The sequence below is a fragment of the Calliopsis andreniformis genome, chromosome 12 (assembly GCF_051401765.1).
Source record: "Calliopsis andreniformis isolate RMS-2024a chromosome 12, iyCalAndr_principal, whole genome shotgun sequence".
Lineage (NCBI taxonomy): Eukaryota > Metazoa > Arthropoda > Insecta > Hymenoptera > Andrenidae > Calliopsis > Calliopsis andreniformis.
The window spans coordinates 13,253,340-13,325,428 of record NC_135073.1 but is presented as its reverse complement, the minus strand read 5'-3'; the positions used below and the strand labels follow the sequence as shown (position 1 = coordinate 13,325,428).

The 72,089-nt window shown below is 40.3% G+C and overlaps 1 protein-coding gene across 2 annotated transcripts; it reads left to right on the top strand.

Moving 5' to 3' along the window:
* Positions 1-25,477: 25,477 nt before the first annotated feature.
* Positions 25,478-69,601, top strand: LOC143185623 (neuroligin-1). 2 transcript variants are annotated; one of them, XM_076388788.1, is made up of 7 exons: positions 25,478-26,270; positions 47,105-47,251; positions 58,541-58,729; positions 61,511-61,767; positions 62,577-62,723; positions 64,219-64,643; positions 68,518-69,601. In XM_076388788.1, the coding sequence occupies exons 1-7, from the start codon at positions 25,478-25,480 to the stop codon at positions 69,599-69,601; spliced, it is 3,042 nt and encodes a 1,013-aa protein (XP_076244903.1). The 2 variants fall into 2 exon arrangements, with proteins under 2 accessions (XP_076244903.1, XP_076244904.1); XM_076388789.1 differs by lacking the exon at positions 47,105-47,251.
* Positions 69,602-72,089: the final 2,488 nt, after the last annotated feature.

Below are 72,089 nucleotides of genomic sequence, written 5' to 3'. Positions count from 1 at the left end.
AACTCAAAGAAAACTGCCCCACGCAATATCCACATTAACCACCAGAAGCGAACTTCATATCGACTTTATCAAAGACAGAGACGAAACTCTGTCACAAGCCCGCAGTTTGTCCGCTGGTCCTCTGCATCTCTTCGCAGTGCATTTAGGTCGTGGTTCCCCCCTGTCAAAGAAACACCACAAGGGCAGCAAATTTTCCTGGAATTCGTCAAAGAATTTGGATAATTCACCTAGATTCTACACCACGGTATCGATGCTGCTTCGAACTTTTGGTTCCCTAATACTCTCTAGGTGAAGAACTGGGGAAGCATCGACGCAGGAAGAGGCGAAAAGAAAAAGAGGAAGGATTACAGGAAAAGAGAGACAGAGAGAGAGAGAAACAGAGATGGTTGAGCAACAGGTGGCATCAAAAATTCATTCGCGATGCTAGCTATCGACTACAACGGACACCTGTTCCTGAGGATCGATTGGCGCTCTTAATTGCAACCCCGAAACGTCGACGGCGTTACCCTCGACCCGTTAACTGTACCCTGCCCTGGCAAATAGTTAGCCTACCCTCAGAGGAGAACGTCTAACGCTGGCAGATCGATAGAGCGTCCTCGACGCGTCTTGGCGTCTTGTGACACTGGGTCAGGACTAACCAGCGGCAGGGAGTAACGTTCACAGCGACCTTTACGACAGTTTTACGACAGTTCCGATCCCGTCGATCGATGAATCACTACGGCGTGGCAAATAGTTGAGGGGACTACCCTTTGCTCCTTCGTTCGACACTCATTAACGCGGGAACGTTTTAATGGCCGAACACTGGGCCAGAGCTAATGCCAGGTGCATCGAACCCTTTCATGGCTGTTTTTATGACTAACTTTGGACTCTGCGGGACAGCCTAGTGTACCATGATAATAGGGAGTTCCATTGGAGGAGTATCGTTAAGGGTCCCTGGAATGGACCGATCGATGCTGTTTAATGGGAAAATGAGCGTGTTCTATGGGGAATGAGGGGTTGGATGTGAGGCAGTAGTGGTTTTGGCGTGGTTCTGAGGTCTCTGGAATTTGGTAATAATTTATTAAGGATTGTAACAATATCTTCTGTGCAGGTGTAATTTCTTGTGGGTAGGCAGGAAGTTTGTAGGGTATTCATAATTTATTGTGGATACAGATGTTGATAGAGAGTATGGACATATTAAGATAGTTAGAAAGCGAGCATGGAATCCTGAGCGAGAGCTAAACTTAAATCTGTTAACTGGGTCATTCCTTGATCGGAATCGTCTTCAGCATATTCGATAGAATTATGATTCTTTTTTAATACCTTTTATTCTCAATAAATTCTGTATATACATTACAGTTCCTTGATTTACACGGCCATCCTTTCTATGAATAAACCCAGTTTGACCCAGGGAGAACTCCATGAAACGAGTTACCTCGCCTTCCTCGGTTAACAGATTATGAAAACAGTTCCTGTTGGATAAATTCATGGTACAAGAATAATCCAATTTCATACGCTACTTGGGTACGCTAAAATATTCAAAAATTCCTTTTCTCGAGTCCTCGTATCTCCTCATTATCTCACAGAATAATCACAATTACTATCAGTTTTAAGCTTCAATCCACTGAATAACCTTACTCCACAAATAATCCTTGGTGCAGGTGAGTGCCGAATTAGAGTCCACATAGTCCATAATTTCTCTGCCCACGTGCATAAAAAATCCTAGTCCCCTCAAAAATTCCATAACTGCTCGTTGAAGATCGAATAGCGTGGATCTAGCCAGTCCACGTGTCTCGAACTCGCTCTTCAAGGATCTTCGACCTTGATCCTTGGCCCTTAACAATCTACTTGGTCTCGAATTCTGGTTTGCCCTGCTTGTCAGCTTCCCATAATCCCCTATAAATTGTCGATAGCTGCTGGGAAGTAACGAGGACCCTCCCACGGGATACTTGATAGGTTCCTTTCCCCCTGTTTCCTCAGGAACTGGCTTTTTGAGACCCAAGGATCGTTTGGTCCCTCGGTACCCATCATTATTCATGGTCAGCAAGCGTTTGGAGATCAGATCACAATCCCTTGCTGGGTTTCTTGGAAGTATATTGTTCATTGACAAACCAAAGGTCCATGGATTACTGCTAAAAATTGTAGTTTTGTGGATTCTTTTGTTATTAGGAGACACTTTAGTACTTATGGGTGTGAAAAATAGTTGCTTGTCAATTTGAGGAACATTATCATAATATTTCGACTGAAACACTGTAGTATTTGCTTTCCAACTTCCACTTTTCTCTCTCTTTATATTATTTTTAGAATTTTTCTGTGATTTAGTTTCTCCTTTGCACCCAGTTTTCTTCGATACCGCGCATATCCAGGATGGGTAGTATCTCACAAGTTTATCGAAAGATCTGTCGAGAGATAGAGGTCTAAGGAAATTGGCTGTTGTCTGATCACGTTTTCGACGTAATTTGTTTCGGTTCCCCTTAAACACCTGCAGGCCTTCTCCTCCTTGGAGCTCTGATTTCGATGAGAAGAATTTCCTCTTGCAACCAAAATCGTTTTTCTCGTTGTCGTCGAGCTCTTTGATACTATCACTGTCCTCAGGTTTGTTCAAGGGCACGATTCCACGAAAGGGACGAGCAGGGAGCAATCTCTGATTCCTTGGATGGGAAAGTTGAAGCGAGTAACCGTGTCGCGAGACATCAGAAACAGCCTGCCACGTCTTTAGATATAAAACTTTACGACGCTTATCCTCTTCAAGGTCCTCCGATTCCCTGCTAACTTCCCGATCGCCTTCTGCTTGACTGCCCTTAAATTTCGGATCGAACGAGCTTTCGACAACCCTCCTGCCACTCCAAACAGGCAAACGACCGTTTTGGGTGAAGTTGTCCGACGCAGATGAAAGGGAGAGCGACGATTTCTCTATATTATGGATCGAGGGAGTGTGGAAACTAAGTGGTATGTTTGAGGATTTTAAATGTACCTTTGATGGATGCAAAGACACTGAGTTCTCAGTGGAAAGTTTCCTCGATGAGGAGCTCTTCTGAGAAGCCCTCGACATTTTTGGAAATTTACTCGACGAACTTTGAAAGGAAGTAGAAGATCCTCTGACTTCAGCTTTCGAAGATCGACGGTTGTATCCTTCAAAATAATAGACAGAGTCTGTAGATCTTGGATTGAATTTAGGTCTCATCTGCATTGAAACTGTAGGTCTTGGAACAAAGTTTCTTACATCGAGTGATTTCGAGATCCCTTCACAATTTTTCGAAATTCCTTCTTTTCCTTTATTCAATAAACCTGGAACTAAGTTCCTGACGTTGCCAAAATTCGAAGACCCTTTATTTCTATGTCCCTGAACCCTAGAAGCTCTCCCATAATGGTCTGTCCGCTTGAAAACCTGCTCAATCGTTGGAAGCACGTCAAGAACCACTGGCTTCAAACTAGATAGTTGTCCTCGATCCTCTGTTCCACTCTCCTCAGGGCCCCCTAAATTCGCTCTGGTCATGTTCGACAAAGATGAAAGAGAAAACGAGGTCACTATATTTTTAGGGTCTGAAAACTCCCTACGTTTATCTCCCTGAACATGACAAACGTGCCCACGACAGATGATCGACTTCGCAGATTCCTGAACAAAAGATCCCTCTTCATCGCTGACCTCAGCGCTGTTTCCAAAGATCATCAAAGTCTCGTCCTCAGTGGAGTACATTTTCGAGGACCGTTTACGACGAACGTGCTTCCTGGGACTCTGCCACGTGATAAGCCAATGGTTCTCGTTGCCTTTGACGAATCTGTTTTCCTTTATCCCTTTCACGCCCCCATCTTCGACGAGTCGAAAGTTGGGGTGGTCGAAGGTCGTGTGGTGCGACACGTGCATGGTGCTCGTGTTCTCTCGCAGCTGGAGGAAGTACTCTGCCCAGCAGTAGCCCAGGGCCACCTCCTCGTGGTACATCATGTAGATCCTCCGCCAATATTTGAGCGTCTGTTTTATCAGCGCGAGGGGATCCATCACCTCTAAGGCGTCTGCCTGTGGCGGCAGCAACAGGATCGACAGCACCAAGACCCGAGGAATCGACATTGATCCTTCAGTAAGTCTTAGGGGAGAGACAAAGGGTTGGGGAACGAGCCTCGCCAGTGTTCTTTTTTTCGTCGCTTTTTTTTTTAACTCAACCACTGTATCTCTGCCTTTCTTTTTATATCCAGATACCGATTCCATCGATGGCTTCTATCGACGAGTCATAGCTGCGGCGTATTCCCGCGAGCTTGTGAACCAGAATCGTTCGAGGTGTTCTCATTTCAATCGTCGCGGATCACCGTCTCCTCGATTCGATATTTTACGACAGCTTCCACTTCTGATAAGTTCGCTGGCGGTGGTTGGAATTGTTTCTTCTGGCTTCCTGTGAATCGCGGATCGCGTTCACTTTCTTTCATAGCTTCGTTGAGACTCCCTTAGGTGGATTGTGGAACTGTGGAGAAGAGGATTGATGAGTTCTTGTTTTTTTGAGGGGATGTTTTTTTTCAATAGAAGGAAAAGAATGTATAGTGTTTCTATTTTTTTGTGTGAATTCGATTACATTTTTTTTGTTTTTTATATTTGGGTTCTGGTTTGGAAAGGGGGTTGAGGAGAATATATTAACAGATAGGAAATTTTGCTTTGATTGTGAGAAGACTTACCAGTTCTTTTTTAGTGCATCACTTCTATTTTTTCTTTTTCGTTCATTTTAGGGAATACTGTTTTACGTTACTTGGAACTGAAACCAAAGTAATTTAATTAATTAAATGGTTGTTAATTGGGTATGTGAACACTAATATCTATGGTTTGTAACCAAATATTTGTAGTAGTTAATTTTCGCCGGTCAATTAATTAATGTATATATTTTTGTTTTATTTAAATTAACCCCTAACATGATAGCTGGCGTCTCATACGAGTCTAGTTGATCATTCCTATTTAACATTTATAATACATTATTTCTTCAAATACAAGTCACTTCTGTCTTTCCTATTAAGAGTTAATTCCACTAACAATAAGTACAGACTCAAGAAGAAAATTATACAGCGAGAATTTAGGAGAAACGAAATTCGAATACAAAAGATTCTCTTAACCCTTTAACTTCCTCCTCAAATTGAATTTCACAAAATTCCATAAACTTTCTACTAATTTCAGACGTACCCTAGCAGTAAAACCTCCACGATAAACTCACATATCACAGTGCCCTCTCTTCATCATTCAGGATTCCCTCGAAGAGCTTGCAGCGTATTATTAAATTTAATTTTCCATCCTCGCTTCTCAGATTTTTCCGCAATTACTCAACCAGTAGTATCCAGCGGAACGTACTCCTCGCACTAAGCTTCACGAGACTATGCACTTTATCGAACGCACAGAGCGAAGAATGGCGGGGTATCATAGACGAAGATATCGCAGCGACTCGTTGACGAAACGGGCTAAGTAACAGTCTTCGTTGAACAGTTCCCAGAGAACAGAGAAAGGAGGGTGTATTTCGAGAGGATTTTACTCCCGTAAGGCTGAACGACGGACTGAGACTAGCTTTTACGACACGGTTCTCGTATACCCGTGACGGCAATTAGTGTCCGCGCCAAAAGCGCAGAAAGTGCATAACCTGTCTCGTAGAATTTCCTGCGTTGCACCAGGCGTCTTTTCATCTCTGTGCTGGTACGCGGAGCCTCGTTAGGTATAAGCAAATGTAACGGGATATCTTCAGTAGAAACGAGGATGAGTCGCATTCCTTTCTTAAATTAGCATGGCGAATGACACGAGGCTTCTGTTTCGGGACCTTTTAAACGAATCGAAGTTTAGCAATTATGGGGGCACTGAGAGGAATACTGTTTAAGTGTGTCTCGCGTATCCTGGGATTAAAAATACATGGAAAATTAATGGAGAAGTAGTATGAGGAAAGTGTTAAGTGGAATGTAAGAAATATTCGAATAATTTGTTTCGCTTACCTTAAGTTTCCTTATGGAGTAGTTTGTTTTTTATTGAATCTGAACTTCGCCGAAGTTTTGACCTTTCAATTTTATTTTCGCGTTAAACCTTCTCCTTAGGTGTTAATATTTCATTGGATAAATAGGTTAATTTACACTTGACAAATTTTCTGGCACAGGTAAAATTGATGTAGCAAGATATCTTGGAAGAAATTATTCTTTTTATGCATCTGCTAAGGCGATTTTTTTAAAATTATTTTTTAAATTTACATTCATTTTGCTAACGTTAGATTTATTATAATAAAATGCACAGAATGAGTAGTCTGATTATCTACTGCTTATGATATATTTCTTAAAAAATCAGTCATTTTGAAAGCTCGACAGATCCAATTATTAGAAGGAGAAATTAGTATAAGGGATTCACTCTTTTTTCAGAAAAGATTCTTCTCTCTCTTCTGCTCCTTCAATTTTACCATTACCCTAGATGACCGCCCTAAAACATATACTCCATTTCTTATCCCGATTCCTCCCTCTCCCTCCAATTACTCAAAGAAAGGTGTCTTAAAAATCATTAGGTTCGCGAGCTCATTCTCTGTCCCTAAAACCTGGACCTATTTCGAGATTCAACGATCTTCCCTCGTTTCGTTCTTCGAAACTCCGACACCCTTGGAGTTTACGACGTCGAATTTTCGACTCGGAAAATCCACACTGGGAATTCGGCCACCTCCTCTTTTTTCCCCCTCCTTTTCTTGCTACTGAGAATGAGCCAGAGAGAATCGAGCAAAGCGTACCAAAGAGGAGAGCATAACCACACTTGCCTCGATCATGAATCCCTCGTTCAGGCTCACGAAACGCTGCGCATTGTGATGTTTCGTCGATGTAGGGGAACGAAATTAGTGCAGCAAAGAAATACTCAGTTTAGTGTCGACAATAATATATATTTTAAATATTATTCAACATTTTTATATAATTCGAGAGAATGAAGTCAGTAAAAGTTATACTTAGAAAAGCTTACACTTAGAAAATTCAAGTTAATAGAAAAGAAATATCTCACTGTATGCTGGTCAAAACGTCAGCTTTGGCTCCCCTCTGCCTTATCATCGAGATCCCCTTCCATCTTTATCAGCCACCCTCCCTGCCTTCCCCCTCTTGAACCTTTGCCTACTTTGTCTTCCCTTGGACAGTTACACCGACACCAATTCGTGTCGACTGGAGAGTTTGGACGACGGCGATTCGAAAACGAAGCCCCAGGGCTTCGAAAAATGGAGGACATTGGCACGTTCTCTGCTGCGGAGTCCATCCGCTGGTCATCGAGCTTAGTTGGGTTATTACGAGCAGATAAAATTACAATGGTCGGTCAGAGATGGGTTGAGTCGTGATCGTGCTGGGTGTCTTGCCCTGCAATCGATTGGCCCCCAATCGACGATTAAGGGTGACGTTATTGGTAGCGGAATTGGATTGGAACGTGTTTTATGTATGCCACAGCTCTGCCTCGGTTGAAGTGGTAGGGTGAGGAAGAAATAATGGGAACAGGTGGCCAGTTTGTAAATGGATGATTGTTTAATGATTGTTGAGGGGATTGAAATTTTAATGTAGCCGTTGGGTCGGTTGAACAATTGGCATTGTTGATCTGCTTTGAAAGAGGGCTTTGGTTTGAGTGAGATTATAAGGCTAGAGACTAAGGCTCTTATGCCTGAGAAAAAATAACACAAAGAAAAAAGGAAACTGTGTTACAATTACAGCTTAAATTAATTTTTGCAACAATTTTGACAAGACACCATATTAGGGAGTCTATTAGTAATGAAGTTTTCGAAAAAACTTGTTTCTTTAAATCCTACGCTTCTAGAGTCTTACATTTTAAAGAGTTACAATTTCCTTGTACATACATCAAAGTCCTACAATATGAGGTCTCGATTTACAAGCTAGCAGTGGATCCCTGATTCGTGGGTATAACGTTACGTTGCAACGAACTATATTACGAAATCGACGTAAGTGACTTGTTGCTCACGTAATATGCACTGAAATGCACATTCGAGACGACACGTGATTACGCGAAGTTCGCATGTGACCCGAGACACGCGAACTACTTCGCAGAGTAGTTTCCTCGTGAAGTCTGTAATGAGATCCTGACAGTTGGTAAGAAGAAAAATGAGATACGGTGAATCTATGTTTAGAAGAACCGAGTCAAATTCGTCCTAGATAAACGAACATCGATATGGCTGTCGCGGAACAAAGACCACGATGCTGTGTATAGGAAGAAATATTTGATCGTTCGTTCAGCCATGCTGGAACTACTAAACGCGTTACACTGACACCCTTCGCAGGATATAACCAACATCAGTATTCATTATTCTGTAAGCCCTCATTTCTTGGTTGACTTCGTCGCTCCTTTTTCTAGAGCAGTTTTATATTTAACTACGATTCTTCATAATTTATTTTAACAAGAGGGATTCATTATTGATTCTCATTTGAAATAATGAAATTGATGCTTAGGTTCTTGTTAACGTAACAGGAATTTTAATATGAAAGATTGTGAAGAGTAAATGAAAATGAATTTTAGAAGACTTCATGAAAATTCATAAAAAAATGTGAAATATCTTCTTTTAGTTCAGAAATCTTTATTGTGTTTTACTATATTTAATATACACATCTTTTAAGTATCCATTCAACTTCATATCAGCTTGAGTAATAATTATTCAATTAACGCGATTGTGCGTGAACTGAATACACTCAGGTTAATTATTATATAATTATTAATTATCCAAGTTGCAGCGCTACTGTGCACTTTATCGTACGATTACAACTTCTCTGTCACGAAGGTTGTAATACAAGGATGAATTGAGATAAAACGACTAGTTTGCTCAGCACCCTGGATCGATATAATTATCATAGTTACCCTACATCTGACAACGATTGATCGAGGGGCAAATAGAGAACAATCGAATCTGAGAAGAAGAAGTTAGAGAACAGGTTTTATGATGTCTTGATAATACTAGACTACATATGATAAAAAGTGGGGAATTGCCTCGTGGATTTATGCCACATCCGCTATACACTCTGCAATTTTCGAACCACCTGTCATTTCTTTCTACATTTTTAAAATTACTTCAGAGTTCAAACGCAACTATTTTAAATTTTGCTCATCTTTCTGGTGCTATTAAAATTCTTGGCCTCTGTTCAAATTACATACATCTGGTTACTTCCTGTTTTATCCTCGTTTAAAATATCTGGAATGGATTCATATCAGATACCCAGAATATTGTTAAACTCATCATAATAAAATTGAATTTTCCTCAGGATTCTATTTCTATTAATTTATTTGAAATTGGAACAAAAAAACAGACTTTCAAATATATGAAATATAAAACTCTTTCTCTTACAAAAATTATTGCTATAATTCTAGTAATATATAGGAAGAATTTAAAATAATAATTTAGTTACTTATTATTTCCAATAAATTATTCCAGTGAAAAATTCAGGATATTTCTGGTTTTCATTTTAATTCGAAAATTTCGTGTGATGGGGTGTTCACGATCGAGTCCTTTCTGGCGCCCTGTCACTGATCACCTATGTTTCCGTTTGTCGAAACGGTGTCAATATGTTTCCGGAAACTATATCGAGCGGATAACGATCCATGGCTTATCGGTGGTGTTACTACGAAGCGGCATGAGCACCTGCGAATACCCGTGAATCGATCTGGTACCAGTTGCTGCTACGCGTCTCTGCAGACTCCCATTTACCAAACGTGTGCCTTTATATCTACGTTATATACGGTGACTCGCCAAATTATTGCCGCGTGCTGATTTTTTTGGTCTAAAATATACCTTCGACTTTTTCCATATTTTTACATGGATTATCTCTTCTCTGGGCATTGAATTTATTCTCGTAATTGAATATGACATCGTGTACAAAAAATCAATCCTCTTTGATATATGAGCCATTTTTTAGAGTGCAAATACGAAGAATTTTTTTATTAATAGGTATGTATAGATAACCTGGTAATGAGTATTTTATTTCATTTCCTGGTTCTTAGGAATTACGTGTCACATACTTATGAGTGGAATAGAATTGAAAATATTTTTGTTACCTTTGTAATTCAATTTTATGCTCGTCTGTGCACGTTTGTGTCTATAATTCTACGTTTCACGGGATCTAGTTTTCGAATTTTTTCACCAGAATTCGATCACGTTCTTCGTGCACATTAAACATTTTACACTCGTCAACGATAACGCTATGAACTTTCTACTTTATAAAAATTCATGGAAATAATGTCTCTTCTAGAGCACAATTCACGCCGAATGGCCCAGATTATTCCATCGAATAGGAAAAGATGCATATTCATCGACCAGTCGCTGAATATTTAGTGCATTGTGCATACTCGATAGTTATGATATGAATATTTCCAGAAGAATTAAATGGAAATACTTGCTGTCTGGTTTCATCTGTCTCTGAACCGCGTCTCAGAATAGCGAGCTACGTTACTACCCATTTAAAGTAGCAAACTGCTCGATACAAGCACAATTCATGGCAAACTGTACGTCGATATGAATACAATCCCCACGAGGGTATGAAAACTGTCTGAAAGGGCGAGAGGAAGGTGAAGGAGTGTCGTCGAGAATTGCTGTCCTGGGAAGTCAAATGCCAGGCAATTTCGAGAAATCGTGGCTTCATTCTGGAATCGATGAACCGTCTCCTTCTTCACCTGCAGCCCAACGTGGCAGATAAGAGCAACCAGCAATGCGTCAAAGGAGACGAGACGCTCGTTCGAGCCGTTTCTAAAGCAATCAGCATCGATCCCACTGCTACCTTTACGCGGCTTCTCGAGTGCGACTAGCGAACGCTGCTCCTTGGATAAGCGTTAAACCGAGACCCACTGTTATCTTATTCTGATAGAACAAGTTTAAAGATCCTTGGGAACTTGAAACCTTCTCAGATAAACCCTTGAACCGACTTTGTGTGTACTTTTTCGCAAATTTTTTTGTGCTACACTGATGATTGAAAAGGGGTTTTTTTTTGCCTATCTTTTGGAAAAGCACAATTTAAGATGGAGGTGAAAAATAAACTTCTCAAAAAAAATGAACAAGATTTGTGATTTTTTGTAGGTACAGTGTTGTATGATTTTGATTAAAGATAAGTAATTATCTTTGCTGTATTTTAATTGAATGCATAGAATTTCTTCTCAAATTTTAGTCCTCGCGATTAATAACTGGAATTGGTTGTATTCCTTCCATAGTTTGAGAAGTTTGAACTTTCTCATCGTATAGGGTAGTTTAAAGGGATACTAGACCCGCGAGATATTGATTTTATGCTTCTCATGTTCTTCGCTCAAACACGATCTTGTCGATGCAAACTTATTAGAATAGGACACGATTTTGTTAAATCAGATCATGTTACGCTGGGTCCGCTTTTCACTTGATTAAATTTCTTTTCTTTAGATCTATATATTTTCTGCGTTTAATACCATAAAACAATTTTCATTTAATACTACGTCAGAATAATGTAGAATGCTCAAAAGATTAGAAAAATACAGTATCAAAATTTAAGGACAATCTTTTAATAGCTTTTGGAATAAATTAGAAATTTATTTAAAGAATACTTATTTATATGTAGTAAAACAATTTATTCTTGATATAATTTTAAAGGATGTTTTCAAAGAAAAAATGTTTATGTATTATTGTAATTTATAGTAAGTTATTGATGTATACTGTAGATATAGAGCAATAGCGCGCTCTATAACAGTTTGAATTTTGGCGCCAGGCGAGAGTTTGAAGTAGAGGGACTCGCCAGTTCAAAAATCGTCATTGCGCCACTAGTCAGCGCATTGGTTGGACGCCTCCGCACCTCGTCTCTCATTTCTGCCAAATTTTGTGAGAAAATTGTGAGTGAAAGCAATCAAGACGTGTGATTTCAGTATGCAGAAGTGAAGATATCCACGGAGAAGGTATTTTTTTGTTTATTTACTACTATTTTATCGAAAGAACTGGAATTATTGTATGTGCGTTTGACGTGCTACGTCATCATACCTGATATTTTCACATATTCATTGAAATAGTTAATTTTACTGGTAGTAAACATTAAAAATAGTTAAGCAGAGTATTTTAGACTTTCATTATGGTTAATATATGGATCTATAAGCGATTTTTATTAACCTATACAGTCGGTGAGGTGAAAGTCAATTTTTGTTCAAATGATGTTTAGATAGAGCTACTATTAAATAAATCGAGCAATAGAATTGTAGTATTTACTCGTTACAAAGCTAATTCTCTTTATTTTACAACTGAATCTGACAATAATATCATCATAGAAAAATAGCGTGGTATGAAATAGTTCGACAAAGATAGCAAGGAAGTTCCGAAACGTAACGCCATCTTTCTTTGGCGCCAAATGCGCGCGCATCTCGCGGTCTCGCGAATTTCTTCACTTTTTAATTGCAATTTAATGTTTAAATACGATCTGAGATAGTTTTCTATGCCAAAGTTATAGATTTTTAAATATATTTTCTCTTACCTGGAACTTATGTTCTCGAGACTGTAAACATTCTCTGTTTTTGTTGACAACTATACACTCAGGTTAACATAAGCCTGACTCTCAAGGGTAGGGACGATCAGTCTTATCCCACTCGTTGTTTCGACGACATCGTCACACGTTAGTCCAGTCTATCGAACCAGTTTTCTTTTCTTTCTTTTTTTTATTGAACATTCTGTAGACTATTACGAGATATTTATTCAGTGTAATATTCTTTTTTCTTTTTTATTACGTTTTACGAGGGCAAATTTCAAATACAATTTTTTGTGTTTTTCTAGGACACATAGTGAGTTTGGTGATCTGTTGGAAAGGCAGTGGTGTAGATGTTGAGCTGCGCAACGAATTGGTGAGTGATTTTATGAAATAGTCAGCTTTTATTATTGTGTTTATTTGTTGATTTTTATCGAGTGCGGTAAATAGATTGATATCCACAATATATTTGGTGGATTATATATAAATTGGAATTTTTGTATGGATACTTAAGATTAAGGGTGTGAATACATAGCTTTCACATCACTCGTTATAGTATGTAATGTGAGTTCACGTGACATGATAGTAATGTATTCACACTCTAAGCATAGTAAAAAGATGGACTTCTTATAAACATTGAATATAAACAAGAACATAAATTTTTATATATTTTCTGAAAAATCACAAATTTTCTTAAACACTGTAGTACCCTCACAACTTCTAGAGTCGCTACTACAGTATTAATAACTCTAAGTCCAGATCAGTACGAGCCTCTCACCATGAAATACTCGTCTACCAATTCCAAAAAAATAATTTCACACCAATAGCAATAAATTCCACCCTTTTAATCGCACAAAAGGGATTCGCAACCTCCACCAACAAAACCTGAGCCATCCTGCTCATTCAGAAAACAAATTCCAACACTTTATCGGTAAAAAGTCCCAACTCGGCTCCATACGCGCTTCTCTTGAGGGACATCTCGAGGCACCATTAGCGGGAGACTAATGAAATGTAAATTAAACAGTCGTGTCGCGGCAGCGTCGTTTCCTCTCCCAAATTTCCCATTCGATAACTGCGCCTCGGCGCTACACCTGCTTAATTAACGAGCTGCTTTCTTCGCGGGCAGACAAGGAGCACTCTCTTCTTTCCCCGCTTTTGTGCACCCTTTTTCCTCCGCTGTGACTCGGCTGGCTCATAAGTTACTGTTACTCTCCTACTTCGGCTGGAAAATTCGATCTATTTGTCCGCGAGCGAGAAGGATCCGCATCCTCTCTCCACGGATCGCGCGGGATTGAGGGGATCTAATTAACTGCGACGGGAATCGATCGACCGCCTCGAGAGCTGAGCTGTAGCCATGGCTTACAGGCCGAAAGCATTTTTTCCTTTTTTTTTTTTCAAATTCCAACTCGGTTCTCTGCTTCCTCCTATCTCCACCCAACCTCTCTGACAGACATTTGTTTGTGCGGCCTGTGATAGAGACGAATCGACGTCCAGAGAGATCTCGCTGTACTTCCTCCCCCCTACCTCTTTGTTTTTAGTTGGATGAGATCCTCTTTCCATGGCACCACTTCCGAAAAAGTGGATTAATAGATGGGGCTGCGTCCCTTATGGCGGACTTTGGAACTGGGCAGGGGTGAGGATCGATTTTTAATGCGTACGGTGATTCTGAGCTTTGTGTATTTGGTGTTGTGGATAATGTGGGGCATTTAGAGGGGGTTCTAGATAGGGAAAAGTTTTGTGTATTTTGCAAAACGAATATAATATTCGAAGGTTTGGTGTGGGAGGAATGGAATAATTGAGTAGTGGTACAGGGAAGTGTGGTGAGGTCACATGGTCTGGTTATCAATCCCTTGTCATACTTTGATGAGCCTGACTCGTGCAGTTTTTATGGCTACCCGTTTCAAATGGGCAGCGAAGGTGATACATTACGAAAAAGAATTGTACGTGAAGAAGTTAAATTTTATATATTTATGTTATCATGTATCAGTATAATAAACCCCTCAGAAAACACAGTAGAACCACAGTGGAACATAAATGTTTCTAAAGAATCACAAAAACTGCTCGAAAATGAATATCCAATTGGATTAAAAATTACATCAAATTCTCCATAATTTCACTTCTTTGTTATTTCACATTATCTCACACCTGTATTTCAATTCCATTAAACTTCCATTTTCAACAAATATCCCAAGGTATTGCAGGCTTGCCCAGAACATGTTAATACAATATTACCGACCAAAAAACAGTTTCCCTTATAACACGCGTCCATAGAATACAATAATGTTTTGAATAATTAAGGGTCGTTCCAGGCGGGGTAAGCTCGGTAAATTAATTTCATTGACACTCGCGCTGTTGCCGTGGAGTCGAAGGGGTGAGTGGGTTCCGATGCGTTCGCCGACGAGAAAATCGGAAATAGAATAATCGGTGTAAAAACACGGGGAACGTGGAGGGTTAGTCATTTTTGTAATTAGCGATGGGGAAAATGGTGACAGGACATGAATGCCAATTAACGGCTGTACAATTAAGAGGATCGTAAATTATACTCAGTGAAAATGTCGATATTGAATGCTCTCCTACGTTCTCGCTGGGGTGAGCGTGGATTTCATTTGTACGATGCGTAGAAGTTAATTGGAAATTGAACGACGACGAATCTCGGGAAAATCTGACGCCATGGGGGCGAGGGGACGCGCGTGAAGATCGAAGTTGAATTAAAACTGGTGCGCTGCGGACTGAATGGTCCGCGGGTAAACAGAAAAGTAATTTAAAAAGGACGCGCGATATGTATCTGTTTGCGATCACGCGAAAAAATGTTAAACAAATTGGAAGGCAGCGCGACCGTGTCTGTTTCGTGGTTTGGTAGGATGGTGGTTACGCGGTAGATTGAAACGCGAAAGTATACAGCGATGAGCTGTGGAATTTGATAAAATGGTGAAAAGACCTTTTGGCGTTTTTTAACTTCTCAGAATACCAGGGAAACTGTTTTTAATTCATTGGAAGCGAGCTTTCGCGCGGGGTTTTGAACGGTTTTTTTCGAGTGGAAGTGAACGGAAAGTAAAAATTGGTGGTACTATTTTTGTACACTGGGAAATATTGTTTGTGTGGAAGGGGTATATCGAAATAGAGGGAATGTTCTATTTAAAATTCAAGCACTCAAAATTTTAAATACTCAAAATTCCAAATATTCAAATATTCGAATATTCAAATATTCAAATATTCAAATATTCAAATATTCAAATATTCGAATATTTAAATATTCAAATATTCAAATATTCAAATTTTCAAATATTCAAATATTTCAGAATTACTGTGTTTTAATTTCTGAATTCCAGTTTCTGCGATATAAATTGTCTACCTTCTCAGGAATATTTGCCTTGATCGAAGATAACGATATAGGGCGATCAGTTTATCTGGAAACCCTCTAATGTGTGTTGGCAGTACTTTCTATGCTAACAGCAATTACAATAAATGTTGCCAACGCTCGGAGAGTTTCCAGATAAACTGATCACCCTGTATGTAGACATCTCTACACTAGATTCTGGTAAAAAAGTATATTACTAAATCGCGACATTAAATATCAGTTTACTTCCACAATCAATACCCATTTCTCACAAACTACATCCTGAGAAAATACATTTCTCTCAAACCTCATATTTCATTTCCTCTGACCTAAATAATATATTCCCCTTTTAAAATGATATTAAAAATCTTTATTACTTTTATATTAATCCCCAAAAACCATTTCCTTTAACTTTTACGGAACACCATAAATTCTCACTTAATTCCCTCAGTTATTGATCCCAAAAATAAAGGGGGAGATAAATTTCAGCGGGGTAAAAACTGTTTCGCTGCTATTTCGGAAAGGGAAGGTAAAAAGCGGCGAAAGGAAGCGAAGTAGAACGAGGGTGGCTCGTAGCCTTGCTCTGGCCTGACGAGAGGAGAAAGCGTAAGCTTTCGCTCGTTAAGACCCGTAAATAACGTCGACGTCGAGGACAACGAGGCAATTTCCGGGCGTGCTCGCGCGACCACGCTCGAATTTCGGTAGCATGGTCGGTGATGGTCATTTGAATATTCCGCGGACTTTTTACCGCCACGAGATGTCTTCGAGAGGGTGTAACCTACGAATCATCAGCGTTTTCGCCTTCTCCTGAGTTTTCCACGATGATCAGAGCTTAGCTTAATGTTTAACAAGGTTACCAGCGAATCCAGTTCAGCATGTTACTGTGCCTTGTACTAATAAGTATACAGGGTGGATCATGTAATTGTATCACTTGAGTATTCTTGCAAATTATTTAACTTTCGGTGGGTTTCCAGTTAAACTGAGCACTCTGTATATTGTATATGCAGTACTATTATTATTTTACAAGAATTTTTCTTAGAATTTTCGATTACAAAGGAGAGAAATACTCTCTGTTACTTGGAGGGTTGATACTTTATCCGCTTCAATAGAGTAATTTTTACTTTGCAGTTAATACCTTCGCGGTTGTGCAATTGTCAGTTTTACAATGGTTGAGTGATCTTATAAATCAGCAGAATCGATATCAAAAGTTTTTCCATAAGCTTGGATAAGAAGATTCTTAGTTTGTACGAGATCATTTATCTAGCTTCGCGGAAATGGTTTTTCTCAAGCCAACTCTCTTTTACTGTGAGAGCGTTTGCACGTGGATATTTGTTACATACTCGAATTTTTGCTTCTTCTATAGAGTTAGAAGATATATTGTTTTTTAAACACGAGTGGTTTGGATTTAAAGCTAGCTTGTATTAGCAATATAGAGAGGGAATCAAACATCGAGTTTCAATTTCAAACCAAATTTTTTTTGTGCGTTGCATCTCATGTTACATAATACACATGCGTGCTTCTACTAAAAATTGCTGGATATCGAGGGCCGAAATTTTTTATTGAGCTTTGAAGCCGTTTTGATAAAGCTGCATTTTTCTACGAAATAGGATCGACTGTAATTTGAGGTTTAAAAATTGTTTAAAGATGTTAGTTGTATGGAAAATAGTAGCTCTGGAGGAAACATGAAAATTTAGAATTCATAATTAAAATAATCCCCCAGAAACCGTGCAATTAAAATTGTGTATACAAAAAGAAATTTAGTTCATAAGTGCTTAGTTTAGGGTGCCTGTAAAAATGCTGTGGAATAATTGTAATTTTTTAATTTGGAACTGTTTGTGCTTACTAATGAGGTGGCATGTTTAGCTTTATTCAGATACATTTTTTACTAGCAAATAAAAAGCTACACGTTACTTATTATCCGACTAAATTACTTCCAATGTTGTTTACATACACAGACTCAGAGGATGTTTACATAAATTCTGAAGAATATCTAATTATGGAATTTACGATCTTGCTACCTTTGTTCTGTCATCTGATACGTACAATTAGTGTAGTTTTTCAAAAATATGATATTTGTAAAATGAGTCGTATACGTAGATGGTACAATTTTTATTTAATTTTTCGAAAATTAATTAATTAAGATTAATTAAGAACAACAGCGGATTAACCCCATTACTCGAAAAAATCGGAGAAATAGGCAATTTCAAATAAAGTGTTCCTTTGTAATAAATTAATGCTGTTAACTCAATTTTGGGAAAAAATTGTGGCTTAGTCTACTTTATCATTCAATGCCTCAATTCTCTTCAACTTTACCATGTGCACTATCATCGTCACCAGATCAAGCAAAAGTCCAATAAAACAGAAATTCAGCGAACCCTAAAGTTTCCCGCCACAACGCTCTCAGTTCCGAAAGGGTTAAACAATCCCCTGCCTAAATCGAGTACCGTACAAGTCCCCTCGCAAACAGTGAAATCTCGTCCAAACACGGCAGCGAAACCGCGGCTGCACGCCTGGTGCCGACCGAGTTAATCAAGCTAACCGGATTCCCGCTAATTCATCTCGGCGGTTTCTTCGATGTTTACTAATCCCCTGTTGTTATTTATCTATACACCGTCGAAAACAATCGCCTGCAGAGCCCTCGGCTAGAGCGAGAGAGCAGGCCGCAGCGGTCGGCTTTGAGAGAGCAATTGATCGCGAGAAGCAACCTCAGACAGTGCAGACCTAAGGCGTACGTCGTGGACCGTCCCTCCCATTCCAGCCAGAGAGATGTTGTCTGTTGCTGCCAACTCGGACAAAGAGGAATCTCGTCTCACTCCCACAAGCCCCCTGCGTCTGAACCCTAGGAATGAGACACAACAGGAAGACGAGAGTAGGGACAGGAGCAGAGAAGAGCAGCGCTAGAGCTAGAGAAAAGCAGGGCTAAGATAAGAGAAGAACAGCGGTAGGTGGATGTCTCAGGTGGAGGTAGAATAGAAGCTAAGGAGACGAAAGAGTAGGAAGAATAGCAGGAAGAAGAGCAGGAAAAAGAGCAGGCCGAAGAGGAAGAACAAGCTAAGGAGGATAGCAGCAAGAGGATATACAAGTCTAGTGCTAGCTGGTGAGAGAGAACCGAGAGGATCCAGTCTCAAGAAGATCAGAACGAAGAGAAGTAAGAAGCCAAAGAGGATAGCAACGAAAGAGAACACAGAAGTCTAGCGCTAGTTGATAATGAAGAACCGAGAGGATCCAGTCTAAAGAAGACAAGCAGAACGAAGGGTAGTAAGAAGCCAAAGAGGATATCAGCGAAAGAGAACGTAGAAGTCTAGCGCTAGCTGGCGAGAGAGAATCGAGAGGATCCAGTCTGAAGAAGATCAGATTATAGCAACGAAAGAGAACACAGAAGTCTAGCGCTAGCTGATAATGAAGAACCGAGAGGATCCAGTCTAAAGAAGACAAGCAGAACGAAGGGTAGTAAGAAGCCAAAGAGGATAGCAGCGAAAGAGAATGTAGAAGTCTAGCGCTAACTGACGACGGAGAACCGAGAGGATCCAGTCTGAGGCAGAAGAGCAGGGGATGAGAGAGGGAGAAAGTCGAGAAGAGCGATGGGAAGGTGAAAGACTAAACCGTGGAGAGTGAGAGAGGTGGAGGAGAGCCGGAACGACCCGGGGGTTGCCGTGGCGTTATCGACCAGACTGGTCGGTACGAAACCAGGCGTCGGCGCCGTGGATGCCCCGGCTTCCTCGAGTGCCGGACCATCCTCCACCTCCACCGTTGCCACCACCACCGCCTCCACCACCACCGAAGGCAGCAGCACCAGCATCAGCAGCACCAGCACCGCCACCTCCATGGAGGTCGCGCGGCTGGCCGTCAGTAGAGCCCGGGACAGACAGCCGATCGCGCACACGGAGGGTGCGGGTCGTCCCTGGGACAGGATCGGGTTTGGTGGGTCGGTCGGTTGGTCGTGAAGGTGGACACGGGGCTGTCAGAGGGAAGATCGTTTCCCTCGACCGGTTTGCTGGTGTATCCCCTGCGCTTCGAGTCCTCCCTCAGGAGTTCACTGTCTCAGCGCTCGCTGTGATTAGAGCCTCGGTAGAGCAGTGAGAGGAGGAGCGATCACGAGATGAAGGCACCTCGTGGCTAGTGGTGGTGAGCGTGCAGGTGGTGGAGTGGTGGACGAGTTTGTTCGCGAGCCGATGGGGTGACGGGGCTGACCTGCACGAGTGCCGTGTGAACTGGAATGGATTTGTGAGTTTGATCAGCGTTCAGTCGGTTCCGTCGATGTGCAGAGCCTATGTGTCAACTATGACTGGATCCGCCGGTGATACGTCGCGCTCACGGATTCGCATCGTGCCTCGACTCGCCGCCGGCTCGGCTATCATTGACTCTGCGTATGGGATCCTTCGTGGACCTTGGTGAAGTTTTCAAGCGGTACGTTGACGGTGTTTCAGCCGTAGATTGTGTCGTTCTGATGTTGTTCGGGGTTGCGGCTGATTATCGTCGGTTGATCGTATAAATTGCTTACATCTTGCTCCCCCTTGGCTTTGGGGTTTAATAGTAAACTACTTACTCAAGTGTTAACTTTGCTTCTAGCCTTGAAGCTGTGGAAGTTTGGAGGTATGCAAATAGGCCGCGGATGGGGAACTTTTAGTTAGCTTAGGGTTTAATTAACGTTGAAAAGCCTTGCAGCTCGGGTAGTCTTTCCCTCGTTCCGTGGCTGGAGATCGTGGTTCATAGTTAAAGGGTTAAGAGATTGATTCTTCGTGGTTCGAGGTTTTCTTGATTTTGCGGTTTGAACCTTGGAATGTTGCGCAGTTGCTCGTTGTAGGATTGTTGGTACTTTATTTTAATGATGGAAGGGGAGCAAAAATTAATGGAAAATGCTCATATAAACATTTGCTGTGTTTATATTTGCCTTGTTTATTTCTTAATTTTTTCATTTTTACAAAAAGTACTCAGATCTACAGTAGAACCAGTTGAACTTAACCCACTTTACTCTTAGAAATTATTACAACACAATCGTGATTATAATTTGGAGATAAGATTAACCACAGCATTTAAATAACTCTTCGTTTTCTTCTTTAAACAATTTTTGTACACTTCCAATAATCAGCTTCGTTTAAGAAAGTAATTGCATTCAGTAGCTGTAAGCAAAGGAATTAGGTACCTCTTTTACATTTTCCAATTAGGGTTGATCTTAAACCTCTCGATCGCTTGGGCTTCCCCGAGTTAAGTAGGCCGCGTGTTTATACAAACTCCTTCCAGTCTTCTTGAGCATTACATGCACATTTAAGATCGAACAAAACATCTAAATAAAAAGGTAGTGTCGTCCACTATTAAAGCTAAAAAATATACAAAAACTCCATTTCTATATTTTATTTCACTCTAACTCTACTCTATCGAATCAGGCCTCCTATACTAGATATAAAACATCTCCCATATCGCACAAACTCGTTAAACACTTCCCTTCGATCAAACTCGCAACTTCTGCTTCCCGAACAGTTCTTCCACTCAGATATTTTTCTCCAGCCCCAAAATTTCACGATACAATTTCAGACCAGTCACTCTCAAATATCCTTAGACTCTACACCAGCAGCTAATTCAGCGGCATCGCCAGGAGATGCGAGGTCCCACTAGTCCCCGTGAAATATAGATGAAGTATCAGCGGATCTGGAAGCGGATAGCCAGGGTCGAAGGGTTCATAGATCCTCGGTCCGTTTCGACTGTCGCGAATCTCGATAATTTCCCGAGGATCGATCCTCGACAGGCTGGAAGTTCGAGCGGACAACTGCCTCGGCGAATTATTAATCGTCCCAGTTCGTCCCCTGCAATTAGCGACAGCTAGGAATTTAATTTCGTTGGGGGCAACTCTTTGTCTCTCCCTCCTCTCTGGTCTTTTACCTTGGTTTCTTCTTCTGGTCTCTTCCCTCTTCCCGTTTATCTTGATTATGTTCTGCGTTATCGATATCTCAATGACGAGGCATCGAGGTTCGGGGATGGAAACAGAGGGCGTAGGGATGACCAAGGGTCGGCTGTTCATCGCCTGGAATATAACACGTAATCCGTCGACACTTTGATCCTCTTTTGAAGTCGCAAAGCCTCAGCGACATCGGCCAACTTCCACGATGGAAGCCTCTGATAGGCGACGAATCAGCAAGTAGTCGGACTCTTGCCAGTCGCGTTCGACGGTTTGATCCAACTTGGGAATTGGGATCTTTTGAGGGCGAAAGTTTTCTTCCCTGGCTTCGATTCTTGGGCGGAATATAAAGCAGGAGGGGAGGCTGCCTCGTTTACTGACCGTGCAGACGGGACGCGACATATAAATTTTCGTTCCACCGTTCGAACGACCTTTAAATTTTATTCGTCGCGGAGGCACTCCGCGGCGAGTATCGCCTGTATAAATTTTTATTGAAACGAGTGTTCGTAATTTTAACGATTGGACGGTTGTTCGAGTAGTAATTTTAGGTTTTATGGGGACAGTTTGATATTCCACTCTTTCGATAAAAGTGGAAGATTGTTTGATGGGTAATACGGTAAATACGAAATGCTGGGGTGCGGATTTGCGAAGCGTTTAAGAGATTTTTAATGTCAATTGTTTATATTCTTGCGGTCGAGGCTCGCTGGTATTTGTATTTGAGGTGTGGAGTGTGATCTGCCAAGAGAGATAGTCATTGTATGGGGGAATATTGGAAGGGGAGGTTTCACTGTGATTTGCTTTTTCAATGTTTCGAAAATTGAGAACTGATATTTATATCAGATAGAAGTGACTATGTGGTTTCTAAATTGTGAAGTTTATCTAGAGTTGTTTCGAAGACTTTCAACAAGTCAATGGTAACTTGGGACAAGTGTCCTATAATTATAAAAAAATTGCTTGTACTTAATTCAAGTAACAGTTCCTCGACACAAATCTCGCAAGTTCCACGTTTACGAATCACGACGATTAGTGCAACCTAGGCTTCCTAAGTCCATAATAAGACAGCTGATAGAGCGATCGACCTGTCTCACTGCCAAGAAAGGCAACACCAATATACACTATGTACTTCTTCCAAAGTTGCTAATCACTTGTCAGTCTTCATAAAAAAGGCCATACTGTATGGTAAAGTTTCTTGGCTTGCAGAACCTGTTACAATATTCTCTTCACCTCAGTATAGGTATTTAAAAAGCTCAATAAAATTACCATCTATAAATTTTTGACTGTGATCTTCCACTAATTCTTGTACTCTGTTTGGGTCATTTAACGTGTTTAATTTCAATCCTTAATGCTCTTTTTATGAAAATTAAATTTACATAAACTTCGCTGACTTGTAATATTAGTATTCAAAGTAGGTCCTACATATCTTCCTGTGAAAATGCAAACTGCAATACTTTAATAACCAACATGTAGTTAACAATTTGTTGAACAATCCCTTTCTATCTTCTTATCAACTTAGGATCACTATCGTTAATAACCTTTCTCTCTTACATAGACTTATTCTATCCTTCACAGCTGTTTCACATTGTTTCATCTTAATTGCCAATTCATGTAACTTTGGGCATCGCCTCGAGACCCGGTGCAAACGCGTTTATCATCGCAATCGCAATTATTAATTGCTCCCCTATCAGGGCACAGTGTAATTGCCTTTACCTGTGTCTGGCAATTCGCATTCTCTTTGGTGGCTGTACACAGAGCATCGTCGAATCGAACTCTCGGTTGAAACGATGAACCGAAGGGTCGCGTTTAAAGCGACCTCTTCCCAGTAACTTTGAAATTGGAAATTCTCGCATCGCCCTCGCGGAGACGATTATTGGGTTTCGTGTCATTTGTGGCGTCCGAATCGGCCCCTGTTACAAATTGAGTTGTCCGATGTAATTCCTGCCCCGCCGAAAAATCCCGCTGAATGTCTGCAGAAACGGGAGACAATGGCAACCCCGCTGGATTCCGAGCCTCTGGATTAATGTTATTGTTTTATTTTCCCATCAAGTCGCGACTCGTGCCCACTCGGGGAATGTAATTCAAGTTTGAGGCTAATTTGCTGCAGAGATTTCATGCGTTCGAAAAGTTGGGGGAACGATGATTACTGGTAGTGATACAAGGGGATTAGGTTGGTGCGTAATTGTATTGTAATTGGATAGGGAGAGATTACACTTTGATGATTATGGCGAATTTTGGAACTGTTTTGAGGGCTGAGAGTCGTTAAAGGATGAGTTTAATTGAGCTGAATTGAGTTAAAGCTTGGTGAAATGTATGTAGTGGAAAAGATGAAGAGATACAGGGTAAACTCGCTGTAGACTGGTAAATTGGTACAAGTGAGGAATTTATGGGGAGCAGGGGATGAATCTTTCTGAAGTCAATTTATAAGATGATAAATTATTAATAGACTGCAGATGTTTATGTATTTATGCGAAATTTAAATCTGCAGGAAGATGTGTAGAATATATACACATGTATCTCCGTGTAGAGATATGCACAATATGTAAAGTAACATAAGTAAAATATTCAAAATTCCTGTCATAAAATTTAGAGCATGACATAAATATCTAGTCAGGTTTCATTTCTCTAGTTATACCTACGTATAGAAATATGAATTTTAATAAATATCCATAATTTACTTAACTCTGTTTCATCAGGGATGAGAATGAAAGAAAATAAGGGTGATTTTAAGAATTAAAGAAACTGAAATAGTATTAATATTCCTGTAATCAGAAAATACTGTAGATAGGCTTTTCGAGGGCTTAAAAATGATTACCTACTTTTTTAACACCAGTGTCGATCATTTTCATTATAATTTTAAGAGCTACCTCTTGTTTCATTCCCAAAATCTACATTTCAACTTTTCAATCCGCATAATACCCTCCGAGCATCTTCATCCACTCTAACCTCTTCCACTATTTCTGTTCCAGAAAGCCACGATCAAAACAAGCACTCAGCAAGGCGCGAGCGAAGAAGCTAGAAGTATAGGAACAAAGTCAAGGAATTGATTAATAGCTTACTATATACCCAAGACCAGAACCTGGAGGAACTCCTCCAAGAACTGCCAAACTGCCCAACGTATCGCCTTGTATCATTCTCGAAAACTTCCCCCAACCGAACTGTGTGAAAACCAGCCAGTGTTAGTTGTTGCTAGATCCTTGAAAATTCGCGGGGTGGAATAACGTCTGCTCACACCCTCGCCGATGCTTCCCTCAAATTTGTCCGCCAGCATCGACTCTAGCTCGTCGCTGATCGCTAGAACAACGACGGGTGCTTCGTGGAACGACGACTTCCGAGCGACGCGGAAGCTCGTTGCGTGGAACGCACGTCCTCGAGGATGGAACTGAGAGCTCTGCAGCCGATCAGCGCCCTAGCACCGAGTGTTCGCGAGTTCACGGTGAACTGTTCGACCATTGTCAAGAGGGAACCAAAGCAACAGAGGGAAAACTGGCTGTACTGGAAGCTGGAGCCTAGAAAAAACAGGATTGTGCTAGTTAGAGAGATAGAGCACTGGAGACTGTCTGAGGGGAGGGAGGAGCGCAAGGAAAACAAGGACACTCCCCCAGTGGAAGCGTCAAGGAAGCTAATAGAGGGAACTTTAGAAGGAAAGGCAACCGTGACAAAGCATTCGGGGAGAGAATATTTAAAGGAAGCTAAGTCGAAGGAAAACGGGAAGCTAGAAAAGGAAGAAGATAACAGGAAGAGGAAACACGAAAGGGGAAAGAACATAGAGGAAGAAGAGGGTCGTCCCTTAGAAGGAGGGCCCCACAGATGCGGGGCCCAGAGGGGCCAGTCCGCGGCGGCGTGACGCGATGCGGACGTCCTCCTCCTCGTCTTCGAGGAAGAGGAAGAGGAAAGACCTCTCGCCTCTCGATCCTATCCAATGTCTGCCTGCCTTGGACAGTAGTTTCGACCAGTCGTTTATCTTTCACGATGCTTGCCAGCGTCTCGACCCTCTCCGACGTGTTCCGGTCCACCCTCGACCGGAAGGTGCCAGTTACGAGACCTATCGCGGCTCTGTCGAGGCTCGTTCCACGGGACGCGACGACGTTTCCGTCTACGACGGTCCGTGTGATCTGTGCGAAGGCACGGGAGGGGATGAACGCTACGTGGAAAGAGATGTGGTTAGAGGAGGGGGGAAGGAAGGGGTTCAGCGACGTTACGATAACAGAGCAGACGGATCGAAGAAGTGTCTGGCGACGATCGTCGTGTTCCTCGGGCTGTTGTGCGGACATTGGTGCCATGGCGGGGCCGAGGCTCTCGCTGGCAGCCAGAAGTACAGCACGAGGACGGTCAGGACCAGGTACGGTACTCTGCGCGGCGTCGAAGCCAGGTCAGCGACGTCTGTTGAGACCTACTACGGCGTCCCCTACGCCACGCCGCCAGTTGGAGCGTTGCGATACATGCCGCCGGTCACGCCGACGCCGTGGCGTGGCCTCAAGGTGGCGGACACCATGCCACCAGCGTGCCCGCAAAAACCACCGGAACCGGACTCGAGTCTGCCGCGGCACAGACGCGCCTACCTCGAGAGGCTAGCGCCCATGCTGGCAAACCAGAGCGAAGACTGCCTCTACTTGAACCTCTACGTGCCCAAACCTCCTCACGGTGAGTCCCTTCACAGTTTTTCTTTACCAGCTTGTCCCATCAGTCCTTTTCGTTTTGCTCTCTTGGCGATTTCGCTTCCATGGAGGAAAACATAAAGGAATTATGGGATAACCAAGTATAATTGAGTTTTTCTTGTTGCTGTATGTTCTAAAATGTTTCTGATAAACACCAAGTTAGAGGAGTAATGTATCCAGGCAAAAGCTATTAGTTGGGAGAACTTTCGAGTCTTGTTTCGGTTTCAAGCCGATAGATTTGTTGTTGGGAATAGAAATGGAAGGGAATCAAAATTAATCTTTCCAAGCTATCAGTGTGAATTCATTTTAGATATCTACATACTTTTATGAAAAGGACACATAAAACGATAAGAATCAGTTTCATAAGTTTCAAATTATCTTCGTTCCCCCAGCTGATTCACTCCTCGTTAAAAAGTCCTCAGTTAGTTTTAATTAAAATGAGAAAAGGACAATAAAAGTCTAAAATCTCTAATAGAGATTCAGTCTCGTACGAGTGTAGCACCTATTAGCCTCGACGATTGCGTTTCTGCATAATGCACAACGTGCAATTTTTTTCCCCGTCGCAATTTAGTCGTCTGCATATTATGGAAATCTCGTTTAGATAAGAGACTCGCTCGCGCTCCCTTATCGGCCCTGAACTTGAACGCTAAACACAAGGGGGTACACGACGCAGCGCGAATTATTTCACACGATAGCCGAAGTGGTCGTTCACACGCGAGACGTGAGGTGAAATTTTACGAGGCGCGCTGATTCGTCTTTGTAAACTCGATTACCGTCACGAGCTGTTCTGGTTTCGCGCCCTTTAACAATATTGCAACGCTTTAACGTCATCGTGGTCACGGCCGTGACAGTGTCCCCTTTGTTTGGCGTCGTTTGCATAAATACATCTGACACAGTCAGTAACCAACAGGGAACATCACTTTAGTGTCGACTTCCTATTTTGCTGAAACTTGGTATTCGAATGGAGCAACGAAGAATAGATTAGACACATATTTTCTTTAGCTACTGATATTCATATTTAGAGGGTGAAAACAACCCCTGAATTTAGGGTAGAAAGTATATTTTTGTAAATATCTCGATAACTAATGCAGAGAGAAGAGAATGGTAAATGTATAAAAGATGTGGTTTTTTCTAAGGAATAAGATGACGTAAAGGAAAATCGAGATATTTACGAAAATGTATTTTCCATCTCCATTTTGGGGGTCGTTTTGATCACCTAAATATAAATATCAGTAGCTATAAAAACTACGTGTTTAATACTACGTTTACTATATTGCATCAAAATCGGAAGATGATATTTAAGTGATGTTCCTTGTTAGTGCGAGGATAAAAGCAGTCGAGGTTCCGTCGCTGTTGGACTCGTGAAATTGAATGGACAAGGTTCAATTGGGCATCGAGATTAGACGAAAATGGGAAACGAAACAGGCAGAGAGAGAATTGATTGTGCAAAATACTGCGCGGTTTGATTTCATGTTCACGCTACTCGATTCTCTGAGTGTTTATAAATTGCTCCACTCTCTGGTATTTTGTATTGGGTGTTATGAAAGGAAGATTGAGGGGGATCGAGTAAATCGAGTATTAATAGAATAAAAGAATTGTATTGCTTTGTGTGAAAATATGTGAATATAGAATAAGTGGATTTTAATTTTTGGCTTAGCGAGTTAACGAGACATGAAAACTGATATTTAAATTTCAAAAACGAAATTAAACATATGATGAGCTAAATATGTTTTAAATTAATATTTTGTGTCTGATTTTTACTCTTTTAAATGTAGGATAATTTTCTAATGAAAATTACATGCATCTGGAGTGTGAACTCTGAATCTGTTGATTCTGTGTCTGACCATAGACTGGGTGCTTCTCCTTCGATTAACTATTGAATGAACTCTTAGAAAGGAACCTAACTAAAGAACTTTCTCTTATCACTGTTTATCACTTATTTTCTATTTTATAGATATTAAACATAAGTTCAACCATTACATTAAAAATCGAATAATCCTCGTCATAAAAAAATTTGATCATCTGTACTGTGTGCTTCGATTCACCCAACACAGAAATGGCAAATTTTCAAGTTTTCAGAAGTTTCGTCTTCCTCTAACTTCAACAGCTCAGATATTCGCTTATTGCTGTACCACTTTCCCCAATTGATTTTTCTCGAGTCGTAACCCCCACAGTCGTGTCTCCGCATCGATACTCTTTTCCCGCTCGAGAATAAAATAGACAGTTTCTGAACTTCAGTCCTCGAGAATCCAAAGGTCTCACTGAAATCGCCAAACACTTCGCCACTTCGCGGGGAAACGAAGTTCGCAGGCTAGGAAGGAACAGGGAGCGTATTTCTCTTTCGCTTCAAATATTGTACAAGAGTGGAAAAATAGAGGCAGCAAACGGAATTGCCAAGTCTGCAATCGACGTCTCAGTCTCTCGTCGAAAGCACTCGGTCGTCGTTCGTTGCAGACGAGCGCATTTTTCGTCGACTATGCACAAAATTCGGTGGCTCGTACACCTCGTGCACGGCTGATTGAAAAATTTGCTTGCCGTCATCATATCATTGATGCCTCCCTCACTCTCGGTGTACGTGATCCGATTTACCTTATTTCTCTGACGCTCATCGATTTTAATCCGTCGCTGCCGAACAATCCCTCGATCGGCGAACTCTGGGCTCGCTGCACTCGCGTCACGTTGCATAATGTTGTAAAATATAGCGGCGGCTGTACATTCGCGAGCAAAACACACGTTCCAGTTTGCAAACTTCCGACAATCCCGCGGCGTGCGTGCTCCCACTGCTGAAGTCGCTCGAGCTGAAATTATATTCAGGGGGTTTCAATCTAGCTTCTCTGCCCGCTGATTCTTCATGGCGTCTCGATGCTTTATGGGGATGAAGTTAAATTAGTTTAATTTCGGGGTGAGTGAAATGTGAGCGTGGAAAGTAATTGTATGCCGGGGATGGATGAGCTGTGAGACGATTTGTTGCTTAGACTTTGGTCTCGTGTTATGAATATTTGAGGACATTGAGGATTAATAGCTCGTGTGGGACTTGAATAAATCTTTACTACTTGATCTGGAGGATTTTAGTTCTTGGGCTACTGTGGTTAGATGTTCCACAATCTCATATGTCTATTCTGTTTCTAGTATTGAATGAGATTACAGTTTTAGTAGATAGAATTAAAATGTAGGATTAAAATTTGTAACTTACTAATAGTTTATCTAAAGTAAAAAAAATACACTGTGAGTTTTGTAGTTACTATACCACTATAATTTCCATATTTTCATATTTTATTTTACCTAGCCTCTAAAATTCAAAGTTCCCTCCATTTAATCATTCAAATGTCAGCCAGAAAACTCGGCAATTATTTTGAACAGCGATCGAATAAGAGTATATCCTTTCTAGCCAAGCTCCCTCATTAGGCCTCGATTTCTCAGTCCCCGAATTCGCCTTGTTCCTCGAGTTCCCACTCGAACCCCTCATTTTTCCGTCCCGATTTCCTCGCGTTCGGAGACGTTTCTGGGGATCGCGTGGGAGTGCTGGAAGGAGCGAGTGAATGAAAGAAAGCGGAAGAAAGGAGAGGAGCGCTTACGACAAAAGAACGCATCGATCGGTCCGTCGCGACGCTTTTCTGATTGCGAGCCAAGCGAAACGAGGAGGCGACGCGAAAATCTAGACTACCATATCCGTCGTTAGGTCGGAGCCTGGTTTCTAAGCGACTCAAGGAGGCGAACAGTCCTTGGAGACGGCGGATTCCTACGCCTCCTGGGATATATCCCCTCCTGGTTTTGTTCTAACGTTCCTCTTCCGTTTTACGTAACACGCGCGTAGGTTATTGCATAACCGAGGGAAAATTGATTCCCCTGCCCGAGGAGATTATATCCGAGGATTATTATAGGCGAGGGTATTTTTATGGGAACTGAGAAGTTGCGTCTAAAATTAATGACAAGGCCAGTGTTCGGCGAGGGGAGTGTATTTGATGGCGGAATTAGAGTCTAAAGGGTTGATAGGGTGGAAATTGGAAATTTGGGTTATCTTGGAGAAATTTTGGGGCAAAGTTAGTATAGTGTATACTGCATGTCTTTGGTTGTGCGCTAACTACTTGTGTCAGGAGGGATTTTCAGGCTGCTTTGATCTTGTTAGGAGTAGAAGAATTTAATGGAGTATTATATTGTAAGTGAAAATAATTTTTGTTGTGTTGTGGGTAATGAATTAGAATTTTAGAAAAAAGTGACTTATTTAGATTTTGTAATTTTTGAGAAGATTGTTTTGAGGTGATTCTTCAGAAAAAATTTATCTTACATACTAGATAAAGAAAAAAAAATAGAAAATGGTGCACTGTTGCAGTTATACGAGAGGGAAATTTAATATAGTGTCTGATCAAAGTATGTTTATACTACTTGCAGTGACTTTTCTCGTTATAAAGTAGAAAAATATCAGGGATGCAAGAAAGGTATCTTATGTTACGTCTGACTAAAACAGTCTTCTACTACTTGCAGTGATTTCACCTAATCGAAAAGTACAAACGCATATTAGTATCGCAATAGGTAAACATGCATTCCAGGTCTGACCAACGCAATTTTATACTACTTGCAGCAGCCCATTCCTGTTATCCAAAACGAATTCATCACAGTTTAACAGAAATATTTCTATAGATTGCGTCTTTTATTATTAAACAAAAATACTGCCATCCATAGTTCGTAAATATTTACTATACAGACGTCAAAATGGAATTAGAAAACAAGCGCACGATATGTCATAGAAATTTTAATTGCCGCATCGAAGTGCAAACTTTCTTATCACAATATTTTCCTGCACGTCCCTGTCGATCGCACGATCATTTTTTTTTACGTTTTTTATCGCGTACGCATTTTTCCAGCGCGAAAAATTTTCCAGTGATTCAGAATCGATCCCATCGGAAAGGAGGGCACGAGCATAAATCTCTATTTTATTACTATTTAAAAATCGCGAAAGCACATTGTACACGCGAAATGAAATTGGCTACGATCCAGTGCTTGACTCCCCGTGGTCGGTGGCAGGCAGGGCGGGACGCAAGAACGAAAATAATGCATATTTCATGGCCGTTCAAAAATCAAAATAACGTATTACCGAAAGCTATTGAAGAAATAGTCGAGGCGGCGAGCGATGGAAATTTATTCGTGGAACTCGTGAACGAGTTCACCGTGTCGCTTGCAAGAACTTGAGGTAATTTAAACATTTTATGATGCCGAGATTTCTATCGCACGATGGAGCAGATCATTACCATATTACTCTAAAAATTGAATTTTTCGATAAATACGATTTGTATGTAAAGTAGTAGATATTTAAGCACAGTGCGTTTGAATGGAGTTTATATCTTCCTCATTGATCAAATAGTAGTAAAAAATATTAATTCAGAATATTATAATTTCAAATACTAGTTATTGCATTGTGTTATCTTACATTCTGTTATAACTAGAGACAAAATTTCATACTTAATAAATTTGAAATGCTGAAATTTAAATATTTAAAATTCTAAAATTAAAAAATTTGAATTTTTGAAATTTTGAAATTTAAAAATTTTTAAATTTGAAATGCTAAAATTCAAATATTTGAAATTTTGAAATTTTCAAATTTAAAGCTTTGTAGTCTACATTTCCATAATTTTGCAAAACAGAAATCGTACCCTCATATTTAGTTTCACCGTATTTTAAATCTTGTCACGTTACATAACCACTGAATTATCCCCGACAAGGCAGTCAATCGAAAATTGATCTCACCTCAGCGAGTCCTCTTTCGCAACAGAAGACGTTTCAGCAGCTTTATCCCCACGTAACGATTCCAGCCTCGAGCCGAGGAAGATTCTTGGCTATTCGGAATCTTCCTAGGCCGAGCAGATAAGCACGGTACGCTTGATCCTCGGGGATTTCTCGTCCGTAGCGAGGCACACTTTTTCCCCCGCGATACTTTAGCCCAGCGTTAGGCGTGCACGGATGCGCGTTGTACCGAAACGAGCCTCGGCGCGCGAGCTTCTGTTCCGCCGGGTCGTCTGCGCGTAAGAGGCTTACCGTCCTGCGTTTCCCTTCTTCGATATAGCCGCGGAAAAACCAGTCGGTCGAGGAGATTCCCCGGCTACACTTCCGCCCGAGATACTTTCCTTTCTCCTTCGCCGTGGCGTTCGCGACCGAGACGGGATATTTAAATGAGATTCGCCTGGCGAAACCGTATTTGACTTGAACGCTCCGTGGAAATCCTTTTCCCTCGCTCGCCTCGAGGGGCACGGCGCGACGCCACGCTTTTGTAAACGGTCTACGGAACGAGATTTAATGACAACGATCAATGAATTTCGCTGGCTGGAAGCGTTGATAAGGAACAGCCTTCTGTACTTAATGACGCTTTGATTTTAAGAAAACCGAAGGGGTGGAGTATTTAGAAATATTTGAGTTTTGATTGTTTCATAGGATGTTGACTTGGAATGATTTAGAATTAGAAATACACTTATTTTTCTATACTTATAGAATCACTAGTTTCTCATTTATGCTACCAGTTCTATGACACCCTATAAAAACTAGTGTATTACAGTGAATTTCTCCTCAACTTAAAAAAGTGATTCAGTATTATTCAAAGCAAACGTTATTTGAGCTCATTAAAAACAAAAAATTATCTAAAATCCCAGGAAACCTTTAAATTACGAACTGCTCCACGCAATTAAATAAAAGTACCGAAATTTTCGACTAATGGGAATTTTCTTTCAGGGGTTCAACGTACTTGTATTGAAAGCATTCAGGTGTTCATCCTTGCACCCCGTTAACATGATACGCTGAGAGCCGCACAGATAAGCTGAAAGGTGTGCTCGCGCAGGGTAGCATTAATCGACAGGGTCGAACGCGTTACCGCTAATGTGGGGTATTACGTAATATTCCCTGCTCCCGTGGCGATGTGTTAATCGCTTCGATGGATGGAGATATTCAATATTTCGTGGAAATCACTGTTACGCGTAACGCGACGCGAATTTCGGTTTCTCGTGGGAATCTGGCGCGATACCCGCGTTTCTATGATCTTTCATCGCTGGCGTAGTAATTCTCCGTGCCTCGTTGGCTAAAGAGGCGGCGCAGGGAGATTGGAGGCTCTGGTTTCTCGCCAGCGACTCGACGTTTTCCGTGAAATCGTTGATGCGCTCTAATTGTAAGTGAACGTTCTAATTAAATCATTCCCGTGGATTGGCCTCGGGGGCTCGCGCTCCTCCGAATTAGACAAAGGGATTTCGATGTCGAAACGCTCTTGTTCGAGGTTCGTTGATTTATTACGTTTACGCGGGCGGTGTTTGTTGGATAGTACGTTATGGATTTGTGTTTGTGCTGTTAGTTCATCGATTATGATGGGATTAGCTTTGCATGCTACTTTGGGAGAGGAATGATGGTTTGATCTGTGTACTACGGCCTGGTTAAGCTGGTATAAACGTGCCTATGTTAATACATTTCTGATGAGGTATACGGAATTTGGGGATTTTTAGGAAAAATTGGAAATTTGAAACTGAAATGAGGAAATACTTGTTGCTACTAATTTAGAGAGTAATTTTAGATTTGTGACAGTGGGTCTTGATCGTAAATGGATCTTAGAAATTGTAAAGTTTTGAGAAATGTTAAAATTAGAATCATTAAAATAGTAACATATAATGTAACATATAAATTAATGTAACATGTAAACATAGTAGTATAATGTAACATAGAGTGTAACATATAAATGCATAATGATGGAGTAACTGTGATATAAATACTAGAATAGATTCTCAGCTGATTACCCTAATCTAATATAAAATTAATGTTGTCATATCCAGGACATTATCGAGTTCACATTCAATTACGAATCAAAGGGTCAAATCCTGCAATTACGATATTGTAATGTGCCTGTGAAATTCGCCATAACGCTAATAGTAATTTCGCGTTAATTTCCGCGGCTATGAAACGAGATGGAATCCGTTTGACCTGTCAGGCTAATAAAACACGAACACGACTATACGTGGAATCGATAAAACGTGAGAAACATTCGCGAGCGAATTCGAAAAGTTTGTCGTGACGGGATCACTTTATAGGCAGAAGAGTGTCGATAAAATGTTATTGCATATCATCAGGCATCTGTCGAGCACACTTACAATCCTATTTTCACGTTGACCATGTTACGCAACAACGATGTAAATTCGCGAATCTAGTCGATGCTTCAAGTCGAACAGCTATTTCGAAACGGCACTCGCAGACCATAATCAGCTATCTTTATACATACGATGTATCTTTATAGTACAAGCGATGCATCACACGTGATGGAACTATCTTTGACCTTTTCCTTCTTCCTCCGTCCTTCTTCGCGTTCGTCTAGGTACACGTCGTGCCACTTTCCACGATAAAAGTTTCTGGAAATACGGTCACGATAAAGGCAGAGATGAACTGGCCGCAAATAATAGCGGTAATGTTAATAAATAACGAAAGTATTTCGGGTACGAGCAGAATCCTATTCGACTGCGGTTCGTTGCGGTACATCTTCGTTTAAATCCTCGCAGTAATACGACGTAATAGTATTGGGTCAGTTTACGTGATATTGTGGATGGCGAGTTGTGTGATGTACTTTTATTTTATTGGAAGAGTCAGTTTTAATGGGCAATGATTGTTTAATTCTGTAGTTTATAGAAGTCGTTAATACAATACACTTTTGGAATCTTAGAGTCAGTAGTTTAGGAGGTACTAACAATTCGAATTATTCTGTACAACTTATCTTCTTGAAAGAGTCATAGATTTGAATATTTGAATATTCGAAAATTTGAATATTTGAATATTCAAAAATTTTGGATATCTGAATATTTGAATATTCAAAAATTTTGGATATTTGAATATTTGAATATTCGAAAATTTGAATATTTGAATATTCAAAAATTTTAGATATTTGAAAATTTGAATATTTGAATATTTGAAATATTTAAAATATAGCATGGTAAATGAAGTATCTAAATTCTGTATTTTTATGATTCTCGTTTTTATTTCAAAATACTTTTGACGTCAGTGGGTAAACGCAGAAAGAAATCTGCTTAGCACAGGAAAAATGATCGCAAAGGTTATCAATTTTTTAGTTACACGCCGGAGGCTGTATTCCAAAATCAAGTTTTAAAATAACGGACAATGAAATTTCGTCAGAATCAATTTTGCCGGCGTAAAAATAAAAATGTGTTCGTTAGCAGGGAGCGAGAGTTATTTTGAATAGGAATTTATTCGCGGGCGAATGCCTCCAAGCATTTTGTTGTTCGTGGACAAATGCCTCGAAGCATTTATTCGTTATTCCACATGAAGTGTACCCAATTCTGATATTTCAGTCGCATGCCGGTATTAAATCTATAAAAAATTCAACATTTTTGCATTCCGCCCGAGTTATACCTGTGTAAAAAGATTAGTGTTCCACATTGCATTCACAATACAAAATGTTGCACTTTTTATTATTTCTTTGTCAGGAAGTTTCATGGCTACATGAAATTAATTAACGAGGTTTACATTCTGTAACAATATTCAACTTCGCTGTAAAATTCTTTAACGATGGCGTTTATTACCAAGACTCGGATTCTCAATTCACTGAATTTTAACTCTGGCCATCATTAAAACTCTGCTTTAATGAGTGCATTGCTTACCAATAAACTTTGCAATTCGATTCCATCCAAGTCCCCTTCAGTTCTTATCAAAATTCAATTCCAAAAAGTAAAGTCCCTCAAAATCATTCTCGATCGCCTTCAAATTCCTGTTATCCTCAGAAAACTTCCAAGTGGCCAAGAATCTCAGATAACCAAGGTGCCATTGTGTTGCTCCAACGGGGCACGTTCGCAGTGAAATCGCCGTGAGACGATAGCAGACGAGACAACATAATAATCGTGACGATTATTATGAGGATCGCTTGGCGTTGCCGACTAATCCTTGGGGGCATCATTTGGCATCAGGCAGCGTGCTCCCAGCGCGAAGTTAGTTACAGAAGTTTCGGTCATTGTAGGATTAAGTTTCCGCGTTATCTGGATTGCTGTGCCTTCGTTGTGCAAGCGCCATGTTTCCGCGGGCTACGAATACTTGCTGCTGCGAAAAAACGTTAATTGGCACAATTGCTGTGGAACGTGTATCGAATATGGAAAGTTGATTTCCCAGAGTTCGCGAGATATAAAAGTGGCATTGATCGTAGTTGAAGGAGATAGACTCCTTCACTACCATCGCTTCCGGTGGAGAATCGTGTTACACGAGTTTCGCGATGGAAATGTTCGGTCGGATAATAATGCAGCAGGGAGCTGAATTTCGGATAAAGCTGAGACACCTTGATGGGGAGAACATTATCAGGGAAGACAGAGGGAGGGAGGAGGGGCGTGGAAACTTTTTGAGCTGCTAAGTAATGCTAACATTAAACTTGGAAGCTCGTAATGTAACCGTGGAGTTTCCTTTTTATACGAAAAGGAGAACGTAAATATTGAATAAGGGCAAACGTAGAGCGAATGGAAGTGCAGATAACGGTTGTTGGCTCAGCTAGGTGGAAATTGAAATTTCAGCCTGTTTTTAATAGATATTAATTTGCCTGAGATTCGATGTGTCTTCGAATTTATTTTACGTGGGTTCTATATTTTGTACTGTTCACTTTGTATAGGGATTTAAGTTTGAACTGAGACTATTCTGAATAGTTCAAATATTTCATTAACTCCGTAGCGATTTCTTCAGTCCAAAAGCCTTCATCAGGAACCATTGTTAATTAGATTCCTAAATGTCTAAATCAATTTCTTAAAATATAACTTAAAAGTTACATAACATATAGTGTACGCCCATCATTAAAGTATATGTCTCAATTAGTATTTTAATTATGAGGTTCCAGAAACTGAAGATACTATTTCATAACACTAATTTTTATTTTTGATTAGGTTACCTAATGCATTAGAATTTGAGACTAAAATTGAATAAAATCAGTATTAGCGTTTAGTCGTCTAGTAAAACATACTACCACTGAATTGAATTAAGTTTCCTGCATCTTTCGATAATTTTTAAACATATTGGGTCTCGTTCTACTGCAAAATAGTATTCATTTCATTCGTTTCATCCGATTCTTCTCTGTACAGACACCGTTCTTTATGCAAACATTCCTTCTCGACTCATTGATCCCGCGGCGCCTTCCCAGGCCACAATTTAGCCAATCGTCGCCGTCGAAAGTATCAATCCTGACCTTCCATTTCGCTTGGTCTCCTCCCAATGCTCCCCCGTCCGAAGCGTCGGGCCGTTAAGCGTGAATGGTTGGAATTGAAAGGGTTAATTCACTGTTATGATTCATGAAATCGGTCTGCCATGAACCGGCTTCATATTCGAGACTCGCCGCGGGAGATAATGTCGGATTCTGAAGGTAGTGCGCGGTAAAACCGCATAATAGATCGCATTCAGGGGTGAACGATGGTGAACTGCACCGACGGCATTTAACAGCTTTCATGATGCGCTCGTCATGCCCCGATGCGACAAATTTCCGCGTCTAATGGAGCTCGAAATCCGTGCGCTATGAACCGACAAAGAAAATGTGCTGTATAGTATTCGTAGCACAAGGGTGGATTCTATAAACAGGATCGATGATTTACTCAACTCACTGTAAATTAATGTGGGTACAGTGACTCATGAGTTTGCTTAGAAAAGATCATTTGAGTCATTTGTTTTAGTTATAATAGCGTATTTAGGAGGATTTGGTTAGGACCTGGGGACATTGGATGAGAGTTAAATGTGGGAGCTGAGGATGAGGCAGTTGATAGAAATGTGTGTAGCTCTGTGGATAGAGGAATTGAAATTGAGAAAGTGATATGATAAATAGGGTTTGGAAAATTGAAGAATCGAAGCAGTAGATATTTACATAGTAGGAAATTTAAAACTGTTACTATTTGAAACTTTAGATTTTAAACATAAAATATTTGTATATTTGAAAATTTGAATATTTGAGTGTTTGAGTATTTGAATTTTTCAATATTTGAATATTCGAAAATTTGAATATTCGAAAATTTGAATATACGAAAATTTGAATATTCGAAAATTTGAATATTTAAAAATTTGAATATTCGAAAATTTGAATATTCGAAAATTTGAATATTCGAAAATTTGAATATTTGAAAATTCCAATACTTAAAAATTTGAACGTCCGAATATTCGAAAACGTATAAAACATTTAAAGCGCCTCAATTTCCTTTTAAATACCGAATATTCGTATCTTCCTTATTTAAGTACTGAAACTCGACCAACAATTTCCCAACAACGACGCACGAAAATGTTGCCCACTTTTCGTGGTCCATTCCACCGAGTTGTTTAAAGCGATATCTCGAGTGTGGCCAGTGGCTGTTTGCAAAAGTGGACGATTTTATTTCAACTGCGAGGTCTCTCCTGCCCGCGGGATGTTTAAAAAGCCTTCATCCGCTCGGTACGTTGGTAGAGACGCGCAGGGTGTGTCGCAGACATCCCGTAAAGGGCGCGTTATCGCGGAAAGTTGGCCGAGAACGAGTAATTAAAAGTGATAACGCTTTGTGTACGCGCCGCTCGAAATAGCGTTCTTCTCACTGCGACGAATTAACCGGCTAGACAAGTGTGGGATTCCGCACACGCGCGTGTTTAAGCGAGACCGCGGCGAGGGTGTGCGCCGTTTAATATGACGCAGAAAAAAGTGAGGTCGTCTGAATTTTCGTAAATGGAGGAACTCGTCGTCGTTGTAACGTCATACCCACTGAGAGGCTAAATAAGTGCAGCAAGCGCGACGAGGAACGCGGCTGAAGCCCGCGTGCTGGGCGCTATGAAAACATGAAAACGTAATTGCATTAAATTCCCCGTAATTACATTAATGCGGCTTGGGTGTGCAATTGTCCTACCGATGCGACGACGTAATTACGCGAATACGTCGGGGCGCACTTCTGCGCGGAAGTGAAGCAAAAGCGAACGGTTTTTCCTCCGTTGAGGTCTTTTTTAGAGTCTCACGCGTCAGTTTCAATCAGGTCTTTTATCTGTGTACGTTTCTTAACCTCTTGCCATACTTTGAAGTGTCTGACTCGTGCACTTTTTACTTTACCTTCGCTGCCGATTACGCGACAACGCGTGGCGAGGACTGTTCGCAAGTAACCGACCACGCACTATCGCGTGAGGGGTGTATGTTCTTTCAATGGGAGCTCTGATGTTGGCAGTTTGGGTTAAGAAAGAAAATTGTACGGGAAGGGGTTAATTGAAACTTTTATCTGGTTGAAAAATAAGTATGCTGGAGTCGTGTTTCGGGTAATTTTCTGAAGTTAGCTGTTTAGGGAAGCAAGAGAGAACACACTTGGCACGTGAGCAGGTGATTAGTGTAACGCGCGGCTTGTTATTAAGCTGGGAAAGAATTTCGGAGATTCTGGGCAAATTAGAAAGAAACGTGCTGGAAGTGTTAAGTTATTGTAACGTCGTGTAAAGTTTTGTTTCTTGGTTTCTTTGGAGCGTGAGGAAACTTTGGATTAATTGTCGAGCTTTGTCGAGCGTGGTGTGTTAAGATTGTTTTAAGTTAGCTTTGTTGAGCGAGAATGAAGTTGTAGTTTTGCTTGCGAGAAGTTTGTGCTTCTTGAAAGTAATATACATAATTAATTGTATGGTTTTGGGAGCGATAAGGTTGGATAGTGTGAAATTCATAGGTGGTAGAATACTTACCTGTACAAGCTTTTTAGAAGTTAAAGAAATTAACAGCATTTTCTGTGTACTTAAACACTATTTATGGTAGCATGAATTTAGTTAAATGTAGCTTTAAAAACTTTTGTACGATTCCTCTGTACTTAAAAGATTTAATGGTAATAGTAAGGAGTATAACCTTAGCTTATAGTCAGACATGTTTAAGTAGTACAGATCTATGTATGAGCAGACACGCCCTAAGTAGTGTAATACGATATGTGGTCAGACATGCTAGTTTCTATCTACGTGGTACAAATGTTTTAAAATTTTAACAGATTTACTATTAGAATACTATTCTAACTAGAGATATCCTTAATATGTCCGACTACGTACGAGTTTATACTACTTTTCAGTGATGTTTTTGTGAGTCTTCGAGACCTTCGATTTCTTGGGTTTTTCGATGAATGGCTTTCTGGATATATGAATAATGACACTGTAATAAAAAATAAATATACTCCAACCACGTATATCTAAACATTTTTATAAATAAATTATTTCTCTCTATAATTAGAAGCCATTTCTTGAGTCGCCCAATAAGTTGGATATCTTGGAACAAGTAGGGTTCCTCATAAGCTTAAAATAATTTTCTCTATTGGTAAATCTGTAATCATATCATATGAAATACAGTATCGTGTGAATTAAGATGAATATTTGTACAGTTATTTTATTGAAAAGCTACTACATTCGTTCTGAAATCAGTTTTAAGTATGGTCATAATAGGCGATATTAATTTTCTAACAAAAAGACTCTTTTTTTGACTTCAATGAATTCTCCCTCGTTTTAGTACAGAATCAATGAATTCTCCTGCACACAAGAATCTGAAATAACCATATTCAAACTAATTCGCACAATACTCTAAACTTCGTTACAGTTCCTCACGAGCTTCCTGCTCTCCCCTTTTCTGCTCACCGAAAAACTCCATAAATCTCAACCACTCAATCCCTCTCGCCCCCTCACAGGGAATTCCGAACAAACTCAGTTGCTTTGTCAGTGCGAGCTCACACATACCATTACCCGCGTACCTATCACAGGAGTTCTGTCCCCGCTGGATTTGTCGTTCGCAAACAGTCGGATCAAATTCGCGCAGCGTAAAATTTCCGTTCCGCGAACTTTGTGCTTAACGACTCACGCTGTTTGACTATGGATCTCAATCTCCCTCTGTCCCTGCCCCATCCACCGATCTCTGATGCATTTCTGCGTGTAATCTCTCCGCGGCAATGCATGCATATCCTGTTCCGCGCGGGAATATCATTCAGCGACATCAAAGGGCGACCAGGAGGGTGGAAAAGAATGGAGACGAAGGGAGGGTTGAGTCTGGCTTATCTGGGAAACGGTGAAAATTGCTGCCCTTCTCTCTCTCCATTTATCACATCGGAATGGAACGTCAGCGAGCGAGAACCCTCCGCGGGTCAGGGGGAGGGTGAAAGGGGGAGGCTAAACACAGCTATAAGAAGACGAGGAAGAGGAAGACGAAGAGGAGGCCACAGCCTTGAGGAATGTGGGCGTGTGTACGTGGTCGCGTTGCTTCTTCAATTCCGTAGTGCATTGCAGTCGATTATTCGATTAACGAGAGAGAACCTGCAAGCACCGCGGGAGTGAGGTGGCCTCGTGTCGAATCGACTCTTCTATCCCCGACGACGAAACGACGGATGACGCTCTGGAGCCGCTGGAAGAGGAGCAGCGATACATTTTTCTGGCACGCTCGACGAGGAGATTGGCTTTCTTTTTTACCAGCCACTGCCAGGCTTTAGGGGTAATTATCCAGCCCTCGGGGGATGCGTTGTAAGTATTTATGAGGGGAATGGCGTCATTGTTGAAATTAGTTCGAGTTTGAAATTTATGGTACTTTAATGAGTTTGATGTATCTAGGGTTCATTTGATTCTAGGATTACATGGGGGATGTGTTAATTTCGGTTGAGTACGTGCCAGCTGTAGAATGGTGCGTGCAACACGAATATTTAAATATTCAAATTTTCAAATATTCAAATTTCCAAATATTCAAATTTTCAAATATTCAAATTTTCAAATATTCAAATTTCCAAATATTCAAATTTCTAAATATTCAAATTTTCAAATATTTAAGTTCACATGTTAAGAGAGAAGAAATAGAAAATGTCATTAAGTAGAAATACTCCGTATATGGTCAGACACGAGCATATCAAAGTTATTCATTACTGACTTTGCCTACTTTACAAATTTATTTCATTGTAACGAATATTGATTAAAATTCCTTACGTTTCAGAATGATTCGTTTCATAGAATATTAAAAAAGATGGTATCTTTGCAATCTTCGAAAGCTTACGGTTCACTGCTCCCTTTAAGGGCGTTAAAATTGATTTTACGAAGTGTTCGCACCTGTGAATCTTCCGATGGTAGTGGAACGATGAAACTTTGAGTGTAACAGCTCCAGCACCATAAAAATTTAATGACCGCGTAATTATATTAGTAGCACTTTGGTCTTTTTTTATTAAAGGTCTTTCAGATCACATTGCATAGATATTTGATAGTATGTTTTTGTGACCTTATTTCAAGGAATAAGATTTTAAGAATAATTGAAAATTTTACGAAAATGTAATTAATTTAAAATTTCTCAAATTAATTAATTCACTGTTACTTCTTTCTAAAGAGCAGTATTTTATTTTAGAAGATCATTATTACAAGTTCGTAAACTATATTAAATTTTAGTGATTGAAACGAAAGTTTAACTTATAAAAGACTTAGGAACGGGCTAAAAAGTTCAATAAGATGAGATCAACTATTTTTCAAGAAACTACGATATCCCTTAGTTCAATTCTCATAACTTCAGCTTTCCCGAGGATTCCTTCATGTCTAGCAGTCATGCAGCTCGATAAAATCGAGCAGACGTGTGTGGAAGAGGTCAGGGGTCAAGAGGATTAATTCTTCTTAAGAGGCCCTCTCTTTCACTCTCCATTGTCTTCCTCTTCTCCTCCCCAGTCCCTTTCCCGCCTCCTTTTTTTGCATAATACCCGTGAAAGGTAATTAAGGGAGACGAAGGTGACGTACGTTTTACCCAAGCGAATCGCCTGGCTCCTTTGGGATATTTTTAAATTCGAGCCGCGCCTCCTCTCTTGCTAACGACCTCGAGATTGCTCGTTAAGATCTCAAGACGCAAGACCTCCCTAGCGAAAGTTTTCTTCCCTTTACGAACATAAATCGATCATTGAATCACCGTGATTTCGAAGCTTCTCTTTTTCGAGTGGCAATTAAAATTTCATAGCGAAATCGATAGTTTAAAAATCGATGGTTTAAAGATCGATAAGGCCTTGTTCGAGGAGAGGAAACTTAAGTACTTATAAATTAATATCCAAGACAGTTTCTGTATGCCATAGTTTTGCACTGTTATTTCCACGCTAATTAAAGTATCAGAGAATAATAAATCAGTCTCTAAGGCTCGCTGCAGACGAGCGTTTTTTCGCTACAGCGCGTTGCAATAACAAGTATTATTCCCAATATTCAATTGTAGAAAACAAGCAAAAACCTTCCAACACGGCAACTTAGGGTAAGAACCCATTACTGTCACGTCACATGAATTCACTTGTTTTCACAATCTTTCCTTGTTTTTCATATTTGAAAATTGAGAATTATCCTTGTCACTACGACACGTTGCAGCAAGAAAACGTTCGTCTGCAGAGCGCCTAAAAGAGCCCTTACTCGCTAAAGTTAGCATTCCTTGAAGTACCTAAAACCCTCTGCTCCACAACCACAACTCATCACCATAAATCAGCTAATTAACCCCAACTAATCTCAACATTAAACTACAGCAATTCATCCAAACTAATAGCCCAACTGTTCTCAAGCTAAATTCGTTAGCATAGTTAACACAGACAGCTTTTTCGCTAGCCACGAGGTCGACCCACTTAGAGCCGAGGAGAAGCCTTCGTTAAAAACAGATTCAGATAACGCTAACTAGTGCGATCTCAATCCGCGAATCCAGCAGCAGGGTATCTGGAATCAGGCATCGCGAGCAGAGATAAGGCGAAGCCAGGTGGTCCAGACGTCACGACTAACGCAAAATACCGTATCACTCGTAAATTTCGGTCAGATAAGATCTTCGATTCTCGGAGGTCCTTGATGAAGAACCGAGACGTGGCACGTAGATAGCAGCCAGCCTCCGCGTTTCGCCTTATCTGCCTCTGTGCTGGTACGATAGCGAGTGTCGTGTCAAAATTCGCAACAGGTGGACGTCTCGTCGCGCTCGTCTCGTCCAGCGACGCTCGCAGACGCCGCTGTGGCTCGTGCTCGCGGACGATTGCGATTTCATGAATCGCGAACGTGCCGATGCGTCCCTCGGGAGAGCAACCCTCGAGCGTTGTAATAATTCAACGCGAAAGTTACGCGGTAATTTCCTACACGACTTTGCGCCCCCTTTTATTTCACTCTGGCGCGAGGGGCTCGTCCGCTTGCAGCCTGCTCGCGAATTTTTAGCGCGAGAGCAATCAACAGGGGATTATGCCATGCTTAATTCTACTGGTTTTGCTCGGGTCTGTTTGAACAGAAACGACTTTCGTTTTCTACTGGATAAAAAATTAACGAAGCAGTTTCTCGTATCTTTCGACTTGTTTTTGGGGTTATTGTGTGGTATGTAAGGTGTGATCTTATTTGTATAACGGTTGAATATTTGAATGTTTGAGTATTTGAATATTTGAATATTTGAATATTTGAATATTTGAGTATTTGAATATTTGAATATTTGAATATTTGAATATTTGAATATTTGAATATTTGAATATTTGAATATTTAAATATTTGAAAATTTGAAAATACCTATAGGTTCCTATATTTAGAATTTATCAACTACTTTTTTCAACATTTCAAATTTTCTCTTTCGCATCGAAAAGTTGAACGAAACTTCTTGCGTTTAAACAGAGTAAATTAAACGTATTTCGTGGTAAAGCGTTGTGTAAATTGAACAATATTGTTTCGTTTCAAATTTACAAAACACAATAGCTGGATTTTATTTCAGCTAATATGTATGTAACTAATAATGTGGATGCATCGCGTTGCAATTTCTGGCGATATGTACGTGCGCAACAATGTACTCGATATTGGAGCGTACATATTGGTGAATGATAGTCTTCTTGCTGCGTCCATTTATAAATTGGAACAGCAGGACAATATTTGGTTGTTCACGATACGTCGCAGGAGCACAAAGCTATGCGGGTATATTTGCAATCGGAGCTGAGTGGTTGGCTTGCTTTTAAGTTAATTGCGGCTCTGTGTTTCCTAAATTGAAGCTGTTGGCGCACTTTTACGCGAACAGTCATTAAGGCGTTTACGCGAAAGCGCTCGCGCGACGGACTAGTCTTTTTTTGATCTTCTATCTTCGGCTTTTATTTGAGCTTTTAATATCATTTTACGGTGTTTTGATGTTTTAAAATAGATTGAACGTATTTTCTGATTTTATATACATATAAAAGTACGTTCAAAAAATTCTTTAATGTTAATACTATGAATTATAATACAGTAATTATAATAAACAGTAGAATATACTTATTTGGTGCAATTCGTACATCGAATCCTTATACAATACCTCGTTATGATAATTGGATGTGCATTAAAATCGATTTAACTTCTCTCAATTAAGTATGCATTTTATTAATAAAGTACGGGCATAATAGAAATTTTGATTAACACGGATGAATATTAACGAAGCTCATGAATATTGATTTATAAAATAATCTGGGACTTTGAGTAATGGTATTATAGAGAATTATGTATTAAAAGCGTGATGTGTATATTTTAAGAAAGTAAAATGTAGAGTGATTGAAATTTTCTCTTCAACGAGGTGTAGCGATAATCAAAATTGATTGAAAGTGAATACCAGTTTTTGCATGAAAATTTTTATAAAATTGAAAATATTAATAAAAGCTCGGAAAAATATTGAAGAGAACACTTTGCTTAGTTATCGAATTATTATCAATGTTTTTGAATGGCTAGGATTTGTTGCAGAGCTGTATTGCATGTACACCTGTTTACCACACGACTTCCATTACTATTCAGTCAAACAGGTACACGGTGCTGCAGTACTATTTGAATAGTGATACACGCGGCTGTTGATGAATATCGATTTCTAATGCTATAGTGTTCGTTGAATACAGTTCTCTGGGAAAATCGTGCTCCATATAAAGCTCGTATAAAATCTCCTGACATTTACACTCCAAAGTGCTCTTTTCCATTAATGAAAGCAAATATAAGATACTACGAGTACAACATTCTCTTTGCCAATTACTCATATAGAATGTAATCATTTTTCTATGCTATGCATTTAAAAAAAGGTATGAATACTCAAATAAATCAATTTGTGGTAAATCGTTTACTACTTGACAAGAAACAAAAGTTTAAAGAATTTTTTTAAATAATAAATACGAGTTTAAATGTTTCCTTACAAACTTTGAAGGAACAAAAATTTTTAAAGCTTTGATCCATGCAAGTGTCAATCGTTTTTCTGATCGTGGTAACAAAAAAGAGGCACGAGTACTATTTTCTTTAAAGTTTTTCCATCAGTTGTTTTCACATGGAAAACCTACCGATATTGAGAGCCTATTCGATGCGCATCGCGGCATCGAATAACGATCTGTCTCGATTCGGGTCTGAATATCGACGTTTAGCAACGATGCACGCACGAATAGTGTTGTTAAATTGGGATTATTTACGCCAAGTTTACGATCGATCGTCCAAGCTTCAGACTCTCCTTTTTTATGCTATTCTGCACCTTCATTGTTCAATTAGGGGGCGACTTTTCCAATACTGAAAAATAATGAAAAACATTCATTAAATAAAGTATGAGTTTGTAACTCTCCAGAATTGATAAGAAAATTAGTAACACAATATCTTACTTTACAAAAATAATATTATAATAGTGATTCATGTGTAATAAATTTATAATAGGTACTCCATTTAAAAGAATGTAACTGCATTACGAACACTGTACACATATAATTAATATAACACAGGTTATTTAACACACATATCTTTAAATGCACCTCTTCATTGTTTGATAGCTCACAATGAGCCATGAAAGAATCTTGTATACCCACGAAATTGAATTATAAAGGAATCTAAAGATAAAAGACTCGTTGATTCGGTACTCTAGATAGAACAGTTAGTAATGATTATTTAATGTTTCAGGTAGTACTTCCGACTTGTTACCAGCTCTCCTTCTCATTCACGGCGATTCTTATTCGTGGGGCGCTGGGAATTCCTTCGATGGAACTGCGCTGGCTGCTTATGGACGTCTTATCGTCGTCTCCATTAATTTTCGCCTCGGTGTACTCGGTGAGTTAATTAATTCTACCCTTTCTTCCGTCAAGGAATATTCTTTTCCACTTTCTTCCACGAACCCGCGATTCCTCTTCAAATAGAACAGTTGTCAGTTTCAAATGGAAACGGTGAAAAGGGGAACAGTTTGCGAGTTCTCCCTGGGAGGAGAATTAATTGCGCGAAAGTAGCAGTCTTAGTATAAGTAAATAAAGATAAGTTGCAGCTTTAAATGAATGTTTCAGAAGCGAGGCAGTAACTTTTGTGCTGATATTTGTTTAATGATATTTGGGGTTTAGTAAGCATTTAGTGAGGTTTTGAGACTTACAAAAAGCTATTGCCATTAATTTTTTCTTCCACTTATTGTATTGTTTTAATTGAAAAGAACAATAATGTGTAATATTCTAAGGCAAATTTTTTAAAAATTGGTCACTGAAGATCCGTGCCTTACCAGAATTGTATATTTTTAATAATTGATTTCTCGAAAACGGCAAAAATTTACGCCTTACTACTTTATGGTACTATTTTGACTGATCCCCTCTATAGCTCATAAAAATCTGATCAAAAAATTCGCGAAACAGGTCGTAGGTTCTCCTCGTTAGTCTTGACTTATCTCAAGTTCCTATATGAATAGGAATAGAAATTCCTATATGACTTAGGTATATCATTTTGCCTTCCAACCACAGAAACACCCTTAAAAATATTACTTAAATGACCAAGTTGAATTCAGTAATGCTAAAGAATAGTCTGCTAAGTATCGCTATTTCGGAAGAATATTATATAAGAATCGGATTGAAACTATACAGGTCATCTGGCATTCAGATGAATCCCCGAAAGTTCCTCCGTTCGTTACGTTTGATTTTCTTGCAATCTGCCACTGAGACTATGGCATTCTCATTTATCTTATTTTTCCCCGAGCATCGCGGCTGGACTTCTTCCCAAACTTATATTAAATCCGTAACAATGGTTTCAACTGCGAAGTCGGTCGACGGCGGGCGCGCTCTTGAGAAGAAATCGCTAATCGATGCAGAAGAAGTTCTGCGTTCTGTCTGACCGGGGGAAAAATAAAAAAGGAAAGAGGTGAAAGAAAACGGGGGAAGAAAGAAGCAGCTGTCCGAGTTCCCTGCAAGAAGAATAGCCTCCTTCGAACTTTTTCCCCCTCGAGCTGGATCTCGCTTATTGCGATGGATCGTCCCAGTTACTCTCTTTTTTCAAATTATGCTGTATGCAATCTGACCTTAAGAAGAATCGCCAGCTTCTAACGAGGAGAGAGTTCGTGGTTCAGGTTCAAAATGGAAAATGTCCTTCTCTTTTTCGTAGAAAATTTTTGTAGACTAGTGTGGTGATTTTCAGGTGAAGAAAATGTAATTAGTAGACTGTGGATCATTGTATAATTGTGAGAAATTCGAGTGTGCAAATATTTATAGAGTGTAGGTACATAACGCAGAACCTCAGTTAACTAGATTTCAATTATTCACAGGCTCGTTAGTTAAGGATTAATGTTATTTGGCGTAGTAGAACATTAATTGAATATCTTACTTCGAGGATCAAAGTTTCAATTAGGTTCAGTTTTATTAATTGTGCTTACAGGTGTATGAATTTGTGCAAGTATCTGTAGTTTAACAATTAGCGTCTTTCCTGCATTTTTGCTTAAAAGTTGGAAGAAACAGGAAGAGGATATTCTATGATTAGGTTCTTTTGTTGAGGGTGTTTTTGGCGGAGCTTTTGTTTTGAGTTTGCGTCGGCGGTTCATAGAAAGGATTCCTCCACCCTCTGAAAAATTAAACTTTTAATTTTCCACGGTCAGTGCCCTGTAAGTCGTTCCCACGGTCCAATTCAAAACTTTTCCGCGTGATTGTCGAAGCATGCGAATGCTGATAATTAGAGCTTTTAAAAGCGAAATATTCTTGTTTCTCGTTTTCTCTTTACAGAGCCCTCATTTTTTCGAATTTTTCCGCTTCCCCTCGTTATACTCCTCACTTTCCTATTTTCCCTACTTTCCTCTTCTTCGTTTTTCCATTTCGTTCGCAGAGGAACGTCCGAGGGAAGCTGCTGAATTTTAGGACCACCCTTAAATCAATTATGAGCACAGCAGGATCCTCCATTTCAAACTGCTTAAACTTCGAGCTCCCTTATACTTTCGAACTTCGAAATTTGTAATTCAGAGCTCGTGTATTTGCAACTTCGTGGACTTCAGAATTCAATAGACTTGTTCCAGTTCGGTGAGCTCAGTAGAATGGTTGTAGCACACAGGACCGACAATATCTGTCTTCCGAAATGTATTTGTAAGGAGGAATTTTTAATAGAAGTCAAAGTTTCAAAGAAATTCAAGCAGGTACTGAATTGGCGAAGTCTGAATAATATTTTATCTACAATTTTTCTTACATTTCAAACACTTTAAAATTTAAGAACGATTTGAAACATAGATTTCTGTTTGAAAAAAGCTCGATAGCTTTTCTACGATTCTAAAAAATATACCTGATAAAAAAGAATTGAGTAACATATTAGGTGATCCCTTTCACAGATTATGAATGCACATATTAGACATATTAATATCAGAATATAATCGTCAGTTCTACACTGAGCAAATTCTGATTAAAAATGCATGCTCGAGGGGCGAAATGTCACGAAGGTGGGCCGCCCTGCGATTTCCCAATTCGAGATCCTGAAGCAGGTCGTCAGCGCGCAGACGTCTACGTCTTTAGCGGCTTAACCGTCGGTTAATCGTCGCGTGAATATTTCACCGAGCAATTTTCCCGTTGAATAGGAGCCAAAGGGTGGCTCGACAGAACCTGTTACCATCTATCCGCGCGCCCTGCCTCACCGTTAAACGCCCTTCTCCCTTTTCGGGGTCTTAATCAAAAGCATTGAGGAGGGAGAATCGTCTCAGAAGCGTTTTCTGTATCATAGGCATCTAAATTTCGAAGCGTGCACGAGCCTTTGGGTATGCAGTAACGACGTGTCTCGTTAGTATTCAGGATAAAGGACTGGGATTACGGGGTTGGGGGAGGAGAGGAGTTCGAAAGAACTCTCGAATAGTTTTGAAAGGAAGGTTCAGTGTACAGTAGTTTTAGTGGCATTCAGAATCCCAAATGAAGCTTGGAATGAGGAGTTATGTACAATAGATATGAATAGGAGGAGATAACTTATACGTACCTCACAAGGGAAACATTCAGCTGTCGAACCACTGACTTTCAGTACAGTAACTATTAACTGGTTTCAGAAGTGTCCTGATAGTTATCAGTTTCACTTGAGATTATAGTTGTATGTAACATCCAAACCACTATTTATTATATATGTTTTCAGAATCAATGATGTTTGATTTTCAAATACCTCTCAATGCGTCCTCAAATTTTTAGAGTCTTTTTATTTGTGTCAATTTTTGGATCCAATTTCTGCAGTAGAAAGTACAGTAGAAAATACAATATAAAGTAGCATATAAGTAAAAAACTATTCCAACTTTTTTCATTGCCTTCGTGTGTAGAATCTATCCTCCAAAAATGTCTCACATATTTGGAAACACTCTATAATTTTATGTATTTAAATTTCTAAATGATGTACTATCCAATCTTGATGTTCCACGAACAGTAACAAAAGTTTGCACTTCCATCACTCGAGAAAAGTATGTCAGAATGAGAGGAGGACAAGTTATGTGCTTCCCTTGTTAAAGGGGAGGATAGGGAATGCCTCTGTCGAACGTTTGAACTCGATTCTCGGGTGATCTTGTTGAATGTAGTTTAGAGGCGAGAGTTGATGCTGCGGGAGGTTCGCTAAGTTGACGCTAAGAGCTTTCGTAATGAATTTCCATTAGTTTGGAATTTTGAAGAGTGAATTGACAGGCATGCTCGAGCAATATTTTGGAGAATATAGTTAAAGTCATAGTTAACATCCCCTGATATTGCGAGCTATTGTAGATCATGATCCTCAATCCTCTTTAATAATGCTAAATTCGATGATCTAGTGTTATTATTCATTAATATTCAGTATTTGAACCAACGAAAATTATGATAAACCGTATTACCTTCTAAAATTGTTTACCTAATTGAGATGGAATTTGTGAAGATATGCGGTATCAGCTCCAATTAGTTATTGTAGTTAAAAGTTATTTTAGAAAATAACTTCTCTATTAGTTTCTAAAAAATATAACTTTGTTATATGATATATGATATGTATAGTATACATATACCCAGCTTAACATCTCCTTTTTCTGTTTTCTCAAATATCATATAACAAAGTTCTAAGTGTAGTGTAGACCCACCTTAAGAAACTCGATTTCGTCACCAACTACCTTATACGTATCTCATAGTAAAAGGTCTGGTACATTTAATACCTCGGCCACTTCACATGCTCCAATAACAAAATCGAGTACAGTTTCCCTAGCAATGGCAACGATTCGCCAGCACCTCCAGTTGTTTCTCCTTTTTATCCCATTTTCTCCGCTGCTTGAATCGCGCTACCGCAAAAAATGAGCGCACTTCGGTTCGAGAACCATAATTCCTCCACCCCTGTTTCTCTCTGCGGTCGACGTCGGTGGTTTTTGTTTTAAACGCGAAGTTGCTGGGATAAAAGAGTAATCAGCGCTCCGGGGTTGAATAGAACTGCTATCGGTATCGGGTTGCCAGAGGATGGAAAACAAGGGTAGGGGATTGCAGGGGATGCATCGTCACTTGTCCCTGCACCGACGAAACGTTTTGCGTCCAGAATTACGCTCAGGCTCGATTTCATCTGCGGTTTGAAATCGCGACTCTGTCTACGCTAGTCACCTGCTCACTGATTTCTATTATACGAGAGGAGTTTCCATGAAATCCAATATACATTAAGTGACCTAGGAATACATTCACGATGGATTATTCAATTTACAAATTTTCTAGGTATTTGACGCTTTTTTATGATTCTTGGTTGACATGACGGGATCACAGGTTCTAAAATTTAGAAATATTCATAGAAAATATTTCTGTTTAGAAAATTATTTAATTCAATAACTAGTGTTATGAAAGTACTGTGAAACTAGTCAGCTAAAATTTATTGAGAAAACTTAGCTTTTTGTTACGATTTTTGGAGTACCTACAATTTTCCAACTTTATCATTTGTTCTAGTCTATAGCCTGAAATCTAGTACGATTTCATGGATCATAGAATGAGAGCTAAAACCCACAAAAATGAATTCTTAGACACTCTGCAGTACTCTCAAAAATTCTTCATTCTCTAAATGACAAACCCCAAAGCTCGCTATATCTCGTAAACAAGACCAAATAGTACATACGTCTACTTGAACTGTCTCCATTATTTTTAAATACTGCCATACTTATTATAGTACACCCTGTACACTTCATTCCAGCTAATACCCAATCGCAGAGTATCGTTTGCCAAGCGAACACAGCAATCTGCTTGGAAAAACGTTTAAATCGGAGTCACGCGAGGTCTCTTACTAGCGAAGAGGATTTCCGTGCCAAAGGGGTTGGCTGGGGCTGTCCGAATTAATAGGGTCGATGAAAAGCGGCGAGGACAGAGTCAGACTCGAAAGGTCCTCGTTGTTACTTCTTCGCCAGCTGTCGAACGTAATTGACCGATCGCGGCGGGCCGATATCGGGCATTAACGCGGCGTATAGATAGGCACGCTATAAATTGAGGGTAAATCGAGCGGCAACGTTCGTCGTGTCCTCCATTCAGGTCGACTCGTTTCCGTGGTATAATACGCGGTTGTTTCGGTCGCGCATATAGCGCAGATTGGTGCACAGTATGAGCGTTCACAATCCTCGTGTGTTCCATTCGACGAGGCAGCCCTCGGGTGGTGGGATCGGAGGAATTTAAATATCGCGCTATTGTCGTGTTTTTCTGTTTTTTGATAAAGCAGCAGCCGAAGAGAATGGCAGAGAAAGGGGGCGAGCTGGAAAATTGCGTCCTTCTTCCCTTTGAAATATTTTCATCCTCTTGTTCGTTTCCCTGGTCGACGATGGGGGTTGCTAATTTTGTGAGATACTGCGGTGAGACGCTGGCTGGAGCTTTGTAGTTCCTCAGAGTTACTTACTGGTTCGCGGGTGGAGAGGTTTTCTGGTTTTTAAATGAGACGATTTAGGTGTTTGCTTGTTTCTTTTTGTTCGAGTTTTAAGACCTGTTTGGTAAAGGGGTGGAGAAGTTTTTTGGGTAGGTGCTTGTGGCGATGGTTCGAGGATGGCTTCGGAGTAGACCTATTGTTCTAAGTTGCACTGGGTGATCGATATCTTCGAGGGTCTTTATCTGGTGTATATAACGCTTAGACATCTCTTTTTCGAGAGGCACTGGTGCTACGATTCGTTAGCTGCAGTGGTAACTTTTTGTATGCGCTTGTTACGCTTTGAGCGATCAATTAGAGGATGATGAGTGTTGAGATCGCATCAGGGATGATGTAGTGGGGTTTTTTGTTATCGCAATTTTGCTGGCTACTGTTTGCACCGATTTTCTTTTTCCGAATGGATTGTCTTGTAACCGTGTTGTGTCTGTTATTTTATTTTTCTGGTGGTTAGATATAGTTTAAGGGATCCTATAACTTGAAAAAAATTGAAGAATCATTTTTGTTTATTATTAGTGCTGATAATCATCTCTTTTAATATAGTTTGATAACATTTTAACTTTTTTCTGAGATAATAGAGATAATTTCATGTAGACAATAGAGTGTAGGTTCCTGTAAGTAGTATAACCCTATATATTATCAGACACTCACTAAGTAGTATTACCTATCATGAATCGACATTTCTATTTTTTCTTAATAGTAAGGTACAAGTTTAGAATACATTCTAGAATACTAATTATCAATAAATAAAGCCACTTACGTTTCATTTTCTTCGTATATTCGTATATTCTCAGTCGATGATTCAACTTAAAATCTGCCTATATCAAAGATCGATTACATATTGTCGCCCGATCCTCTGAAATGGAAACGTGAAATCTTCCACATATCGATTTATTCTCGCGGATTTACACCCGTTCCTCTGTTCAACGCCTCGTCTGTCCGATTTTATCAGTCGTGTTTCAAAGTTCGATACCAGAGCGAACAGACGTGACAAGAAAACGAGATTTCACCGATGGAGAATCTACCCAGACGATTGTTCGAATTTTCCTTTCAGCAAGTACAAGTTTCCCGTCGAGATTTACCATTGTCTGCGATTTACGATTCAACTGTACAATCACCTTCGTCCAGTCAACTCAAATTGCCTGTAGTTCAGTCTTTCCAACAATTTCGGGTGCGACTCGCCGCGGCCAATTCGATGTACTCTGACAATAGTTTAATTCCAAACAATGCACCAACATTTACTCCGAGTGCACTAAGCTTCGGTTAGCTTAGTGTTAGGTAACTCTCCTCCGTGAGTTTGGAAGCTATTACAAAAGTAGACAACAATCTGTTTGCAAGTGCTTCGATCTTGGCGGGTCTAAAAATCTTGAGGATATTTTTTTACATATAATAAGGATTTTTTGATAAAGAGTGAATATGAGATAAAAATTTAAGATTCAGTGCTCAAAAAATTCATTTGTGTCTTCTGATTTCAAGAATTTCTATTTCAGGGCATGGAATTTCGTTGTACTGTAATTTTGGTGTCTAGAATCACCTCTTGAATAAAAATAATACACTTGAAAAATATTATACTTGAACAGAATAATATATTACTTAAAAAATTGTAGCCTAGAAAAATGTCCTCAGTGCCTCACCTTGAAATTACTCGAATCTCGAAGAATCTTTCCACGACGACATTCTATACCCTCGAAGCTAAAAAACAAAATTTGTTCAACTTTTGTAAAATCGACAAGGTGGTATTCCTTAAACGCGCAGGAGGAATCAGCCAGCACAATAAAGAGTAGAGTAAAACACACGTACGTAGTTCGAAATGCAGCGTGCGTTGTAACAAAAACAGGATCGTAAAACGGCTCAGAAAAGGAGCAGGAAGAAATCGAATCGAGCAACTGTGTCGGTGTATATGTATACTGGATAACGCCGACGGCGCATTGTTTCGCTTCGGCGGCAAACGAAACGCACGAGACGGCTTCCATTTTAACAAAGGCCAGCGACGAAACAAGCCTGCGGCCGAGAACTCTGTTACTCTCGACGGCAGTGCGCGCAGAATTGCTCAGGAACGATATCTCGATCCGTCCCCAACTTCCTGCCAGCCACGTCGATTTTTTCTGCAACGCTTTCACGCCTCCTCTTACAGCCGCGATAACCGAAACAATGGAATAATATACGGGACGCTCGTGTTATCAGGACATGGAGGCATTTCTTGCAATGGACGAGGGTACGGAGAATAAATGAAACAGGGATGGGGATTGGTGGCATTCTTAGGAAGGAATACGTTCTTTGGTCAGTTGGAGAAAGGGGAGCGGAGTAAAAAGGGACCTCGATTAATTGTTTTCAGACCACTTCTTTTATTTAAGCTTTTAAAACCTCAAAGAGGTTTATTCTAGCTATGCCATAGAATTACAATAATATATATACAAATTAAACTATAACGATTGTCATTGAAAAAAAGGGAGCTAATGAGGCTTGAGAAGTTCATAAATATTTTATTACCTGTCTGACTTCATTCAAGAAATTGATTGATAGTCGAAGCACTTTTCAATATAGTAATATATAGTTTAGGAAATTTACATAAATGAAAGAAATTCTCCATCAAACGAAGTTAAATATCTGGTGAATTCAGATGACGCGAGAATTTGCATCTTCGTCGGAAAGTTTCGGTATCAGCAATCAGTTCTGGAATTCGACCACGAAGTACGTGGAGCAATATCCCCGTGCAACTTGTGCCCAAAAGTTCCTGATTGCTCTTCGTGAATAACCTTGACTGAGGAACTTCGACGTGTCGTGGCTTGGCTAAATATAATGAAAGGAGCTATAATCCTTGAGTAATTACGAATGCATCGTGATGTAACATTATTGGGCTGAATACTAGAAATTTAAGCATTATTCTAGAAGTAATCACACTTTATGCTCTGCTATCCTCGCATTTGCAAGAATAGTTCAAGTATTTCTCGCATTTGCATGAGAAGTTAATACGCAGGGGATGAAAGAGTTACTGCATCCTAATTTAAAACGAGTTTGTCTTACGTTCTTGAAACGTTACTCACATATCTTTGTGGATTACTCATATGTAGATTTTGCAGTTGGGTAATTACGAAATTTAAAAATTCTTGAGACGTGAATAATTTAATACGCAATTTAGTTACAAATGTTTTGTACAGTAGTTTATTAAATACGAAGTAAATGCAGCATGTAACTTTTTTATCCTTCACTCTCATTGCTGCAAAGTAAAATCTGTTATAGTTAGATACATTGAAGTATGTGTAATTTAATACTTGCCCAAGAGTTAAGCGAGTCTAGGTTAATAAAGGGGGAAGTGAAAAGCTTTAGAATTCGTTTTCATCAAAGTAAAAAGGCAATTGTGTTACGGTAAATTCATTTGACCAGATGCAGTCTATTTGCTCAGCAAAGGTTTCCTCATAGCGACTCCGAAGAGCAGGAAGTACGACTAAGGAGCGTGCCAGAGCTGAGCCTTTAAATCCCTTAGGTGCTGAGAATACAGTGTACAGTTTGTCGTAAAGTGTCCATTGACTCTGTGTTATACTTTGTTATTGACACGAAACTTTTCTGTTTTCTCAGATTCTTCCCACTCGGGAAATCCTTTTATTCGATTAAAATAAATATGTAGAGAAACCATTAGTTAAAGTAATTTTTAACAGTACTTGAAGGAAAGTGTTCTTCCTCTAAAGTTTCTCGATTTTTTAAATGTTTGAGTAATTTTTACTACCTGAAGTAGTATAATACCGTGATGGTCAGACACATGGTATGCAGTGTTTTATTTTTTAACTATAACAGAAATCAATCACTTAAGAATGCAAGTCTTTTTTACTTAAAAATCACATATTTTGCTTTTAGATTTCTGTGTTATAATTTAAATTGACAGATTTAAAAAAGAGTATCGAAATTAATTTACGTTGTATAAGGATGTGGTGAGTCGATTCTAAAGTTTGGTTGCAGTGTAAATATTGATACACAATACAATCAAATAAAGTATTAATTATTAATTTACTGTTTTATTATACTAACAAATTTAATTGACAAATATTGTGCAGTTCCTACGAGACAAATATTTACTTTGTTAATTGCATTTTAGTTTAATGCAGAACAATAATAGAAAATGAAATTCTAATTATTATTCTGAAACGTAGTTGTCGTTCCAATTTTTACTTTGATTGACACAAACACAGCAAGCAACAATTTCAAACTTTATTTTCATTCAAATTCGCTATTCAGGACATATTGGAGACAACGTTCTCTTATTTCTCGTTAATCAGACTTCCATAATGTATGGAATGCAAACAGTATACCACCGTCGCGAAACGATGGAATTGCGGAGTGTTCTTTAACTGTCGCATCGTACAATCCCAAGTGGAATCACGCGAACGAAGGACCGCCTGGATTTATTCGTGGCCACTCGTAAAAGTTTCTCACGGCAAGAAAAAGTGTAAAGGATCGCTTTATGCTCGCAATAAGAAAGTTGGTGTTCACGGAGCTCAGGATTAACCGTCTCTTCGAAGTGACGCGACTCGAATTAAAATGCCAGTCGTCTAGCATCTGTGAAATTTTATGCGGAATCACCGAGCAACGTCTGACTCCTTGCAAACTATAAAAATTGAGTGGATTCATGCAGTAGGTACTTTTTTTCCAAAATAATACATCCTTTCTTTCTGACTCTCTGGAATTTGGCTATGAAATTTTAAAATATCTTCCTGAGTCTTCTTTCCTTCTTAATATTCAGTGTCTAAACGAACAAAGTAGAACGTCAGATCAGGTGATAAATATTCCTGCCAGAATATCTGTGAGAGTCATAGAAGAAGGTTCACTCGCTTGGAGAATACATAAAATTGTTGACTGAAAAATTAACTTAGATAAATTGTCAAAAGTGAATTATTCTTGAATTTCTTCTACAGAACAATTAAACTGCACATTATTTTTCTTAAGTTCTTTCACTGCCACCTCAACACAGAATTTCAAAGAATGTAAGCACCGAATCCATAGACATGTTTCGTTCAGAGGAAAACGTTTCCTTGTGAGAGCTATACCAGATAGCGACATTAGGCGAAGATTTAGAGCTCCACAGAGTGTCTATTTTTAATTCGGTGGAAGGAGGGAAGAGCTTTTTGATAGGTTGAACGAGATTGTCTCCGTGTTTTTATGAGCCAACGTTAGGCGGAACAACTCTTTAATTCTCCTACGAGCGAATGGCAACCATTTGTCTGGGAGCAGGAGGGACACGTATTAATTCGTACAAATTGCTTGCAGGCTTTCTTAAAACCGGCTCAAAAGGAAGCGCGCAAGGAAATTATGGCCTGATGGATCTAGTGGCAGGCCTTCACTGGTTGCACGAGAATCTCGGCGCTTTTGGCGGCGACCCCGATCGACTGACGCTTTTTGGCCACGGGACTGGAGCTGCGCTTGCCAATTTTTTAGCCGTCTCGCCAATGACAGAAGGTGAGAAGGATTATGTTCTATTGTGTGGAAGTTGTGTGAGTGGACGAGTTAGATTCGAGGAATCCCTCTGTAAATAACTGAATCGTACAATTAGGCGAAATTGGAATCATAATAGCTGTATAATTAATGTTTCTATTCATATAAAATAATTTTCGTATAGCAATTAGTTCCTATATTGTAGTAGGAAGCTTGGTAAGCCGTGGAAGTTGCAGTTTAAGTTTAAGTACCTCGGTGATAGTTCATGATTCTGTGTTCCTAATTAAATGATTAAATCGTAAACTGAAATTTTTGAAAACACGTCATATAGTCTTGCGCTATAACCACAGATACACGAATCACAAAATTTTGCAGAAGGTATCCTTCCAAAGAAACTATTTCACAAAACCAGGTACCAGAATCGAGAAAATGGCTTTCGACGAAGGAACAGCCAATTTCGGAGCACAGCGTGCAAGGAACTCTCGCCACGTAAAATCCGAAACGTCGAAATCAGAGGTGACACTCGGGTTACCCGCTCATCCCGCAGAAACACGATCCCCAATATCCCAATTCCTCTGTCGACAGTTCCCCGAGCGGTTTCACGACTATCATCGCCCACCGTCAAAGGTGTCAGGCCACATGCGTGGGCGCAGTCGAGGGGGATATTCCTCAAGGATGACGGTGTCATCACCGTCTCCGTTGTCGACGGCCACTAGAGACTTTAACAAGCTTCCTCGAGTGTAGCCTTCTCTAACCCCCGCGACGTAGAATAAGGGTGACAGAGGGATCGGGGGATGAATGCAGCTAGGGGAGGGCAGGGACGGGGCTCGTAGCCGCGCGTTTCTGGATTGCGCCTCCATTCCGCTAACGAACCCACCTCGCGCCGTCCTTAATGCCCTTCCACAATGCGTTTTAGCCTCTCATACTTCTGCTCGGGCTCGCCCCTAATGCTGGCCCTCTCCACAGCGAGTGTACTCGTTGCAAGGTGACGAGTCGAAAATTCTCGCGCCACTAGCGAAAACCAACGCACGTCTCGGCTTTCTGCGTCAACTATGTCGCGATTGTTATTTTAGTCTCGCGACAGGCATCAGTGGTGTTTGGGATGCAGGCGAGGGTGGGCAGGGATGAAGGATGGTGGATGAAGAATCGAGGATGAAGTTGTTGGGGATGGAAGGTTGTATGTATGTATGGGGTGTGAATGAGCGCAGGGTGGTACTAGCGGAGAGGGGTTGATTCTGCATGTAGAAATGAGTGGAAGTAAAAAATAATATTTTTTCATGAGAAGCTTTGTCTTGGAGAATGTAGTTATAATCAGGGTTGCCACGTGAAGAAATAACAGGTGTTTTATTGTTACAGATGTAGGCCTTAGATTCTAAAATAATGTTAGCTATTCGACACAGTAGAACATCCCTTATTTCTTTCTCTACCTTCCAATATCCTACACGTATGTCTTGGTTATAATTAAAAAATTGTATAAATCTAAAAACTACTACAAAGAAGTACAGTTTACCATACTTTAACTATATACTATATCTTTAGAATCTATGGCGTATTAAGTCTCTTCATTTAGTAATTCCAAATATTCGACAAGTATTCCATTTCCGTAAAATGAACGTTCTAATTCCTCTCTAGAGCTCTTCATCACCTTCACATATTCATGACCTGAATCTGAATTAATCACAGTTTAAGAGTTAATCTCAAGTTCCCTCATCAATCTGACAATGACACCAGTGACATTGACACAAGTTCTCATAGTCTCATTTAATCGTTCCTCGAGAATGCAGAGGAAGTGGTAAGTCTAATCTTCTTTTTGCAATCGAGATGAAAAGGTCATCACGTTCTCTTCAAAATTGCATTTTCACGCTGTCGTCTTTTATTCTGTCAAGTACACAGTCAAGAGAATTTTACAGTTGTACTTTGGAACTAACAGTCGCATTCCAAACTTCGACTATTTATGCTTGCCTTCGCCGACTTTGCACTTTTGTAGTTTACGAAGCGCAAACTTCTCAACACCCTTGATAGTTTTCTAAAGAGCTATCGTAGATGAATTCGTAATAAACATGATCGACAAACGAAACTTTCAATATTTGGCTAGCACATAGCAAACAAAAATTCCCCCAAAATCGTCCGCCTTGGAGCAAGGTTATTCAAGAGAAGACATAAAACGATGCAATTTTATTTCAGTTACAAAACTGTGTGTACTAGTATCTGCAGCTCTCACAATCATCCTCAAATAAAATAACTACAGTATACCATTTGAACGCGTAACTTCGTACGTAGGTACGCAAGACTAAGTCCCTAATGATGGTAAATGCGAGGCGAAAGTTGCGTTCTTCGCAGAGTTCTTCAAGACTTTTAAGAGATTTGAGAAAGTACAGTTCAGCCGGAATGTTCAGAGACTTTATAGCGAGTTTTTAGAGTTTCAGAGAGTTGAGAGAGTTTTCAGGAAACCTTGAATGAATCTGAAGATGGAGGGTCTCAGTGAAATAAAGGAATGCATAACTACAAGTATCACGTTTATTATCTCGCGAGAATTTCCAGCAGAAACTACGTACTCTCCTGATACTCCAACTGCAGATCATTCGTACAGATACCAGCAGTGTAGACTTAAAATATTTCCTTAAGATGCTTATAACAAACAAATCTCAGCTTTCAGGAAATATTAATAGCATTATGAACTATTCAGAATAATGAGTGTATCATTGATAGGGTACTCAACGTTTTAGTGAAATTTTATACTCAACTATAATTCACCTTTTTAAAATTTTATTTAGTGTTTTATATATTCGTTTTCTTTTGTTACAGAGCTAGTCGAGCGGGTCGTTTTAATGGGTGGTTCAGGCCTGTCAACCTGGGCGGTCCAGCGAGATCCACTGATGGTGAAGCGTTGCGTCGCCGAGCAGACTGGATGTCCTGGTGATGTTGAGGCCGACGATATAGCACCGTGCCTTCGTTTGAGGAGCCTGGAAGAACTTCTCGCGGTGCAGCTCGATCCTCCGAGATTCACTTCTGGCTTTGCTCCTTTCATGGATGGGGCGGTTATGCCTCCACCGACCAATCAGGTATCAGACTCTCTACAGACTTCTCCCTTATTTTTTTTTTCATTTTTGAAAGTGTCTTTACAATACTGAGCTAGATATGTAAAATGTAAAATGAGTTAGAATTGTTTCTATTAAATATAATTCTTTCTTTAGACAAGGAAAAATTGTGTTAAAATAGTACAAAGAAACAATTACCTATCACATAGATTTTGACTTCTGAATATTTTAACTACAATTTTTCTTTCAATTTTATTTTCCGATTTTAAATACGATACGAAGAGGTGAATTAAATAGAAGTCACATTTTTGATACTCGAAAGCACCTACCTCTGCTCGCAAGTAGAAGTGTCTCGTCTCTGGTACGCCACAAACGAACAGGCAAACGCCAAGATCGTCAGACGTTTCCATTCCACGTAGGAAGTGGATGGGTGAGCGATGAATTGGTTAATTGAACCGACAGCAATGTGACAGGCTTTGAGCCGAGGAATGGTCCTCGACGACTGTCTCCTAGAAGCTGCAGTCAGTCTTCGACCTGTCCCATAGTTGTTAATCGCGTCTCCTTCCGTCGAAAGGGCGCGTCTTTTTTTTTGAAGGACGATCGAGAGTATTGGAGGGCTCGCAGAGTTGCTCGTCGGCGAACTTTTAATTAAAAGCCATAAAGTGCACGGTGTAATTGCAATTACTGCGAGTCTCGCAATCGGAGCTCGGCTCTAAATCGATAGTTGCCGCAACTTCTTCCTGCATCGACTTAATTGCAGGGGAACAGGCGGAAGTCGATCTATTACAGTTTCACGCTCAATTCCAACGCGGTTTTTCTTCTGTTTCGTATAGAATTTCCAGCCCACCGCGTCCTCCTCGGGACTGATGCCTCTTGTGCCAGGACCAGGCACGGAGTTTGCGAGTTTTGGCGACCGAGACCTGCTGCTTGGCTTGACGTCCGAGGAAGCTTGGGTGAATCTCACCGACGATGATATACAGGTCTGTCGATATTCGTTTCTGCTCAAAAGTATTAAGATACTGGAATACGAGTATCTGGAAAATATTAGGAAAGTATTAAGAAAGTACATTAAATACTAAGTATTTTCTGTTGTATTGCACTAGAGTTTTATATTCGAAAAGTAGATATACTTATAATATTTGTCCGACTAATAGATATTTGGAATCAGAAAAAGAAAATTTCATTAACATCCTGTACAGTTAATAAAATATAAATTATCATTTGTATTTTTTGAATGATGAATTGTTGAATGAATTGTATTTTTTAAACTGGACGTATTTCACATACTATAAATTTTGTTGCTTCGAATGTTAATCGGTAATTAAAGAGAAATTAATGAGAGTAAGTAAATGAAATTCCACTGTGTCGAGGAATTTAACAGTATAAAAACAGTTCGTACAGGTTGCCACACTGACAATTGACCAGAGCTCAATAAATTAGTAATTACTAGGCGCAGTGCTGCAAAACGTGCCCACTGATCGCGCCGGACATTATCGACAATTCGATGGTCACGGTAGACGGACACCTTGTAAAGCGCATTTCCGCAGCTCCTTGACAATTTGATAACAATCGGACATCTCGTGGCACAGTTTCAATTGTTCATTTACATACATTACGTAGTTATGATTCAGATACAGGCTCGATCCTGCTTTAGACCTCGATTCCCACTAATTAGTGACCATTAAGAGGTCTCTGTCTGTAGTAGCTGAACAGCTGCTATTGCATTAGTAAGTTCCTTGCAATTAGGAACGAATTATGGAGGGACTTCTAATCATTAGAGTGATTGAGAAGCTTGTGGGTGGTGTAGGGTAAATATTGAGAGATTGATTCTTAGAAAGGTAAATAATTTCAAATTTTCAAAATTTCGAGTATTTAAAATTCAAACTTGACAACTTCAAATTTTCAAACATTAGAAGCTTTATTGTTAGATTCTTAAATTTGCCAAATTTGAGAGAGTTCTAAAGCTAGAGAAATTCAAGATTTGTATTTCAAATATTTGAAAATTTGAAGAACCAGAAAGAAAATTTGTGTTTTAAATACTCAAAAATCTAAAACTTTAAAGCTCCAAATTTATTTACCACTCGTCTTGAAGAAATAGTATTAGAATCTCCGAGTAACCCCACAGTAACCCTTGGAAGGCGAATGGTTTTCAGCGGACGCAGGAGACGAATACAGGTTCATCTTGACTCATAATAGAGTTTCTATTGCAACCTATTTTTGAGGAAGTATTATATATAAAAACGTACATTGAACTTCACATATTTAATTCTTGTTTATTTTTCTGTACGTTTAATACATGAAATAAGTGTATTCTTTGCATAATTCTAAACAGATGTATTACACTTTTAACATCTTGTACTATATTCAAGTTCAAAGCGACCCTGCATTCGTCGTACGAGGGTTAAAAAGCACCAAGGCTTAAATCCTTCCACGTTCAAAGTCCTAACATTGGAATCTCATCGGATGTGATTCCAGAACGGCTTGAACGAGACCAGGAGGGACCGTATCCTGCGCACCTACGTTCGAAACACCTATCGCTACCACCTGCACGAGATCTACTCGACCCTTCGTAACGAGTACACTGACTGGGAGAGGGGTGAGCAGAGTCCCTTGGCAATCTGCGAGGGCCTGCTGTCCCTGCTGGGCGACGGCCAGGTCGCTGCGCCTCTGCTCAGACTAGCTCTGCTGCACTCGGCCTCTGGAGGCCGCGGCTACTTCCTGCACTTCCAGCTCGGCGATCGACCGAGCCAGAGGGGCGAGGAGGTGCCCTACCTCCTGGGGATACCACTCCTCCGCGGCGAGGCTGTGTCTCCTTTGTTCGCCCACGCCAACTACACCTCGGCCGATGAGGACCTGTCCAAACTGCTGGTCCACTACTTGGCGAACTTCGTCAGACGCGGGTGAGTCTCCTCGACCAGTTCACCGCCAGTCCCACGCGGGTTTTGCTATCCTTGGATTTAACCACTGCAGAGTCACGTTTTTCGCTGCTCTGGGAAACTGGAAGTTGAAACTGGAGCTTCTGTTCGGAGATTAGATTTCCTGGGGAATAGAGTTCTGGGGGGTGTTCTGTGTGAGAGGTTTTCTTTGCTTGGAATATTGGGAGGAGGTTTGATGTTGCCTTCTGTTTTGTGGGGGAGGATTAGGGACTTTCAGATAGCGTCTTTTTGGCTATTTTGGTTTCTTTGGCTATGGCTTCCTGGGTGTTCTGAGGAGAGTTCAGGAATCTGTAACCCCAAAAATGGGAGAAGTGTATTTTTTCGTCGATTTTGATTATCATGGCTGGGTTGTGTAATTAAGAGTGCAAATGATTTCGGGTTGATGAGTTGGTGGGTTTAGGTGCACATCAAATAGTGATTGAAAGTACGAACTCAGTTATTGTTTCTCGTTTTATTTGTTTTTTTTATTTTTTTTTTTATTTCGATGTTAATATTTTTAATGGTGATTACAATGGTCTTCATGTAACTGCAGTTTAAAAAACGCTGTAGTTGTTTTTGGTTACTCAAATTTGTTTGTTTCATGAGAAGTGATTGGATGAGTGGCAGTGATTTTTAGGATTTGTTCTCTTTTTCAATTTCCATTGTATCAGTTTATTGAAAGCAATGCTAACAATTGTGTTGATTGATTGAACATTGATAATCAATTTATCGTTGATCTCAGTTTGACGTGTTTAAATTATTATTCCATAAATCCATCAAATTCGTAAGCAGTTAAGTTTGATTTTTGCGACAGTGAAGCATGAATATCACGTCTAATTGAAATAACAATAGAGATGATTAGCTTCGAAGTCCAGCACACAACGCAATTTCTATGCAAATACATTTCTCCAGCACGGTTATCGTCCTTGGCAATTGGGTCTCGAATTGAATTACTTCTACTTCGTGTGAAATTATCAAGAAATTATCCAGTATTTCAGCTCTGATGTAGATTTTCTCTAGCAACGAATCCCAAGTGCTGATCTCGAATACTAATTTCTTGGAATTCCAGTAACAAACGCGAAGGCCAGGAAAGCAAAATATTTAAATTCAAATTCAATTCAGAATCCAATTCTATACTAAATTGGAAACAAATTCCTTCCTCGAATATTATATATTCATTTTATTCTTCCCCAATAGAAATACCAAGTTCTCATGAAACAATTTGCAATTATATTCTAATAAAGTCTAGGACATCATGTATTCAAATCTCGTCACAGCAAAGTAGATTCACTGATTATTCGACGATTTAAATGTTATCCTGCAAAAGTTCTTCCCAAGTAATTCGTTTCAGAATTGACGTCATAATGTTTTCGCCACGAAAGCTTTTCGAACTACACTTATTTTCCCGATGGCCCAGAGCAGGAGCAGTCAGTCAGTGGGCTGGTCATTCCCGTTAATTCTCATAGTTCGTGAAGTCGAGAAACTTAAGTGCTGTCTTCAATGGACTTTTCGTAGCAGGTGTTCCTCGACGAAAAGTAGAAAGGACAGTCGTAGAATCGAGACACCACCGCGAGGGATTCGAGTAACAAAGTCTGCTAGCAAGTAGTAGCGAAACTTGATGCTCTGAGTCTCGAATTCCCTGTTACGAAGATATGGAGTTAATTACCTTCGAGAAATTACATTCAACCTGTTTCGTGAATCGATCGTTACTCTGAGTTGCAGTATCAGAAATTGCAATAATCATTGACAGAAATTTCATAAAATTGAAAGCATTCACCAATGATTATGTACCTACTATAATGACCCATCTACTTATTCGCATACCATTGATCCAAAACTGATCGAATACGAAATTTTGCAATACCGCAGACCCATTATTCTCTCCATCCCACTCAATATGAATTTTCATTCGGAAAATCCGAACAAACTCAGTGCTCGATCCAGGGGATTACGTTTCGTTAAGAAATGGGTCGACTAGCCAAATTATGACTTGTTAGTTTAATCGAGAGAATGGGTGTTCTATCTCGGAGCATCGCGTCGCCCCAGATTTCCTCCCTTCGAGTCTGTGGAATCGATGGCTGGCTCTTCCTTCTCTGTTCTCCCTATATTTTTCGACTCTTATAACCGACGACGCGGTCAGTCGTTTTTCACGAAGGGAAAATCCTGACTGAGTCGAACAGGGAGAATAGAAAACACGCGATGCAATTGCATTCGTATCCGTACGATATCGCAGGACACCTGCTGTTTCAGGGGAATCCAGTCGTCCGGCGAACTCAATCTCGAAACGCAATTTCCGCCCAAGTCTCTCGCTCTTCCTCGCCTATACAAATCGAACAATCGAACGATATCGGCGACCGTGAAAAATAATTAAACGGGAAAAGTATCCACGGAAACGAGAGTCGTCCGAGGGGATCTTTGCGTTAAACTGCTTCGATCGTTTCGATGATTGTTTCATCTTTTCCCTGTCAGGTGACAGTGATTGTTCAGAAACTGTTGATTAAAAGGGGAATGGATTTCGCTTGAAACGTGTGAAATTGAAGTTTCGAATTTTGTCGTATTTGTCAAGGTTTATATCGCGTGTAAAATTCTGCGAGCTTGAACCGTGATTCCCAGTAGAGGCGATGCAATTTATCTGCAGGTTTCAAAGAGAATATCTCTGTGACGTAATTTTGTAACTTGATATTTTGCTTCTTCTTTGAGTGGGCAGAGATCGAGATATTTTCTAGGTATTTTAGAGAGAAGGAATTCTTATATAAGAGTCTGATACTTCGTTTCTAGATATCGTTATGCAACTTTCGTTCTTTGTCTCTAGTAATTGCTTGACCTAAGAATAGTTCGATATTGTGAGCCAAGATCAGAAGATTCCTCTTTAAAGAACTTGTTGAACCAAGCTCTTTCAGGGGTTCTACGTTTTCAATCAGATATTTTTAGTACCTTCGTTAACTGTGACTGTATACAGTCTTCTTGTAGAATCGAACTCGCATCTATAGGTAAGGGAAAGTTGCCTAAATCATAGATAGGAATTTATTCATGAATTAATATTGTGTATTGTGACTATGTAGACCATGTAGTCAACTTCTTTTCACAAATTTAACTTCTTTATTTTCATGACTTAAACTTAAAGGTATATTTCGATTAAAACAGAAAAGGTTGATGTTACACATATGTCTCTTTGTTTTCTAAAAAGTTATACAAGGTATCTACACTGAAGCAGGCCACCTAAATATCTCCTCTGCTTTTAATAGCACAAAAATCCTCTATATCATAATCTGAGTGGTTTCGAAGGAGAAATACCATGGAAGAACAATCTTTTATAGCATCATTGTTTCTTAGTTTCTTACAATTTCATGTTAATACAAACAGTAGGCATTTAGGTGGTCTCCTTCAGCTTGTACACCCTGTATAACTTTGTCATAAACCAAAGCAGATCGGGCACTATGTTATAGAACATTTTATGATCCAATCAGGGTATCCTACCACCCCTTAAAATATAGAAACATATACATCTCACTCTCTGTATAATATATAGTCCAGACCCACTTTAATAATTCCAATTACAATCGAGATTCTATTCTCCAAAATTGGTACACCATTCTTCAAAAGCCCCTCAAAATCCAGGCAACTTCCCCCTCAATTAGCTCCCCACGCGTCCCCCAACAGACATCGACTCCCCTCGCTAAAAATTCCGCGCCGCTCGTACGAATGAAAATACCGAATATGCTCCGAAGATATACGGGCTTGCCTTGATTTATATCATCGGCGTATCGGAGCCGATCAGATCGAAACACAATTTCCACCCCCGCAACGACTTCGTACCCAGACGCGTACAGCAAACACGACCATGCATGGGCTGTTCCAGAGATCCGAATGGCGTCAGCCCGCTGTCATCGGGATCCGACGGGCTTCCGACCAGCCCGCCGTTCTGGGACTCGTACGATTCGATAAACCAGCTGTACCTGGAGGCTGGCCGCAGCCCAGAGATGCGGTCGCATTACAGGGGCCACAAGATGTCCCTGTGGCTGAATCTGTTGCCCCAGCTGCATCGGCCTGGCTACGAGATCAGCATGCGTCACCACCACCTGGCCGAGAGTCCCAGCCTCTACGAGGGCGCAGTGAGGACCCAGACTATGGCGGTCCCGCTGCCAGCGCCACCGCTGCCAATGCCCTCGCCCACTGAGCCATCCTCGGTGTCCAGCGTGATATCGACCACCGAGTGCACACCGAACGCGACGGTCGCGACGACGGTGGCGACCACCTCGAAGTCACAGCACCACCCCAACCTGGGTCCAGGGCCTAACAATCTGCTGAGGAAGCTGGCGTCGAGCCACTACCAGAGTTACACTACAGCCCTGACAGTCACCATAGCTGTCGGCGTGTTCCTGCTGCTGTTGAACATCCTCATATTCGCGGGTATATACCATCAGAGGGATAGGAACGCCTCGAATGCCGCTGGAGGGTTGTCCTCTGCGTTTGGGGATAAGAAGAAGGAGGAGCTTCTAGAGGCTGGTTGCTCTGGGATCGAGATGTCTGGTAAACAGAGGCTCTCCTCGTTGAACCTGATGGACTCGCCATCCGCGAGTCCTCCGCCTCATAAAGGTAAACTGGCGCAGGAGCTGGAGCTCCAGCTGCAGGAGTTCCAGTGCTCGCCGCCACCAGGAGGGGGGAAGAGGATTTTGGAGCCGCCGTTGTATACTAGGAGTCCTTGTGTTCAGAGAACCCGCACCCCGTCGCCCTGCGTCGATGCGACCACTGCCAGGATGGACGACGACGACGACGGAGACAGCAGCGATGACGATAACGATGACGATAACCTGCCGGAACCACCGCCACCGCCCAAGGCTCCCGCGCCCAATGTGGGACTGACCTGTCCTGGGATACTTAGGCAACCTGGAACTCCAGGCAGCGCGAAGAAACGTGTGCAAATTCAGGAGATCTCTGTGTGAAGATGGATGGTTGTCGATCTTTCAGATCGTTTTGCTTCTGTAGTGACCTTGGGTCGCCGCTACTGCTGGCAGTGGCGAGCTGGCTTGGAAGCTCTGGAGGGTGGAGGCCACACGGTGTCAGCCAGTTGTTAGCAGTCACGTGCCATGGATTTGAGGAATTGTTGATACGTTTTTCGAAGGAGACGCGTCGTAGGCCTACGGTGCATCTGTTGAAGACTCGACGAGGATGGTTGCGGTTTTGGGAAGAGTATTATAGGAGTATTGTTGTGTATATGTGTTTTACCATGAGGATGAAGAATTCACGGTTCCTTGGATATCACTTCTGGAGAGATTTGTGGGCGAAGAGTGAACAGTCTTGGAACTTAGTGGTTGAGAAGATTAACTAGGAAGGTTGAGCGTTACCCGAGGACTCAGACAGTGAATGAGATTACAAATCGTCGGACTTAAGAGAACCTTTGAACTCTTCTATTTGTCTAAAAATGACCGAAAAAGGATCGAAATTTAATGAAATTATTCTCCACTATTTCTTACGCCCAACAAACAAAAGACTCATCAGAAAATCCTTCTCAGATATCTCCCACTTAATCGATCATTAATCTCCTGCAAACATTCACATCCACCATAATCTCCAGAAACTTCAGTTAGCGATCCTCCTTTGAGTTCTCCGGGTCAACGACATTGGCAATGCATATTGACCACATCGAGCCATCGTACATCCTTCGAGCTCCTCCTTGGAGTTTCTCTCCGAGGGACATAGGACTCTGGACAGGGGAAACTCTCTAGACGAGGAACCTGGACAATACCATCGACTAGTCTCTGTCAAAGGTTCGGATGTAGAGAGAATCGTGAGTGGAGAGTCTCTAGAGGGAGTGTATCGGGAACAGATGTCGTACTCGTCGAGCATCCGTGGGAGAAGCTGAGTCGGTGGAGGTCGTCGCGTCGCTCGACGCCGTGAAACGAGGGGATTGATATAATCTCAGGAACCCAAAAGACAACGCGCTGGAAGCCCACGCCTCCGTGGGCTTCCTTTATCCGGATTTGTCGGAGCACTAAGTGGAATTATACTCGAGGAATTGGAAGGTCTGACCTCGACTTTTTCGGGTCTCGTGAGGTAGAAGCGATCTAGGCTGGTCGAAGCACGGGGGTTGGGGGGTTGGGGGAGGACCTGATCAAGCTGAAGAGACTGGAGGAGGGAGTCTGCTAGCTAATGAATTGGTGAATCGTCGAAGTTCTCGTCAGTGTAATCGCGTGTGTCCTTAGCTCTGTGCAAGAGAGGTAGGGTGTGTGAGAGGAAGCGACGTTGAAGGATGAGTGGGTAGAGCGACGGAGGATGACGCAATGGACGAAATAAATTGTAAATTATAATGGGACGTGGAAGAGACTTCGAACCGCGAGGAGTGGCCGGGTCCATCCTGATTCTTATCCTTCTTTCCTTCTTTAAGGGTGCTTACGAGGATGATTCCCACTAGGAGATAGGTGAGTTGATCATATTCATGGCGTCACGTTTCTACTTCGTTTTCTGGCGTTTCTAACCGCGCGAGCGATCGATTAAGAGAATATAGCAAAGGTTTAATATATGTTGTTTAACTGAAATTTGTTGACTATTTATATGAGAGTTTTCCAGTTGAACGTTTTCCCTCGAACGAGGGCTCTTTGTATGTTTGATAAATATTTATTTCGACGGTTTCGAGAATGAAACGTATTTGAATATTACTTCTCGACTGTAATTTCCTCTTGGCGACAATTTGAACCCAACGAGGAGCGAAACGAAAATTGAATCGTGAAATTAGTTCCCGAATGGTAAATGAAATTTTCAGTTAATAATTTTCGAGGTTTCTCGGCGTTGCTCTGAATACGCGTCATTCTCGTTGATAAATACTACTGCTTATGAGAATTGTTCCCCATTGTTCCCGTGCTTCTTGAACAATTAGTTTCGGTGAATGCGGGAACGTTGCTTCACTGATTTTAGTCTGAAGTTTCCACGCTATTAACATTTTCGGTGAGAACAGCTGACAATATGTCGATGTGAAATTGGCAAATTGCGTTTTAGAATTAATTTTCGTAAGAATAGCGAAGGTGTTCGCGGAGCAAGTAGTAGTAGACTATTATAGTCAGACACCGAGCACAGTGGTTAGTATACTAATTATTTGTTAAAGGTTCTTTGTCTTCCTGTCAGGGTAGTATTCATCAACGATAGGATATTATAGCTTATATTTTATACTGCAATGTTTTTGTTGAAAATATTGTTGGAGAAATGAGAGTACATATTTAAATGCGATTTGTTTTAAGATCAAATTTTAATCATTTATGAAACACGAACGAATTGATTACATATTAATATAGTTACACGTAACTTTAGAACTAGTTTATAACAAGACACTTTTTTGCCACTCGAAAGGAAATTACAGAATTTTTTAAACGAGTTTCCTCTCTTGATATCACAAATAGTAGAACTTCATTTTTCGAATTCTGAATATTGTGTTAGAAT

Excerpts from the sequence above, each read along its gene's own strand:
- LOC143185623 (XM_076388788.1), top strand. The coding sequence starts at position 25,478 with ATGCGGACGTCCTCCTCCTCGTCTTCGAGGAAGAGGAAGAGGAAAGAC. Across the intron at positions 58,730-61,510 it reads CGTCTCGCCAATGACAGAAG|AGCTAGTCGAGCGGGTCGTT; the intron begins GTGAGAAGGATT and ends CTTTTGTTACAG. Across the intron at positions 64,644-68,517 it reads GCGAACTTCGTCAGACGCGG|AGATCCGAATGGCGTCAGCC; the intron begins GTGAGTCTCCTC and ends GGGCTGTTCCAG.